Genomic DNA, 69,465 nt, shown 5'->3' on the forward strand with positions numbered 1-69,465 from the left:
GGGCTGGCGCTGAGGTCTGAGCGCCAGCCCGCTGCTCCCCGGCCTTGAACCCCAGGCTCCTCGACACCCTCTGGCACTGTCTATCCAGACGCTGCAGAACCAACGGCTGAACTATCCTGGCATCAGAGAGCGATTTACTGCGGCTGAAAATACAACCAAGTTCAAGTTTGTGCTCGGCGCACGTGGGCCAATAAGGCACGGGGACAGGTGTTGGGCAGGAAAGCCAGCGTGCCAAGAGGATGGTGGGTGAGCCGCCCAAAGAACTTCCTCATCAAAGTGCAGAATTGGGCTTTCTTTATGTCCAGAGGAGTGTTGGAGAGTGGGAATTTTTGCCCATTCCAGAGAGACGATGGGCCATGCCCCAGACAGAGTTGTCAGTGCTGACACCAGGCCAGGCCTTGAGATAGGGTCTTATGGCCCCTGCCCAGCACTAGGCCTTCTCTCATTGATCACTGCCAGCTCTCTGAGGAACAGCATGACCCTGAGAACTACATGGTCACCAGTGGCATGACTCTGACGTTGCTTGGGAAAAGCTGTTTTGTCTTGGGTTGCTTGCTCTGCAAAAACAGGATGTGGTAAATGTGCTTAAAAGAGGTCCCGCGCAAAGGGTCTCCCGGGGCTGCTCTCTGGACTCCCCGCGTGGAGAGCGGTTTCGGGGGGAGATCTCTGAGAGACGTTCCTCACCCCCGGGGCTGGTAGAGGTCGGAGTCCCCGCCTGCTGAATGTCCTGATGGACTGATCGGAGCCGCCTGGATCTGGTTCCTACCAGTAAGAAACTTATTTCTGGTTCTGTGGGCGCCCATCTAGGCTCTCTGGAAGGCTGGATGCAGCGCTACTTCCAAGACCAGATCCCGGTGCACGACGGTGCCCGGTGGTCCTGGTTGGTTGTCGTTGTCTTTGTTATTCTGGGTAACTGCGGTCTAATTGTCTCTGTCGTTAGAATGGGCCAGTCTGCTTCATGTTCTGTCTGTGCGCCCCTGCAATGTTTTTTGAAACATTTTCAGGAATTCAAGCAGCGAGCGGATGACTACGGAGCCTCCGTTGACGCTTTGATTTACAGGAAAGGGGAAGGGCTGGCTCAGGAGCCGTGTGGCGCGCTGGCCTTTTGGCCTCCAGGGAAAGGTCCGGGAGGAAAGGTCAGTGAGAGTCTGTGTGAAAGACAGTGAAAACCCTGCGTTAGGGGGAAGACAGTAGAGAACTTTTACTTGCTTTCCCTTGATTTACCATTTTGCTGCGTTCGTTTAAAAGTTTGGAATTCCAGGGTTAACTTTAGGGTAGAGGCGGTGGCGTTCACTCCCAGCCTGCTGAGGTAGAGGAGCCCCAGGCTGGGGGACCGGGATGGCTGGGGATGTCAGCAGTGGTGAAGGTTGAGATCTTCTGGGGCCTTGGGATAAAGAAGGAAAAGCTGGGAGGGAGAGAAAGCTGTCCCTTACGTGTAAAAAGCCTGGCTACACAGGATCTCAGACTGCTTGCCTTATCCCCCCCCCTCCCCCCCGCTAAGGACAGAGTAAATGGTTAATGCAGGAAAAAAAAAGGGGTGGGGGCGTCGTCGGGGAGAGCAGGGAGACCTACAACCCGCTCTGCTGGCGTCCTTGTTTCCTGCTTATCTGAACTATGCTGGACTCAAGGATTTTTGCAAAACACAGTGGGTCCGGACTCAGTGGCGGTTCATTCGTGTTGGCTCCACAGCAGGGAGGGGACACGGGAAGGACTGAGATCAGGAGGGGACAGAGGATCTCAGGCACCGAGGAGCCAGCAGGGGCCGGGAGGCGAACTTTGTTCTCGGGCCACAGGCTCCAGCGGCTATGGTTTTGGTTTCTGTGCCCCTATAAACCCTGGATAAACACTTGTTATTTTGGTACACACTTCCTTATCGCCCCACGGGAGGCGATTCCGAGCAAGGAGCTGCGTTTTGTTTTGTGCTGCTTTGGGCTTTCTTGTTTCTGTAAAACATAAGCAGAATTCCTCCCATGCTTGTTATGTCTGCGTTCAAGGATAAGCAGCTAAAGCCGGAGCAAGTGCCCTGAAGGCTACAGAAGCGAGGCAGGCCTGGCCAGGTGCCGTCGGAGCCGCCCGGCCGTTCCCGGGCATAACGGGGCAGCAAGAGCGAGGCTGGGTGGCTGCGTGGGCACAGGGGGTGGGCACCAGCTGGGCATGCGGGAGGCTTGCTCCAGTACCTCCGTCTGGGTGTGTTTGCGTTGCCTTCAGCTCAGCCAACACCACCGGGGCACACATGTCATCCCGCTGGTGTGCGGCTTGCCAGCCCTCAGGGGCAGGCTGATAAGGGCATCGCGGGCAGCTGTCTCCCAGGTCCCAGGTGACTTCCCCCTGGTCACCAGGCCCACCCCTTGGTCAACATGAAGGCGCTGGGAGATGAGATTAGCCAGGGAAAGGCTGTCCAGCTGCTCTCCGTCGATGCCCGGGGAATCAGGTGGCCTTCTCCGTGGTCTCCACACAGCCCTGCCTCCCAGCATCCCTCTCCCACGCTGGGGGGACTCCCGGGCACTCATCTTTCTGCGCCCCACTTCCCACAGCCCCACCTCTCTCTGGGCAGGTGCCCTTGGCTGAGCCTGGACTGGCACCGGCCGCACAGGCACCCTCTCGGGTCCCTTCCATCTTGTCCGCCCTCTGGCCCTCTGTCCCACTGAGTCCTGAGGGGGAAGGCTTAGCTGGTGCGTGTCACTTCCGGCAGGAGCGATGGCTCTCACATTTTCTCCACGCTGTCCGTCCTCCTGCACCCCCACAGGAGACCTTAGCCCCCTCCGGGTCCTGTGGGGTTAGGGCTTGACCAGCCTCATTCATTCGTGTCCGGCCTGTCATCTCACCTGACCCTCCCCACAGCCGGGCACGCTGGTCCCACACCAGTCACAGCGTCCCACCAGCGAGAAGGGACCCCCACACCCAGGAAGGTCAGCCCGCTAGCCGGCAGGGGCTTGGGCAGCCAGGACACCGCTGCCACCGGCTCCTGGCCCAGAACTTGCTGACCGCAACCTGGGCATGGGTGTTAATCATTCATCGCTCGTCAAGATTGGCCCCGTGGCCTGTTGACAGCAACAGGCACGCGGACGCCCTGTAATCATTAACGCTGCTGTCTCCCACGGCCTCCCGGGTTGTATCTGCTGTCACCGGGAGCCGGCCTATCTGTTTGCTCTTTAGACCGGGGCAGGTGAGCGGAGCGCGGGCACAGGTAAGCTGCGCCCCTCGCCGTCCTGGACCGGCGTGGGGGGCGGTTTCTGGGGGAGGGGGGACTGGGGCTCCTAGGAAAGGAGGGGCCTGAAACGGAGGGACTTGGAAATTCGTGGTGAAGACAGAGTGGAGGAAATGTACATCAAGTGCCCAGCATGGTGTCTGGCAGATGCCAGTGTAACCATGACATTGGCCATGGGCAATGCCGCTATTCTTCCTATGGCTGGTGGCCCGGGCTGTGACCCTCTCCCTGCTCATTCGCGCGCTCTCGCGCTCTCTCTCTCTCTCTCTCTCTCTCTCTCTCTCTCTCTGTCTCTCTCTCTCTGTCTCTCTCTCTGTCTCTCTCTCTCTCTCTCTCTCTGTCTCTCTCTCTCTCTCTCTCTCTCCTGCTCTGTTTTCCACATTCCTTTTCGTCTTGGGATAAGCTCTAGCTCCCTGCCAGACCAGCAGAGAATTAATCCTGAAAAGGAAGTGTCACTCAGCGCGCTTGGGGACCAGGGTGGGTGGGCGTTTTCCGTTCATGGGTGCCCGCCCGCCAGCGGCTTTGGAAGCCTGGGCTTTGCTCAGGGCAGCGGCGCCCGGCCCTGCAGGGAAGTGGGCACCATTGGCATGTGCCAGGTTTGGGCAAACAAGGCCGGCTGCTGTCGCAACCCTCTGTGGGGTATTGACGAGTCAGGGCCCGTTCTCTGCCTTTGGTCCTTCTACACAGCACCACCAGCACTGAGGCTCTGCCTTCACGCGTGGGACTCAGATCCGAGCTCTGCGACAGGCCGCTGAGTAAAGACACTTCGAGGTTCACTTGCTTTATTTATTCTTTTCTTTTCCCTTCCCTTCCTTTTCTTTCCCTTCCCTTCCCTTCCCTTCCCTTCTCTTCTCTTCTCTTCTCTTCTCTCCCCTTCCCTTCCTTTCCCTTTCTCTCTCTCTCTCTCTCTCTCTCTCTCTCTCTCTCTCTCTCTCTCTCTCTCTCTCTTTTCTTTCTTTTTGAAATGTTTTGATTGATTTCCAGAGAGAGGGGAAAGGAGAGGGAGAAGAGAGAGATATAGAAATAATGGCTGCCTCCTGTAGGCCCCCGCTCTGGGGAAAGAGCCCACAGCTGGGGCATGTGCCTGTGCCGGGAATCGAACCAGGGACCTCCTGGTGCAGCGGTTAGCACTCGATCGCTGAGCCACACCAGCTTTATTTCTAACAAGTCAGGCCACGGGTCAGGCACAGATGGCGCCCATGAGGGCGTCATTATGGGGCAGAGGCAATGGCTAACGGAGGGAATGCCCTGAGTATTTAACCAGCTTCGGCCCGGCGGCGCCCCTCCAATCGCTGGAGCGAGGTCTGTTCATGGAGCTGCTGAATCGCGGCAGGCGGGCCCCTGATGCGGGGATCCGGCGGTGAGTCCCTCAGGCCTGCGCCTTTGGAGCCGGCCACACGGGCAGGCCCTGGCGTCGCATAAGAGCTGAAAAGCAGCCATGTCAGCTGCGGATCCAAAAAGACGGGAAGCTCGGTTCTCAGAACCCCGTTCCCCAGCTTGCATTTATTTTGTCATGCTGCGTTATTTATCTGTTATTCTGTTGAAACCTTACCAGCAGTTGGCAAACTGCAGCTCGCTCTTTGGCCCCTTGAGTTTTTAGCAAAGGCCAGCTTAGGAGTACCCGAATGAAGTTAACAATGTACCTACCTATATGATTAAAGTTTAAAAAATGTGGCTCTCCAAAGAAATTCCCATCGTTGTCCTGTTGCTATTTGGCTCTGTTGACTGATGAGTTTGCCGACCACGGCCCTAGAGAATTGCTTCGAGGCAGTTTAGGGTGCTTTAGTCAAACACCAGGCGATTCCCCCTCCTTTTCCTCCCTGTCCGTGCTCGCTGAGTCCTCACAGTGTCCCCAGGAGGCAGACCCTGTTGTTATCCCCTAAAGCACTGTTTCCCAAACTTTTGACACATGTGTACCCCTTCTGTAATTTTCGTAACGCTGAGTACCCCTCGTACTCATGAGAATGTAGAATGAGGCTCAGCTAAGCACGGTGCAGTGCACATCCCCACCAAACTCCGGTGCAACGTGTATCCCCACTAAACTCTTCCAGTGCCCCTGGGGGTATGCGGACCACACTTTGGGAAACACTGCGCTAGAGAAATAGGTCCAGAGAGGTTAAGTAACTTCCTCCAAGTCACACAGCAGCAGACCCAGGATTTGAAGCCCTGGCTCTATGCTGCCTGGGCGCCAGCTCTCTGCACCTGGCCTTGCCCTGCGCAGACGGGCCGTTTCCAACCTGTGACGCGATGAGGTCATGCTCAGCTCCGGGGGGGTTGCTGTAGGGCGAGCTGCCTGTGGCTCCCCTGGGCAGTGGGTCCTCCCTGACTTAGCAAACCCCGTGCTTTCCCTGCTGGCCTGGGAATAGACCGGAAGTGGCGTGACCCCGAAGGAAGCGCAGCCCACCGCCCACACCCTTCCCGGTGCCGGCTCGCTCCCGTGTCTTCCGGGAGGAACGCAAGCCTCTGCCCACAGGGCTGCGGGCACACCTCCCCTCTCAGCTCCGTTCTGTGGGTTCCAGTAGATTGGATACTACCGTCTCCTCGTTTCTGACTGCCCCCTCTCCCCGTTTCCTCCAGCTCGGCCTCCTGGGCCGTTTCCCACCCCCACCTGCTCCTTCCAGGTTGGGGTTCTGAAGGGCCGCTCTCTTTCTCCACTCTCCCTGGCGACCTGACCCGTCCTCCCACACTGCCCACCAGCCCGGATCCCTCCCAGCACCCCTCTTCCTTCTGCACCCCGAGCGGTCCCTGCACCTGGGTGCCTCACAAACACCTCAGCCTCGGCCACAGCTGTTCCTGCAGCGTCTCCAGCCCAGTGAGCAATCAATCCTGGCAGTAATTAGACAGATGTCGGTAATTAGGCAGCGAGGCTGGCCTGGCCTCCCTGCAGGCCTGTTATCTAAACAAAGCCTCACCTAAGGGGAGAGAATGGTGACTGCCTAGATGGGTTGATAAGGAAACAGAGTGGCCTGACTCCAGGGGGACATTTAGTGTCACCTGTGCGAACGGCACTCTCTGGAGCTACACGGTGACAGCCACTCATGCACAGAAGCTGGATGGGGATGCAGCCCCGAGGCGGGCAGGGTGGCCATGGATGCCCTCGGCTGGCTCCTTTGCCCCAGGCCATCCCATCTGAGCAGTCTGAGTTCTCCCCTTCCCTCTCTGGCACCCCACCCATTCTGTGTCCCAGGCGCCTCTGGGCCAGGCACTGGGTCAGACGCTGTGGGCAGAGGTAATCAGCTGTGCCCCAGTGCTAGGAGTATATCGGTCAGGGATCCCCAGAGAACAAAACCCAAGGCTGTGTATCTGTATGTTAGATATAGTGGTGTGTATGGACAGAGGGAGAAAGAGAGAGAGAGAGAGAGAGAGAGAGAGAGAGAGAGAGAGAGAGAGAGAGAGAGAGAGAGAGAGAGAGGCATATTAAGGAATGCCTCACTTCATTGTGGGCGCTGGCAAGCCCCAAGCCCACAGGCAAGCCGGCATAAACATCCCAAGAGTCGCTGTTGCCATTTTCACTTGAATTTCTATGTTGTCCTCTCAAGGCCAAATCCCTTCCCCTTTGGGGCACCTCTGTGTTTGCACTTGGGGCACCCACAGAATCACGGGGGGCCACCCGCTTTATTTTAAGTGGACATTCCTCGTTTCTAAACCCCAGCACCAGCTTGCCCGCTCTCCGGGTGCCCAACCACATGGCCCAGCCTGGAGGAGGCAACCCCTCCAGAGAACCCCCAGGGCCAGGACACTTCCTGGGAGCTGGGGACACAGGAGAGCAGTCAGCAGGTAGGCCCAGCTCCGGGACAGGCTAGGGGAGGCCTGGGGAGGCGCCTCAGATGTGCCAGGGCGCAGGGCGCAGGGCGCGGAGCGGAGCCGGGAGCCTTGCAGGTGAGACAGGGAAGGAGGAGAGGACTCCGGCCACGGGGCAGCCCGAGAGCCCGAGGGGGCGGTCCAGCGAGCTGAGTGTCCCGGGGGTGCTGGCATGGGCAGGTGGCGTTTCTCAGGGGAGGACCTCGGAGGTCACTGCAGCCCTCCGGGCCACATTCCCGCCAAGCCAGAGCTGACGCTGTAAGAGTCGTATTCTTCCAGGGTTTTATCTTTAAATCTTTTTGGCTACTTGAGAACGTAAGTGCTTAATTCCTTTTTTAAAAAAAATTTTAATTTAAAGAAAAAGTGGAAACTCATTTTTCTAGCAGCAGAGGTGGGTGTTGTTTTGTTTTCCCCAGTGTAGACAGTTGGAAAGCCACAGAAAACAACTAAGAGGATAACTGGCTAAAATATCGGCCAAGTGGGAACAGCTGCTTCAAGGCCGTTCATTTTGTAAGCACGTACAGCTGTGACTGTCCTCTGCTGGTCTTAGCCCAGGCTGACGCTGCCTGGGACATGCCTGTATGCCTGTGAGTCGTTTGTGTGCCCGTGAACCATGTGTGCCCATAAACTGTCTGTGTGCCATGATCCACCTGCATGCCCATGAGCCATCTGTGTGCCTGTGATCTATCTGTGTGCCATCCATCTGTGTGCCCATGAGACATCTATGTGCTCTTATGCCATCTGTGTGCCTGTGATCCATCTGTGTGCCCTGATCTATCTGTGCCATGATCCATCTGTGTGCTCATAAGCCATCTGTGTGCCCGTGAGACATCTGTGTGCCCATGATCCATCTGTGTGCCCATGTGCCATCTGTGTGCCCATGAGCCATCTATGTGCTCATAAGCCATCTGTGTGCCATGATCCATCTGTGTGCCCATGATCCATCTGTGTGCCCATGATCCATCTGTGTGCCCATGAGCCATCTATGTGCTCATAAGCCATCTGTGTGCCATGATCCATCTATGTGCCCGTGAGCCATCTACACCCCTTTCCTAACGGTCTCTCCTAGTATGTAAGCTCCACACAGATATAGTGATGTGTATGGACAGAGGTAGAGGTAGAGATATAGGGCCTCTCTCTTTCTCCACTTTCCCTGGGGACCTGACCCATCCTCCCACTCAGTGCCTTGCTTGTCGCTGCATCCCCATCACCGGATGTAGGGGCTTAGTAAATGTTTGTTGAAGAAATAACTGACTGTATAAATATTTTGTTTTAAATTTAATTTTGCATTTAAAAATGCATGGGTGTTATTTAAGTACATTGTTTTAAGAGTGGCTATTTGCCCAGCCAGTGTGGCTCAGTGGTTGAGCATCACTGTACGAACCAAGAGGTCACGGTTCGATTCCTGCCCAGTTGTGGGTTCCATCCCCAGTAGCGGGTGTGCAGGAGGCAGCTGATCCATGTTTCTCTCTCATCATTGATGTTTCTACTCTGTTTCCCCCAAAATAAGGCAGTCTTATATTAATTTTTCCTCCCAAAGTTGCGCTAGGTCTTATTTTCAGGGGATGTCTTATCTTTCCATGCACTAGGTCTTATTTTTGGAGGATGTCTTATTTTCGGGGAAATACGGTATCTCTCTCCCTCTCCCTTCCTCTCTGAAATCAATAAAAATATATGTTTTTAAAACAGTGGCCATTAAGAGCACATCTATTTTTAATGGTGACTAATGCACATTCTTTCACAGATCTCCCCCTTCTTGCCAAGTGAGAGAAACCCTGAGCATTTCCTCAGGACAGTAACGTTCTCTAAGGTCACGTTTTAAGTGCTCCGTGCGTTTTATCCGGGGAGGTACCGCCGTTTATGGAAACCCGCCCCCCCCATTCCGTGTCTTTTCCTATTGCGAGGGCCATGTTTTCTAGGAAATAAACGCTTGGGTGCCATTTCTGGTGAAACCTCGGTGCACAGTGTTTACTGTTTCAGGATGAGTGTCTGCAAACGGAGTAGCTGGGCCAAAGGTCCTAACATTCCCTGTCTCCAGAGTGGCCGTCCCACTCCTTGGCTCTGTTGTACCCGAGGTCTGGGTGGCCATGTGGGAACTGTTTCCGGCTGGATGGGGGCGGGACCGCTTCGTTTTCATTCCCCAGCTTTTATTTTCACATCCTGGGGCCAGGAAAGCCAGTGCTCACAGCCTGTGCCAGGCGGGCAGGACCGCGTGGACAGGGTGTTCTTGGGGAGGGAGGCCTGTGTGCAAACGCCGTCCAGCCAGCATTGCAGGCACAGACGCCATCCACCCAACCACCTCGCAAACGGAGAAACTGAGGCCAGACAGGAGCAGGGGTGCCCGGGAGCAGGGGTCCCCGCACGGCTGTCTCCACCAGCACCCCTCGCTGACTCCCCTGAGGTACCTGTCTCTGACAGCAGCCGTCCAACGCCTTCTTCCGTCGTCTTCTTCCTCAGGAACAAAAGGAGGCCAGTCCCAAACCCCAGAAAGGAGCCATGAAGCTGAGTGACAAGGGCCCGGCCGCTGACAAGGACAGCGATTCGGAGGAAAAGAAATCGGTAAGTCCTGGCCCCCTTCCCTCTTACAGGAGCGCCCGGGGACTCTGGGGCTGTCCCTCCCTGCCCCTCCCGCCCGGGGACATGCAGGCTAGGGGGGCGAGGGGGGGGCACAGAGGCGGGGGAGAGAGAGGAAGTGGTGGAGCGGAATGGTCAGGCCAGGAGAGCAGAGACTGGGTGCACTGTGATGTGGGAAGGACCATAAAGTGTGTGCGGTGAGGCACAGGCCTTGGGGGGCTGGTACTTCGGTGGATAAAAATCCTATCTGCGGGTGACTTTCCGGATTTGGAGGAGGGAGGTATCTCCATTTCCCCTAGGCCAATGGTCGGCAAACTCATTGGTCAGCAGAGCCAAATACCAACAGTACAACGATCTCACATCACTAATGTTTCTATCTCTCTCCCTCTCCCTTCTTCTCTGAAATCAATACAAATATATGTTTTAAAAAGAGTGGATAGAGCGTCAGCCTGCAGATTGAAAGGTCCCAGGTTCAATTCCGGTCAAGATTGTGGGCACATCCCCAGTACGGGGTGTGCAAGGGGCAACTGATTGGTGATTCTCTCTCATTGATGTTTTTAACTCTATCCCTCTCTCTTCCTCTCTGTAAAAAATCAATTTTATATATATATATATATATATATATATATATATATATATATATATATGCCTCACCGCATACACTTTATGGTCCTTTCCACATCACCGTTCATCCAGTCTTTTGAGAGCTACATTTTTTTTAAAAATATATTTTATTGATTTTTTACAGAGAGGAAGGGAGAGAGATAGACAGCTAGAAACGTCGATGAGAGAGAAACATCGACCAGTTGCCTCTTGCACACCCCCCACCGGGGATGTGCCCGCAACCAATGTACATGCCCTTGACCGGAATCGAACCCGGGACCTTTCAGTCCGCAGACCGACGCTTTACCACTGAGCCAAACCAGTTTCAGCGAGAGCTACATTTTTTAAACTTAAAGTATCTAGGTACATTGTTATTAACTTCATTAGGGGACTCCTAAGCTGGCCTTTGCTGAAAATTCAAGGGGCCAAAGAGCCGCTTGTGGCTCGTGAGCCGCAGTTTGCCGGCCGCTGCCCAAGACCAAGGGGACATGGATGTGGAAAGGGATGATGGCATCATCCTTCAGGATAACACTGTAGCCTGTCCCCCACCCACCGCAGGCCCAGGTCACTGCCCCCTCCTCCAGGAAGTCCTCAGCACTTAGAGAGCCCTCTCCCCGCTCCTCGGAACTCCCTGGGCCCTCGCTCTAAACCAGATGCAAACGCCAAGAGCCAGCCTGCACGCTCTCTGTGCTGGGCCTGCACACGCAGGGTCCCCTCGCTTCTCCTGGCCGCACCAGGGCGAAGGCATCGCCACCCGGGTGTCACCGGCGATGAAGCGAGGCTCGGCGAGGGCCGAGGCCACCCGCCCGAGGCTGTGTAGCACCTTCACGGTGGAGCCCGCCTCAGACCTCCACCCGTGCGTGCCTGGTCTCCTGGGATGGGTGTGGGAGCTACCGGACCCGGAGGAGAACAAGTCCACGTTTCTACAGAACCTCTACTTGGCAGGGCAAAGGTCAACGTGAGCCCGGGAGGTGTGAACTGGGCAGGCTGGGCGCCGCTGTCCTCACCTCGCAGGTGTGAAGGGGAGGCCCCCGCCCAGGCCGTCCAGCGTCCTGCCGCAGACGCTCCCTCCAGGTGGACACGGAGGCTTTTCTCAGTACAGGGCTGAGCCATGCCTCCCCTGTGCAGGCACCGGTCTGAGGTGCTTGCCTCCCTCCGTAGGCTCCTGCCACACCCGACTATTTCCCTCCCCCTAACACTCAGGCCTTGGGTCAGTGCGCTCCCACACCACACCCTTCTTGGCCAGCATACCCCCCGGGTGAGGTGGCCCAGGAGCCGCCTCTTCCAGGAAGCCCTCCATGATTCAGCCCCCGACTGGCTGGCTCAGCACTTCCTCTATGTCTCCCCGGGGAATTCTCAGCCATTGTGTTACTTACGTGTTGTAGCTCCAAGTGTACGTGTCAGCATCCTGCTCTGGACCACAGCTCCGCCTTGATGGGGGAGAGGGCAGGTGGAGGGGGGCAGGGGGCACTGCAAATCGATTCCAGAAGATCCGGTTCTCCCCCGTCTCCTGGTGGGATTGGTGTGCGGAATGGCCGCTGCGCTGTTCCATGTGCTCAGGGAGCCGCTCTCCTGCCGGCGAGGGCTGGCTGGTCCCTCGGGGAGCCCTGGCTCCCCGCTGAGCGGCTGCTTCCCCGGGTTGTGCCTCCTGGGCTGGATGTCCGCACACGTGTGTGACACAGCACCTTCCCAGCGCGTCTGCCGGCTCTGCGTCTGACTCCAGTGTGCGCTTTCCCTTTAGCCCAGGCTCCTGGCTTTTTGTTTTTAATTTTTTTATTGATGAAGGTATCATATATTTGTCCTTATCCCCCCCATTCCAATCTTCCACCTCTCCCCACTCATGCCCCCACCCCCCTATTGTCCTCCACCACTGGTGAGGCTCATATGTATGCACACAAGACCTTTGGTTGATCTCTCCCCCCCTTTTTAAAAAAAAATATATTTTATTGAGTTTTTACAGAGAGGAAGGGAGAGGGGTAGAGAGCTAGAAACATCGATGAGAGAGAAACATCGACCAGCTGCCTCCTGCACACCTCTACCGGCATGTGCCCGCAACCGAGGTACGTGTCCCTGACCGGAATTGAACCTGGGACCTTTTTTGTCCGCAGGCCGACGCTCTATCCACTGAGCCAAACCGGTTTCGGCATGACCTCTCCCTTTTATCCCCACCCTCCCTCTGAGGTCCAACAGTCTGACCCACGGCTCCTTATCTCCGGGTCTGCTCTTGTTCGTCAGTCTATGCTGTTCATCGTTCTCACTCATTAGATGAGTGAGATCGCTGCTGGCTTCCTGTCTGCGGGCTTGAGGCCGCCCTGGCCTCCGGGGACTCTTCGTCCCCCAAACACTCCCTGGCCTCAGCACTGGCTCCGCCTCTGGGAGCACAGGGCACGGCGGCCTGAACAGGATTTAAAGGAGCTTCTCTGACTTGGGGCAGATCGGCCACAAGGAAAACGAAGTCTCACACTGTCCTCGTGTGCATGAGGGCCTGGTCACCAGAACGCTGCCCCTGAGCCCGTCGCGGGGAGGGGCAGTCACGAGGGAGGCCCCTCCGCAGCCATGCTGAGTGACGGGATGGGCGATGAGCCCAGGACCGATTCTCTCCTTCCTGCAGGTTGAGAGCTGCAGGTGGCCATGCCCAGCTGTGCACAGGCTTCGCGGCTTCTCTCCGGCCCGGAGCACCTCTGCAGGACAGTCAGGGCGAGAGAGCCTCCCGTTGCCGCTTGGAAACGGGGTGGCTCGGAGAAGCAAAGCCCTTTGTTGAGGGCACGCAGTCATGACAGGCCGTGTGTTCATCTGTGCCAATGGCATCGAAAGGGGGAAAGGGGGCCGAAACCGGTTTGGCTTGGTTGATAGAGCATCAGCCTGTGGACTGAAGGGTCCCAGGTTCAATCCAGTCAAGAGCATGTACCTTGGTTGCAGGCACATCCCCGATGGGAGGTATGCAAGAGGCAGCTGATTGATGTTTCTCTCTCATCGATGTTTCTAACACTCTATTTCTCTAACTCTCCCTTCCTCTCTGTTAAAAAATCAATAAAATATATATTTAAAAAAAAAAAAAAAAGGAGGGAAAAGGGGCTGGAGTCAGGCTTGGCTTCCCACTGGGCTTCCATGGCAACATCCATTCGTCCACCGGTCCCAACCCTCAGGGGAAGGGTGGGAAACCTTTTCCCTGCCGAGGGCCCTTCGGATATTTATAAAATTCCCCGGCCATACACGATTATCGTTTTAAAAATCAGCCTGCTCTGTTTGTCCAACATTTCACCGGCTCAGCCCTCAGGCCTTGGCTGGGCGGGCCACCTGATTACTTGGGCCTTCCACGCCTGTGGACATCCCCACCCCTGCCCGAGGGGCCGCCTGGCTCTGTGCTGGCCTCCCCCTCCCTGCACTGGCCTCGCCTTGCCTCGTTAAAAAGGAAAATCCACACCCAGGGGTGATCCTTGAGAAGACAGGTTTCCAGCTGCGGTTTTAACTGGGGATCAGGAGAGAAAAAAAATTGCCCTGTTCAAACAAGAGAATTGCTACACTTCCGGCCGGGCCGCCCCTCCCATGGACTCTGCCTCCTGGCCCGCGGAGATGCCACGGGCACTGCAGGGAGCGGAGCATGGACTCCCAGGAGGAGCCCGGCTCAGCGCCCCTCACTCGGGACTGTAGCTGGAGGAGCGGGAAGCCAGGTGGAAGGAGAAAGCAGGTAAACAGACGTGGGCCTCCGTCCCCCCACAGAGGGCTCGGGGTTCCCGCGAGGGTCGCAGTGCGTGCCTGTTACTGCCTGCCCCTGGGCACGGGGCTCTGCATCCCGTCTGGGTGACTTCGGCCATCGGCGCTCCAACCGTGTGGCCAGTGTCCTGGGGCCGACAGCACCTTCTGGTGGTCACTGGGCTCGTGTAACGAGACCTTGCTGGGCAGTGGCCCTTTTATCCTTCCCTGTCTCCACAGCAGCACCCTCTGCCCTGGGGCCGTGGTGAGGGGGTAGTGGGCCCCGGGGGGCACTCGGGCGGGGGGCTTCGGGAGATGGCTCCTTCTACCCTCCTCCCCCCTCTGACGGTGCAGACAAGCAGAAGTGATGGTGGGGGGAGCCAGGAAGGCCCAGGGAGAGAAGGTGCCCAGCATGGCCAGGGTGGGGGTTAGGAGGTGTAGCATCCGCGCTGAGACCCTAAATGTGAGTTTTACAGACAGGCAATGGAGAATGGTGTTCTGTCCTCAGTGATTCTGTCCTGTCAATGGATCCCGTTATGTTCAAGCAGCTCTTACTGCAGAAAAACAGTCGTCCCTGTGTATCCACGGGGGTTTGTTTAGGACTCCCTCCGACACCCACATCCGCAGATGCTCCTGTCCTTTATATGAAACTAGAGGCCCGGTGCACGAAATTTGTGCACATGGGGGGTGTCCCTCAGCCCGGCCTACGCCCTCTCATGGTCTAGGAGTCCTCGGGGGATGCCCAACTGACGGCTTAGGCCGGCTCCTGGTAAGCCAGCAGTCAAACATCCTTAGCGGTGCCACGGAGGCGGGAGAGGCTCCTGCCGTTGCTGCTGCACTCACCAGCCATGAGCCCGGCTTCTGGCTGAGTAGTGCTCCTCCTGGGGAAGCGCACTGACCACTAGGGGGCAGCTCCTGTGTTGAGCATCTGTCCCCTGGTGGTCAGTGTGTGTCATAGCGACCAGTCGTTCTGCTGTTCGGTCAATTTGCATATTAGCCTTTTATTATATAGGATGGCATAGCGTTTGCATATAACCTACCCTTACTCTCCCATATGCTTTAAATCATCTCCAGTTTACGTGTCATACCTAACACAGTGTTCATGTGATGTAACTAGTGGTTATACGACGGCCTGGGCGAGTCTATGTTGAAGAAGTGGCATTAGAAGTTTAAGTTTAAAAAATGTGGCTCTCCAAAGAAATGTCAATCGTTGTCCTGTTGGTATTTGGCTCTAATGAGTTTGCCCGCCACTGGGCGAGGGAATGGGCCCCTCCCCTCCGCCGGGAGCAGGGTGTGCACGGGTGTGTGCATGGGTGTGTGCACGGTGGGTGCCTCTGCATGGCCGGCAGGGCCCTGACACTGCGCCCAGAGGAAGAGGCAGGAGGGTGACCATGGGGGGCTGAGCCAGACCCCCAGACAGCTCTGCCTGTCCCCTCACCTATGCAATCCGGATAAAACGGCGGTGACCTGTGAGTTCCAGGATATCGTTCCAAGAAGGCACTGACGACAAACCTGCCCGTGGCTCCCAGGAAGGGCCGGCTGCTGCTGCTGGCGGCTGTGTCTGGTCATGCTCTGTGCTCCCCTGAGGGCCAGATATGGGCCACGTTACACTAAAACTGCCACGTTTCCTCTCCTCCCCAGAAATGGTCCCTCTGGCTCGTCGCGGCCTCTCTCCTGGGCGCCTTCGGCTCCTCCTTCCTGTACGGGTACAACCTCTCTGTGGTGAATGCCCCCACTCCGGTGAGTGCCCCCCGGCCATGGGATGCACCCTGCAGGGGGCGCTGAGGAGGTGTGGGCAAGCCGAGTGTTACCCCCTGAGCGGGTGGTGCCCGGTGCTGCAGGCCTTTGCAGGCAGGTTCTGTGCCAGCAGGAGGTCTTCTGGGGGGACTAGACAGGGGCACCGGCCCCCGCCTTGGAAGGGGAGGTGGAAGATACAGAAACAGAGGATGGCGATCCTATGTGGGGCTGGAGTGGAGTGACCTGGGAGAGTGCAGGAAGAGGAGGGGGCCTCCGGAGGGGCTGGGGCAAATCCCCAGAGTCTGAGTCCAGGGCCATAGTCAGCAAACTGCGGCTTGTGAGCCACATGTGGCTCTTTGTCCCCTTGAGCGTGACTCTTCCACAAAATACTACGGCCTGGGCAAGTCTATTTTGAAGGGGCATTAGAAGAAGTTGAAGTTTAAAAAATGTGGCTCTCCAAAGAAATGTCAATCGTTGGCCTGTTGGTATTTGGCTCTGTGGACTCATGAGTTTGCCGACCACTGGCCCAGGGCAAGAAGCACAAGTCTGAGGGGCCACCGAGGGGCCGCTTCTCCTCCTCTGTTCTGTGTTCATGTCTCTTCACCGGAGTGAGAGGGCACCAGGGAAGCTGCGGGTTAACATCCAGGCTGCCCTTGGTTTTCCCTGGACCGGGGCCAGCAGGTGCCGTGTCTCCAGGCCCCCACACCGCCCTGCTGCTGGGCAGGGCCATGTTTGCTTCTCACCTACCTGGGCCGTGAGGGTTCGGTGCCCCCCATTCCTGGGGTACTGGCTTCTCCTGGGCCTGCCGCCACCCTTGGGGCAAGGCGGGTGAGTGTGAGGGAGGACCTCCTGGGGGAGGGGATGCTGTGTCTTGAGGGTGGAGCGAAGGCCCAGCGGCCGGGGATGCGGGAACGCTGCAGGAACCAGGGTGACGTGGCCGAGGCCAGGTGTGTTTGGAGCGCGTAGGGCGGGAGCAAAGAGGCAGCCAAGACCCAGGCTGTGGCATTTTTTTAAATGTTTATTGTTTAAAGGATTACAGAGGTCCCTATTTTTCTCCATTCACCTCCCCACCTTTTTTTTTTAATTTTTTATTTTTTTCCTGATAACTCTGTAAGGTCATTAGAAAAACTGATTCTGATGCTGAAAAAGGTTTGCAGGCCAGGGGGTGGGCATGGCCCCCCTAAACCTCACAGCGTTCGGTGGCTTTGAGGAGGTCCTTGGGCCAGCATCCTGAGAGGGGGTCTGATTGGCCCGTGCCTGCCTTTCAAAGAGGCCTGGGAGTCTGCCTCCGGCTCCCTCTGGAAAGTTGGGCTGAAACTCAGCGGAGGGGGGGACCTTTGCACTCCTGGCCGGAGGAGGGCGGGCAATGCCTGAACCTGGGCTGGAATGACCTGGGTGGAGCAGTGACCGTGGGAACATGAGCAAGGGGCAATGCCGTCATCGTTTCAAAATTGGGGTTTGGTTTGTTTGTTTAATTCTCACCTGAGGATATCTTTTTCCATTGATTTTCAAACAGAGTGGAAGGGAAGGAGAAGGGGAGGAGAGAGAGACGCATACATTGATTGGTTGCCTCCCACATCCACCCCAATGGGGCTGGGGATCAAACCCAGAACCGAGGTACATGCCCTTGATGGGGAATCAAACCCACCCCCTTGGATCCACAGGCCAACACTCTAACCACTGAGCCAAACCACTCCAGGCCAAAATTGTTTTAGTGAATAAAGTTTATTTTCGAGAGCAGTTTTAGGTTCACAGCAAAACAGGGCAGAAAGTAAGATTTCCCGTGTACCCCGTGGCCCCGCCACACACTTACACACAGCGTGTGTGTGTGTGTGTGTGTGTGTGTGTGTCCCCGGTGCACAGTTCCCACAGGGCGTTGCGCGTGCTACAATCTGTGACCCTGTCTTGACTCATCAAAGTCCGTAGTTCAGGGTAAGGTTCCCGCGTTCTGTGGATTTTGACAAATGTGTAACGACCTCTGTCCACCAGTGAAATAGCTTACAAAATGGATTTCTTCCATTTTTAAGGCTTTATCTAAATATTCTCCCCTCCCCTAGATTGTTTATATATCCTTTTTTTTTTTTTTTTTTACTTAATACTTATATCATCAGCATTTTTCCATGTTGTTGAAAATCCTCCTTCCCAAGATTTTTTATTTTTTATTTTTGACTAGTAGCCCTGTGCACGAATCTGTGTGCCAGTAGCTCTCTGTGGGGTCTGGTCGCTCTGTGCCCACTGCCCAGTGGCTCTCCGAGGCCCAGAGGCCCATCAGCGGCCAGGTGTGGAACGCTTGCCTTATCACCGGAGCGATGACACAAGCATTCCCTGCCCTACCCCCACCCCCTGGACACTCGGTGCCCGCTGCCCAGAGGCCCTCCGCGGTCAGGGTGGAACCCTCTTCTCATCGCCGTAGCAACAAAGCAAGCAGTCTGCCAGGACTCATGTGCCCGCTCTCAGCAACCACCCCCACCCCCACACTGGAAATGGGGGACTCCAGCCGGGCTGAGAGGACTGGGCACCACCATCTTGTGGCTATGGGTGCTACCATCTTTGTGACGGAGTGATGGCTAATTTGCATATTGCCTTTTTTATTTGATAGTATTTCAGGAAGGAAGGGGGAGGGAGAGAGAAATAGAAAAATGAAATGATGAGAGAGAATCATTGATGGGCTGCCTCCTGCAAGCCCTCTATTGGAGATGGAGCCCGAAACCCAGGCATGTGCCCTGACAGGGAATTGAAACTTGGCCTCCTGGTTCATGTGATGACACTCAACCGCTGAGTGATGGGCTGGGCCAGCCCCGGATTTCTCAGTCTCCCCCCTGCCCCCTGCCCCCCTCACCTTCCTATGTGGCCGCTTAGGTTGCTGTCAGTTTTTCTCAAGTATGCAATGCAGCTGCATTGTTTAAGTTGGAGCTGTGAGTCATGGTTCGGTTGGGTTAAGTTGGTTGGGATTGGAGCTGGTAGAGCTGCCTCTGATTGGGGAGATGGGGAGCCCCTCTCCAGGTGCTGGCATGTTGATGATAGACTGTGGGTGCTGCCCTGCCTGCTTCCCCCTGGGGGCCCCCAGCTTAGTGGAGCTGGGAAGCCTGCCTCTGGAGTTCAGCATGCTCTCATTTCACAAGTCCCTCTGGAAAGTGCCTTTGTTGTGCCTCATGGGAAAGCTGGGGGAAGCCCTGCTGAGCAGGGTGGGGCCAAGGGGGCTGCTGACGGACATGTGGAGCAGAGACTTAGCCAGCCTGGCCCTTAGCAGGCACTTGCTGGTGGGATCACACCCAGACAAGCAGAAACACGCTGTTCCTGACCTGTAGGAGAAAGACATTGGGATTTGCTGAGCACCTACTATCGGCTGGGCATCATGCCAAGGGCCGCACATCTCATGTAACTCTTCTAGAAGTCCCACCTGCAAGCCACGGTCATGATTCCTGTTCTACAAAGATGTTCTTCTCAACCAGTGCTCACACCCGCCCCCTGAGCGTGGGCTGAAGAGATGGATGCCCCTTGAAGGTCTTGCCGCCTCCAGGCTGATCTGAGCGCTGCGAGCAATTTGCACAGGAATCAACACATTCGCCCTTTTGGTCCCCACCAGCCCTCCAGCAGCCCCATGGGAGGCGCAGAAATGCTCTCAGAGCGAAGGGCAGGTCCGTGTGGATGTGCTCTCCACCCCCCACGCAGCTCTGCAATCTTCCCGGGGAGTGTCTGGCAGGAGTGAGGCACAGGATTGCTTTCATTTCAATAAGAAGGCTGTTTGGAACACACCGGTCTGCCTGCCTCTGCCTGGAGCCAAGGAGCAAATGGAACTTTCTTCATGTTCTGGAGCAGGAAACCCTCAGGCCATGGGTGGGGAGGGAGGGCCCAGAGCTGTGCAGGTCCATCCCTCCCAGCATCCTCTCAGCACTGAGAGAGCCAGCAGTGGGAGCCAAGCGTCCTCAGCTGCCTGGAAGTCTAGAAGCTTCCTTTCCCACCTGTCAGTTAGCCCAAGACCCCGGGAGCCACCCGAGGACCTGGGAGGCGTGTCAGGTTTGAGACACCCCCAGTCTGATGCCAAATCAGGAGACTCATGGGACCAGCACAGGCAAGCTCACAGCTGTGACTTAATTCAGTGAAAGGATGAAGACAGAATCAGCAAAGGGAAAAGGAGTGGGGATGTGGGGGCGGGGGGTGTGAAGCCAGCAGGAAAGTCTCCACCTTCTCGGGGCGCTCCCAGCAGAGGCCCCCGGCACACACACACAGCCCCTGGAGCACACTTGATCTCCCAGTGCACACTCATGCATGCCAGCGCCCCTCCCCCCCTCCCCCCCCCCCCCCCCCCATTGCTGAGCTGGGACAAAACTCATCAGGTGTCCCGGGAAGCTCATCTGAGACTCCAGGGCTTTTGTTAGGGGCTCGGCATGTCCCCAGTTCTATCTCAGAGGTGATCAGCCTGCGCCAGGCTGTGCATAGGCCAGGCTCAGGAGCCACTCTGCTCGGTCCCAGGAATGGTGGGGGCCATCCCGAACCCACAGTCCCAGGAGCCAGCCCAGGGCCACAGTGCCAACGGTTTTTCAGGAGAGCAGCCCAGGCCGTGTTTCAGTGGGTGAGGACAGAGCTCTGCCAAGTAGGGACCTTCAGTGGCACTGCAGGGCTCATGGGATATTGTCCGTGTGGCCCTCATTTCCCAGATAATGCCAGTGGTATTGATCTGGCATCTAGAAGGGTCAGCAACCTGGAGAAGGCGCCATGCGTAAATTAAGAGTCCAGAGACGAAACATAATTTTGAAAGGCATTATAGGGAGTCAGAGAAGACTTAGCTAAAGGAACTAAGTTCTCTTTGTCTCAGGACCCCTTGCTTTTTATTAACACATTTTTTCCTAAGGCAAGGTGGAGATATATACACAGAAAAGGGTAGGGTTTACAGAATCCATTGTCAGATTGGGGAATTGCTTCTGGCTGTTCAGATGTTTGGCCAGTAGGAGGCGATAACATGTACATTAAGATGCCCTGAGCTGTCTGGCAGCAAGCTATGATTTTATGCACCCTTTTCAGGTTTGGGGAAATTCCTTTAGCCATTCCCAACAGGTTATAACATATGTGACTCGGCCCTTGTTGAATCCCCAAGCTCCATCAGCCTTTTGATGAAACTCTTGCAATTTTGACATGCTGGAACTGGCTTGCAGCACCCAGAGCCTGGCTTGGGATAGGCACTCTCATAAGGACGCCCGTTCAGTTCTCCTGGTGGTGCAGGCATGTGGCCTGTCTTCACAGATCCCCCAAGCCTGGGCCGTGTTACACAGCCGTGTGTGCACTCTGACCCGGTCACAAAATTGTGTGCACTTTATAGCGCTCCTGAGGATAACTGTATGTTCGGAGTCACGACAGGTTCGGTGTGACTCAGCAAGGAACTGAACATCGTGAAACAGGCTACAGGATCACTCCCCTCCTCTGCCATCACCTGGAGGTGTCCTGAGCCGGTCTACCTGGCTGCAGCCTTCACAGTTCAACATGCTGCCATAGGCCTGGCCCCTGAGGGACTGGCTGGGGAGACAGTGGTAAATTATTCCTGGAGCCGATGGCCCGCACAATAGATACATCGAGGACCTTGACCTGACAGATACGGACATCCATGCCACCACCATCCACCCAGCTTCTGGCTCTCACTGTGCACATCTGTGGACCCAGCACTGCACCTTCTACTCATCCTCACATCAAACCCCCATGGCAACGCCTTCTTGGGGGAAAGGGTGTCCCAGATGAGGAGCCTGAGGCACAGAGAGGCCAAGTAACTTATTCAACATCACCCAGCAGAGAAGTGTCTCCTGGGGGCTGTGCTAGCTCTACCCAAGGCCTGGGCAGCCCTGCTCCATGCTCCTGTTTGACCCTTACAACAGCCCCACGATATCTGCATCTTCAGTCCCAGTGTACAGAGGAGGAGACCGAGATCCAGATGGTTTAAATGGTTAGCCAATCAAGATGCTGGGATTCATGCCCAGGTCTGTGCAATCTGAACCCACGACTTTTCCACAATGTCATCTGCTGGCTATGGCGACACTGATGGCTAACAGGGGGGAATCTGTGAACATCTCCAGGATGGAACCCGCTTGGGGAATGCAGGGCCGGGACCTCCGTCTTTGGTTCCCATTAGACTCACCCGTCCCCATCCCAAACCCCTGCATCAGCATTGATGGGGATAGACCTCATGGGCGTGAAGTGGCCCCTCATTGCACTGTTGGCTTGTGATGTTGAGCAACGTGTCATCAGCTTGCTGGTCACGTGACTTTCCCCTGCAGTCTGTTCGAGTCTTTTGCCCATTGTTAAAGTGGGTCATCTGTCTCCCCATTGGCGTGTCAGAGTTCTTCATCGACTGTGGATGCTGGGCCTTTGCAACAGATGCCTTGCAGATGTGACGTGTGGCCTGTCTTTCCTTGTTGTCACCGTGTCCTATGAAGCACAGAACACGTCAGTTTCGGTGACATGCACATGAGCACTCTGTTCTCCCCTGCTGGCTCGAGTTTTCTGGGTCTTGTGTCTTGGCTCATCCCAAGGGGACAGAACTTTTCCTCGAATATGAGGGATGTGCATGTTAAACACATTGCCCACGTGACCCTGCTGGGCACTGAAGTAGGAGAAGCCCAGCTGTCATGGTCGCTCTAGGGCTGGAGGCAGATCTGAGTCTGACTCCCAGGCTTGCCACTTACTAAGCAAGTCACATCGTCGCTCAGAGCCTCACTTTCTCTATCTGCAAAATGAGGTAAAAAATAGGGCCCATCTGCCCGGCTGGTGTGGCTCAGTGATTGTGGACCCATGAACCAGGAGGTCACTGGTTTCATTCCTGGTCAGGGCACATGCCCAGGTTGCCCAATCCCTGATAGGGGGGAAGAGGGGCAGAAGGCAGCTGATCAATGATTCTCTCATCATTGATGTTTCTGTCTCTCTCCCTTTCCCTTCCTCCGCCCTAGCAGGTTTGGCTCAGTGGATAGAGTGTCAGCCCATAGACCAATGGGTCCAGAGTTCGATTCCAGTCTAGGGCACATATTTGGATTGTAGGCTCCTTCCCAACCAGGGCCCTAATAGGGGCGTATGCAGGAGGAAACCAATTGATGTATTTCTCTCACATCAATGTTTCTTTCTGTCTCTCCCTCTCTCTTCCACTCTCTCTAAAAGACCAATGGAGAAGTATCCTTGGGTAAGAATTAATAAAACAAACAAATTAAAAAAAAAAATAGGGCCCATCCACAGACTTTGCCAGAAGGTTCCATGATGAAGGCTCAGGCAGAACAGGCCTGGCGTGAGACCAAGTGCGACAGCAGCTGGTGGGTTTAGCCACAGCTGCCCCGGGCGGCGGAGGGAGCAGGAGGAGTAACGGTGTGTTGTTTGCTTTCAGTACATCAAGGCCTTTTACAATGAGACGTGGGAGAGAAGGCACGGACACCCGATTGACCCCGACACACTGACGCTGCTCTGGTCGGTCACCGTGTCCATATTCGCCATCGGCGGACTCGTGGGGACGTTAATGGTGAAGCCGATCGGAAGGTTTTGTGGGAGGTCAGTGGGGGGCTGTCTGTGTGGGGGATCCCCTCCACCATATTCACAATGTACCTGTGTCCCATCAGGACCCCGCACACAACAAAATGCCGGGGAGTTCAGCTGGAGAGGCTTGAATGTCGGAAGGGCAAGGGGCGGAAATAGGGTCCCAGAGGCCATGGGACAGGGAAGCCGAGGACTATGGGTCGCCCAGCAGGTTGGGGAGGTCAAAACTCTACTGCCCCAACAGGGGGGGAGCCGGGAAGAAGCACCCTGGCCTCCCTCTCCTCCACCCTCTCTCCCCCGGATCTGCTGCCGGCACCTCCCATTGGTCTAACCCAGTGGTCGGCACACATGTGGCTCTTGGCCCCTTGAGTGTGGCTCTTCCACAAAATACCACGTACCCTAATTAAAGTTAATAACAATGTCCTTACCTATATAGTTTAAGTTTAAAAACTTTGGCTCTCAAAAGAAATGCCAATCGTTGTACTGTTGATATTTGGCTCTGTTGACTAATGTGTTTGCCGACACTGGCCCAACCCAAGTGGAAGCCAGAAGAACCAGGGGCTTTGTGAGTTAGGTCAGGAAGACCAGGCCCCGGGCACAGAGCGGGCCGAAGCCACGGCACACAGCACGTGTCTGTGGGACCATGCCCTGTGCTCAGAGCGCTCTGCTTTTGAAAACATCAGCCTCAGACAGTCTTCCGTAGAAGCCAGAGCCCGAGCAGATGGCACAGGAAGGGCCGCTGGGGCTGGGCTCGGGGTGCCATGGGGCCAGCAAGTGCTGCCTCCCCACCTGGGCAGGTGTGTGACGTGAGGCGGGCACCTCCCTCTCAGCCAGCACTCTCCCCACGTGTGTGGTCAAAGCCAAGGCGATGGCGGTGGCCTCAGCAGCATGGCAGCCACGAAAGCAAAAGAAAAGCTGAAGAGAAAACGCCTCGGGGAGACACTGAACTTCTAAGTGATGGTCCTCAGATCCTCGGAGACAGAGAGATCAGGTCACAGGCATGGGCTGTCATGCCCCGGCAGCAGCCGACTCCTGTTTGCATCACGATCGAGTGAGAGCTGGATTGGGGTCACGGCTCAGCTGGAATCGCCACTGGGGGGAGGAGAAGCAGCAGGCATTGAAGACGGTGACCGTCTGTCCCCCTCCTGCTACCTGCCAAGCTCCACAGACCATGCTTCCCACACGGGATACATTGAGGCCGCGCGAGGCCCAGCAGTGTCCCAGGGTCCGAAAAATGCACTTGACCCGAAATACAGATCTGAGTCTGTGCGGCCGCCAGCCTGCTCTTGCTGCCACATGGTGTCGATGGCCATGCTGCTTGAGGCCTCATTCTTCATCCCCCGGGAGGGCCGTCGAAGGAGGCTGAGCTCGGTGTGCAAGGCTGGGGTCAGGGCCAGCGGAGGGGGCTGGGAGAGAAGTTCAGGTGGAGCTGGGCATCCTGGGAGTCCTCGGCGTGGTCACCGTGGGCCCATCCCGCCCAGGGCACGTTAACCTCGTCTGTGATTTGGGAGAGGGGTGAGGACAGGAAGGTGTGAGCCGCCCCAAGATCTGGTCTCAGAGATGCAGGCGCCTTGTCTCCTGGCCTCTCTGGCTTGGAGAAGTCTGTCCACGGAGAATAGTTTCTAAGCCCCAGCTGCTCACTTGGGGCCATCCATCCTCGGCTTACCTGGCTCGAGTGATAGACCCCTTGTCCCTCATGAGACAGGACTATGGCCATGCTGGTGCCCAGGCCTGGCTGCAGGCCCAGCTCTGCGCCTGGACTCTGATACCCACGACTCGTGGAGACTGGGACACGTGTCTTAAAGTCTGTGCTTCCAGTGCACGGCCCCTCTGGATGCTCCGGTGTCACCTGCTCTGTGTGTATCTCCTCTGAGGCTTGTGCCCGTCTCTACCGCCCCCCCAGCCACACACACACACACATACACACACACACCCCTTTTCATACAGGTGGTTTCCACAGTCTCCCCAGGGCTGCACCTTGCTCTTTGCACTTCACACAGCGTGACTCAGAGACCTTTCCGTATCAGACTGCAGGGGGTTGTCTCTGACTCAGTGTCTGCAGGTGTGCGCTTGGCAGATGCATCGTCACTCACTTCCGGAGCTGCTGGGTCACAGGCACTGGGTCGCTGCCGTCATTTGCTATCAGGGACGGTGTGGCCGTGAGCAGCCTTTGATCCATCCTCACGGAGTGGCCTAGGTCAGTAACTCGGGGATCTCCAAGAGGATGCAGGAGGGGGAGGGGTAACTAGGGCAAAGTTGGAGAAATGTCTGATGGTGAACAGAGCTCTGGCTCCAAAGAGCAGTCACAAGCCCTGGAAAACACCCAGCTTTTTTTTAAATTATTATTATTTTTTTAATTGCTTTTTACAGAGAGGAAGGAAGAGGGATAGAGAGCTAGAAATGTCAATGAGAGAGAAACATCGACCAGCTGCCTCTTGCACACCCCCTACCGGGGATGTGCCCAGCCAAGGTACATGCCCTTGACCGGAATCGAACCCGGGACCCTTCAGTCTGCAGGCCGACGCTCTATCCACTGAGCCAAACGGGTTTCTGCATGCCCAGCTTCTTACATCCGATAACACCCTTGGCCACCTGTTAACTCGCTGTCTTGGGGGACAGCATCTAAGTGTGTGCCCAGCTCCTTGTCAGGGTTAACCTCTCTATGAAGCAGGAGTGGGGACGTGGCCCACCGGAGAGACTCATTGTGAGCAGAAGCAGAGCGACCCATGGAAAGAGCCCACAGTGACGTCTGTCCCAGAGCGGGGCTCGTGCAGGGAGTGAGGACGACCACGTTGCAGGCGAGGAAGGACAACGAAGAGCCATCCAGTGCGAAGCCACCGGCTCATAAAGCCAGAGCGGGCGCAGGAGCCCGGGCCCGGGCCCCCCACGGGTCATGCGGCCAAGCCACGGAGTCTTAGCAAAAACGTCCGCAAAACAGCGGGAACAGTCCCAGCACAGAGCGATTCGTGGGAGAGATCAGCAACCCCGGGGAGAACCCAGAGGGCGTGAGTGCCTGGCTCAGGATCACACAGCCAGAGGGGGCTTTGGGGGGGTGGCCGTGGGGACCCTGCTCCTGGAATGGAGAGCCCCATGGTCAGGCCTTTCCATCAAACCCTTCCTTTTATTGTAAGCTTGTTTCTTATTGGATGTATTGGGGTCATGACGTTGGTTAGTAAAATTACCGTATTTTTCGGACCATAAGACGCACTTTTTTTCCCCCAGAAGTGGGGGGAAAAAGTCCCTGCGTCTTATGGTCCAAATATAGCCTACACATATACTTTAAAAAAGAAGTTTTTTTACTTGCCCGGCTCTGTGTGGTCTCTGTGTGCTTGCCCGGCTCTAAAATGGTTCTAAATGCTGCTGTTTACTTTACAGGGTTGATTACATGTGTTTATGACTGTGATGTTGGGTTTTAATGCACATAAAATATTTTAGGACACTATTTGTTTCAGAATCTTTTTTTCTTCATTTCCCTTCTCTAAAAACTGGTGCGTCTTATGGTCCGAAAAATACGGCATATCGGTGCCAGGTGTCTGATTCTGCGGTATATTGTCCTGTGTGTCTGGCACCTCAAGTCAAGCCTGAACCCCTCCTTCCCCTCCAGGAAGTGCACGTTGCTGGTCAACAACTTCTTCGCGATCACGGCTGCGCTGCTGATGGCCTTCTCTCTCCGGGCGGGCGCCTTCGAGATGCTCATCGTGGGCCGCTTCGTCATGGGCGTGGATGGAGGTGAGGCTCCATGGCGGGAAGGGCGGTGACAGCTCCTGGGGCGCTGCTGACTCCCGTGGGGACACCAGCGCTCAGAGGCAGGGACAGGAAGTGGCTCAGGGCAGGGCTGTGTGTTCCATGGCCTGGTTCTGCCACGTACCTGGCTTCACTCCATCACCTGGTCTGTCAGTAAGGTCTTATCTTGCTGCATAGAAGCAAAAACTCAACCCGAGATGTAATGGCAGAAAGCAAATATAGTTTGCTGAGCCTGCAGCTCCGTGGGTGGGCCAGGGGCTCAGGCCCCCGCAGAGATGTTCTGTGTTTGCGGACGACTGTGCTGCCCACTCGCCCGGGGTGCGAGCCATGTCGGCTGCGTTAGGAGGTCCCTGGTGGACGGCGATGGCTGGTTCTAGGCAACCCAACACAAAGCGGCTCAGAGGTTGAATGGGCACCGACACCGAGTGGCCAGTAGGTACAGAAGATGGCTTCGGTGATTAAGGAAATGCACATCAAAGCCACGATGGCTGCTGTTGAAAAGTTTGTAATGCCAAATGTTGGTGACTACGTGGAGCAGAGGTAAGTTGGCATGAACGCTTGCTTAACTACTAGCACTGAACGTGCACACATTATGGTTACTGTGTACCTAACAGCTTACATACATACGTGTGCAATGAAAGTCTTGTGCCAGAGTGTTCATGGGTTACTATTGGCATTGACCCCAAACTGGAAAGTACGGAAGTGCCCACCAATAGGAGGGGAGATAATTTGTGGTATAATGTATACATTGGAATACTACACAGCAATGAAAATGAACGAATTATAGCTACATGCTACAACATTAATGTATATAAGTAAAAAGAGGTGAGACACATCCACACAGTGCACACCACCATCACCACCACCACCACCATCACCATCACCACCATCACCACCATTACCACTACTACCACAACTACCACTACCACCACCACCACCACCCACCACCACCACCACCACCATCACCACCATCACCACCACCACCACCACTACCACCACCATCACCACCACCACAACCACCACCATTACCACCATCACCATCACCATCACCACCATCACCACTACTACCACAACTACCACTACCACCACCACCACCACCACCACTACCACCACCACCACCCACCACCACCACCACCACCACCACCATCACCACCACCACCACCATCACCACCACCACCACCACCACCATCATCACCACCACCACCACCATCACCACCACCATAACCACCACCATTACCACCATCACCATCACCACCATCACCACTACTACCACAACTACCACTACCACCACCACCACCACCCACCACCACTACCACCACTACCACCACCACCATCACCACCATCATCACCACCATCACCACCACCATCATCACCACCACCACCACCATCACCACCACCATTACCACCATCACCATCACCACCATCACCACTACTACCACAACTACCACTACCACCACCACCACCACCCACCACCACTACCACCACTACCACCACCACCATCACCACCATCATCACCACCATCACCACCACAACCACCACCATCACAACCATCACCACTACCACCACCACCATCACCACCATCATCACCACCATCACCACCATCATCACCACCACCATCACCACCACCACCATCACCACCATCATCACCACCACCACCACCACCACCACCATCACAACCATCACCACCATCACAACCATCACCTGTAGCAGCACCACACCACCATCACCTGTAGCAGCACCACAGTGTCCCCACCCTAGCTACTTCCTCTTCAGTGAACTCCACCTCCCAGCCGCGCCTGCGAACTGAATGATTCCGGGCTTGTTACATGTTGGCGCTGTGTGCAGAGCACAGGCGTGGTGCTGGGTGCACGCTGCTCTTGTCCTGGGAAAGCAGAGGAAGGGCCGTGGCCAGTCCTCCTGGAGGACACGGCTTTCCGTGGCCTGAGGGCTCCTCAGAGGAGGAGCCAGCTCTCTCACAGTGCCCTGTGTCCTCCACAGGCATCGCCCTCAGCGCGCTCCCCATGTACCTGAGCGAGATCTCGCCCAAGGAGATCCGGGGCTCCCTGGGGCAGGTGACCGCCATCTTCATTTGCATCGGGGTGTTCACCGGGCAGCTGCTGGGCCTGCCGGAGCTGCTGGGCAAGGTAAGTGTGGCTCTCGGCCAACCACATCTGTGCTCACGTCACCACTTCGGCTCCCTGTGCCGCTGGCAGGACAGAGGGGCGTCCTCCCCTCCCCACAAAGCTTGTCCCTGTGCCTAGGAACTCCTGAGCACTCAGCTCACTTCAATACACTTCAATACGATTCCAATGGCAGCTTCAGTGCACGCCTCACCCAGGGCTCAAGGTTTGGGGATGCTCAGGGCGCTGTGCCCAGACCCAGCCTGTGATCAGGCGCCCCCTGGTGTCCGTAGCGGGCAGGAGCAGTTAGTTCATTCCCGATTAATTCACTCATTTGACACTTCTTGTGGCTGGTGCCTGGCACTGCTCTGGGCTCCATCCAGCGGAGAACAGCCAGACGGGACCCTGCCTCGTGTTCCTCGCTTGCGTTTCAGGGGAGGACACACACCTGAGACACAGATGTAGGAAGCTGGCTCTCGCGGGTGATGTGAGGCGGAGCACAGCGGGAGGGAGCGGGCAGGGAGCCTGACAGCGTGGCCTCGGAGGGAGGCCTCGGGCCTCGCATGCGGTGAAGCACCCAGCAGCCCAGGCAGGTCCCTGGGGGTGACGTCCTAACCCTTCCCCGCGATGCCTCCACCTGTGCCCTCACCCAGCCCGGCTTCTCCCGCTCCCTGCTGGTCTGGCCCATCCCCCTCCACGTCTCCACCTCATGCAGGGCCTCTCTCCTCCCCTGGACACCCTTCTATCCAACCCCTCCTTGCCTCGCCTCTGGGCCACAGCGGAGGACTTGCCTCCAACCATATCTGCCTCCCAGACCCGTATAATCCCAATCCACTCACTTTGCCCCCATCAAACCCAATGCCCTAGGCCCCACAGAGGTGGGTAGACAGAGTCCTTGGCTGCAGGGACCGTGCTGCTGGAGGGACAGATGGAGGGGACACGGACGCGGTGGCCATGTAGGAAGCCTGGGATCCAGGGAGCCGGGAGCAGCCCCAATGCAGCAGGCAGGGCCGGGGAGCCTTTCTGGAGAAGCAGGTGCAGACCTTGAGGGAGACACCGTCCCAGCAGAGCGAAGAGCCGGTGCAAAAAAAGTAAAACGATGGGGAGAGAGCTCCGCCCCTGGGGAACTGCAGTGGCCCAGAAAGAGCACCAGGGGGCAGTGATGAGAGAGCAGCCCCTCCCTGCACCTGTCAGCGCAGTCACAGCTGAGACCACCTCCCTGTACAGGTGCATTTGCGGGGTCACACCAACCGCCCCCCCTCCCCCACAAGGCACATGGCTGGCTGACGTGGAGGCCACGGAGGCGGAAAGCTGTGGACGCCTCCCTCTGCCATGCCCACCCTCCCCCTTTTCCCCCCAGGAGAGCACCTGGCCATACCTGTTTGGACTGATCCTCGTCCCCGCCGCGATCCAGCTGGTGTTCCTGCCCTTCTTCCCCGAGAGCCCGCGCTACCTGCTGTTTGAGAAGCACGACCAGGCGGCGGCCGAGAAAGGTAGGCCCTCAGCCTTTCCCACGCGGCTCCGGCAGCGCACAGGGTCAGGGCGCAGGGCGTGCAGAGACCCGGGCCGCCCCTCTCTGCAGGCGTGGCGCTGGGTGCCCTGGGGCACCCTAAGCCGTTTCCTCTCCCCCACAGCCTGCTCTGGCTGCCCGGAGAGGGGGCAGGCCACCCTGAGAGCCTGGCAAAGCCAGGGCAGAGCAGGACAGGACCCAGGGCTGCTCACGTCTGTGCCGAGGTGTCTCCATGGGGTGTCCCGGCCACAGAGATGACGGAGCACAGATTTCTTAGTGGTCACATGGGTTCGTCTGAATCCTGGGAAGATGAGCTCTGAGACTGTCCCCCCAGGTGTCTGCATTTCGGGGGGCACGGGGAAGGGGCCCAGAGGCCCTCCTGCAGAGAGTGGAGCTGGCTGCGGGGCGTCCTGACGCGTCCAGCGAGGACCAGCGGAGGCAAACGAGGTTCTCTGCACTGGGTGGGGAGCACTCCCTGGGTGTGAGTCAGTGAGTTAAACACAGCACAGCCACCCCGCAGCCCCCGGAGGCCTGGTGACTGCAAACTGCTCACCTGCCCGTGTAGAGACAGGACTTGGAACAGGGCACGCTCGGCATTGCTCTGGGGCACTGGGGGATCCTGGTTCTCTCCCGCCTCTTCTCCTGGCCGCCCCGCGACCCCAGGCAAGTCACCGCATGCTCAGGGGCTTTGCTTTCCTATTTTTATTTTTTAAAATATATTTTATTGATATTTTACAGAGAGGAAGGGAGAGAGATAGAGAGCTAGAAACATCGATGAGAGAAAAACATCGACCAGCTGCCTCCTGCACACCCCCCACTGGGGATGTGCCCGCGACCAATGTACATGCCCTTGACGGGAATCAAACCTGGGACCGTTCAGTCTGTAGGCTGACGCTCTATCCACTGAGCCAAACCGGTTTTGGCTGCTTTCCTATTTTTAAACGCTGTGGTCTCAGAGGCCCCTGCCAGCTCTGCCCCTGACGAGGCGTGTGTCTGAGGGCGGGACCGTCCCCGCGGGGCCCAGCGTCAGACACACAGACAGCTGCTCTCGGCTGACCAGCCCCGCCTGTCCCCGTGCGCAGCCTTCCGGACGTTCCTGGGCAAGGAGGACGTGTCCCGGGAGGTGGAGGAGGCCCTGGCCGAGGGCCGCGTGCAGAGGAACATCCTCCTGGTGTCCACGCTGGAGCTGCTCCGGACCCGCTACGTCCGCTGGCAGGTCATCACCGTGGTGGTCACCATGGCCTGCTACCAGCTCTGCGGCCTCAACGCGGTGAGCGTCCCGCACCATCGGAGGCGAGGGCTCGGGTGGGTCAGGCTCGGGCCCCGGATGCCCAGGTTCCAGTCCCAGCTCTGCGCCACTGGGCAACCACATCACCTGATCCTCTGTCTCCTCATCTGTAAAATGGGACGGCATAGCACTGAAAGAAAGAATCCAGGCCAAGTGTTCAGTGCAGCAGCTAGTGGGTTTGTCCCTAACTATGTGCTGCCTCGCCCTGTGATTACTTATCCCTGGGAATCCTTAAAAGCCTTATTTCTTCACAAAGCGGGAATTAGGGAGTCATCAGGAAGGAACACGGAGATGATTTAAACAAAGTGCTTGTAGCTGGGCCGGCCTCAGTGGGCGACAGGCCTGAGAAAACCTCAAGGCTGTAAAGAGTACGTTTTCTGGGGCCGGAACTGACAGAGGGGGGAGGTGGGAGGAGGAGGTCCCCTATGGAGCCACCCCCAAGCCCTCTGAGGAGCTCAGCCACCCCTCGCCTGCTCCAGAATGAGAATCTGGGAGTTTGAGGACAGGGAGGCTGCCATAAGATCATCATCATCATCATCGCTGCTCCTGGCGAACAGTGGGTTGCCACCAGGGTGGTGAGCTCCCCGTTCACGCAGGTGTGCAAGTCAGCAGGCCGGACCGGGGCAGGGGTGTGTAGGGGAGGTTTGGCACGGAAGCACCCAGTGCCCTCTGGGGTCAAGTACGTGCTCAGGGGAGCCATGGTGGGGCCCAGAGGTGACCTTCCAAGGCGCCCAGGTAACCAGCCCCCCTTATTGGCACAGAATGGGCATGAGCCCGCCCCCACCCCAGCAGGGCGGGTTTGGGGTGTTTGGGGCAGGGCTTGACAGGGGTGGGGCCAGCCAGGTCTGGGTCTCGCACAATTTTGAGGTGCACGCAGGTGGGCGGGGACCTGACTCTGGGTCATGTGGCGGGCCCCAGACTCTGACAGGAGGGAGATTTTCATATATATTTTACTGATTTTCTTCCACCTCTGATGCTTCTATTATAGAGAAAGGGCAAATAGCAATATTAAAATATTTCCTCTAATTAATCCCCTTTTAATGTGCACAAATTTTGTGCGCCATGCCACTAGTTACATATAAGTGGACTCAGGCAGTACCTGTCCTTCTATGACTGGCTTCATTCCACTTGTCCCGGGTAGACAGTTATTTCCGAGGCCCTGTCCTCTGTTCACGTCCTCCATGATTCACATACTGCAGGATTCCCTTCTTTTTCAAGGCTGACTGACTGGCTGCATTTCCTGATCCATTCATCCATCAATAAACCGTTAGGTTATTCCCACATCTTGGCTATTGGGAATGAGGTTTTGTCGAACACAGGAGCGCCAATATCTCTTTGAGGTCCTGCTTTCACCCCTTTGGGATAAATACCCAAACATGGGATCGCTGGATCAGATGGTAGTTGCAGTTTTAATCTGTTGAGAACCTTTCAGACTGTTTTCCATGGTGGTTACACCAATTTACATTCCTACCAACACCATGCAAGGGTTTCCATTTCTCTACAGCCTCACCAACATTTCCCCCTCGCTGACCGACTCCCCTCTTTCCCTTCGCTGCCTGCAGATTTGGTTCTACACCAACAGCATCTTTGGGAAAGCAGGGATCGCTCCGGAAAACATCCCCTACATCACCCTGAGCACCGGCGGCATTGAGACCCTGGCTTCCATCTTCTCTGTGAGTAAAGGGGCGGTTACCCCGAGAACTCGCAGGGGAGTCAGCGGGGCCGTGGGGAACCAGGTCCCACAGCGACGGGCACCCTCGGTCCCGCCGAGGGTGTGTGAATCTGAGGAGTGAGCCTGTCGTCCACCACTGATGCCTCACCGTCCAGAGAACGTCCTCGTCTGTTCTGCTTTCCCATTTTCCTCCTTTAAACAATCGCTCCCTCCTCGGAGCTCTTACCTCGTCACAGATGACAGCCGCCACCTCCCTCTGAGGAGGGGCGTATCTCCCTGGGAGTCCGGCCAGAGGCCCCGGGAGCCTAGGTCTGTGGTCACGACCTTAAAAACGTTTCAGACCATGCACTGTCATCTTCCCAGCCCAGGTAGGTAGGTGTTTGCAAGGCAGAGAGGAGGAGAAAGACATTCCCTTCGGTTCATGCAACGCAGAGGGGCTTCAACAATGAAACGGGTCTAAAATCCGAGAAAGCGCTTAGCGCTCTTTCTCAGACGCCAGCTGCAAAACAGATGTGTGGGGGGGCGGGACAGTGGGGCCTGGGGAGTCCCCATGGGGGGCGGGGCAGAGGGGCCCGGAGGGTCCCCATGTTTAAACTTAAACTTCTTTGAACGCCACTTCTTCAAAATAGACTCGCCCAGGCCGTGGTGTTTTGTGGAAGAGCCACACTCAAAGGGCCAAAGAGCCGCATGTGGCTCACGAGCCACAGTTTGCCGACCACAGGGCTAGGGCAAGAGCTTTAAGAGCTGACTTTCCCAAATTAAGAAGGGTGCAACTTGGCGACCATGAGCCTCTGAAGAGGTCCCTTTCCTCCAAAGGGCAGCAGGTGGGGCGTTCCCCTGGGGCTGCAGACGCCCGGGAAGACGGTTCCCAGGAGCCAGGACGGAGGGCTGGGCCCCGGCAGCCTGGCCTCCGGGCCAGCTGGCCCCGCTCCCGTCTGGGTTTACACTCGGGACGAAATGTCTCCAGGCCATTTTCGTTTATTATTTCTAGGGTTCATGAACCACCCTGGAATGAGGGTCCTTTCAATGTCACTTTTCCACTTCTCATACCTCGGGCCCCAAAGATACACGGCTCTCACACACATTCTTCTCTGACACACACATTGCCAAGCAAAGTTTGCGCTTCGAGGAATTATTCCTGCGTTTCCGTTTACAGAGAGCTGTCCCGGGTAGACAGTTATTTCCGAGGCCCTGTCCTCTGTTCACAGGCTTTAAAACTGTTCACTGGAAAATAGCCCTGGGCTTCTCCCAGACAGAAGTCCCTGCGAGCTACGGTGAAGGCGACGGGGACGGGAAACGGGCGTTTCCCTGCCTCCCGCTCTGCTGTCCGTGCTAGGACAGAGCTGACCGGCAGTCACCGAGCCGGTGCCGGTTCCCAGCCCCGCACCCCCTTCCCGTGCTGCTGCTCGCAGTAACCATGCCCTTTGACCCTGACCTAGGGCCTGGTCATCGAGCGCCTGGGGCGGAGACCCCTGCTCATTGGTGGCTTCGGGCTGATGACCCTCTTCTTCGGGATCCTCACGGTGACGCTGACGCTGCAGGTGAGAGCAGGTGCCGGTCCCGCCCTCGGGGGCTGGCTTTCGGCTTCGGTGCCTGGGGCCTGGGCTTGGGAAGGTGGCACCATCTGCAGACACGGCTCCCCGAGGGGCATCTCAGCCGGGAAGCTGCTGGGGGGGGGGGAGGGAGAGGTGGGTCCGGGCCTGGGAGCCCGGAGACCTGAGGGGCTGTGTGACGCTGGGTGAGTTGCTTCCCCTCTCTGAGCTCTGTTCAGCCCTCTGTGGGGTGGAAGAGGTTGCACTTGATGTTTCCTAAATCGCCCGGCTCTGCCACGCAAAGCCTTTGTGCAATTGTCCCATCAGGAGCCCGTGGTACGAGCAGGGGCTCTGGGGCTCTGAATCCCCGCTGTCCCCCCTCCTCACACAGAACTTTCGGCAACTCACCCCTCTGCTCCTCGTGTCTGTAACAGGCGCTGGAATGGGTTGTTGGTTATCATTATCCCCATTTCCTGGGTGTTGAAACAAGGCTCATAGATGTAAAGTGACCTTTGCAAGGTCAAAGACGTCCTTTAGCCATGACCCTGTGCCAGTACCCTGCCCCACAACCCCCCTCCCTTGCTAGTAAGGTCGGAGGTCACACAGACGGATGGAGGAGGGGCTGGGTGGGTACCCAGGTCCTCGACGCTCTTGCCTCCTCACCTGCTCACTGCTGCCCCCTCACAGGACAGGGCCCCCTGGATCCCTTACCTGAGCATCGTCTGCATCCTGGCCATCATCGCGTCCTTCTGCAGCGGCCCAGGTAGGGCGCCCTCTTCTGCCCCAGCTGGCCCAGGGCTGGCGGCACCAACATGGAAGTCAGGGGCCCAGGGAAGGGCAGGACCTGATGGGGGATGGAGGGGAGAGAGAGAGAGATCCCAGCCATTCAGGTTCAGTGACGGCCTTCATGACCATCCCACAGGTGGTGGCCAATGTGCTGCCCAAGACACAATAGCAATAGCATTCACCTGTGGTCGGCAGACTGCAGCTCTTTGGCCCTTTGAGTGTGGCTCTTCCACAAAATACCACGACCTAGGCGAGTCTATGTTGAAGAAGTGGCGTTAGAAGAAGTTTAAGTTTAAAAAATGTGGCTCTCCAAAGCAATTTCAATCATTGTGCTGTTGATATTTGGTTCTGTTGACTAATGAGTTTGCCGACCACTGGAGTACAACAACAACTCCCAGCTGTGAGGGCATGAGGCCGGCACATGGGTTTGGGATGAATTCACGATACTCATGGTGCTGTCTGTGGCTGCCCACAGACAAGTCTCAATTCCGTGTGGAGGATACAATGATGATGATAACAGCGGCCATGGCTAAGATGTGTTGATCACTGACCACGTGGCTGTACTTGGCTCAGGCGGGGCTGTGGCCGCTCAAGAAGGTGGGGACGGAGGGAACTTGCCCGGAGCCGACAGGATAGCCATGCGGGACTCCCAGCCCCCAGCCACCACCTTGAGTGCCTGCAAGAGGGGAGTCTGTGCGTGCACCCAGGACTCGAGTCCAGCCCCAGCTCTGGCGTTGCCCTTGTGGGAATGTCCTCACTTCTCCTTGAGCCTCAGTTTCCCCATCTGTAAAATGGCCAATGTGGAGGAGACTGAGAATGGGCTGGGGGGGTGGGGGGGGTGGCCCCTGCCCCGCTCTCTGTGAGGCGCCCCTGGTGTCTGTGGGCAGGCTCGGGGCGACTCTCCTGGAGGCCACGGAGCCACCTCACTGCCATCTCTGTCCTGTCTTCAAATTGCCTCTCCTCCACATGTCCGTCCCAAAGTCCCTCTGCTTCTCTTCTTTTTTTTTCTTTTTTTCCAGAGAGGGAGGAAGAGGGAGAGAGATATAGGAGCATCAGTGATGAGAGAGAATCATGGATTGGCTGCCTCCTGCACGCCCCATGTGCCCTGACCAAGAATTGAACCCTGACTTCCTGGTTCATAGGTCGATGCTCAACCACTGAGCCACACGGCTGGGCCTAGTTGCCTCTTCCTCTAAGGACCCCAGTCAGACTGGATCAGGGCCATCGTATGACCTCCTTTTACCTTAATCACCCTTTTAAAGATCCCACCTCCACGTACAGTTACATTTTGGGGTGCTGAGGGTGGGACTTCAACCTGTGGAATTGGAGGAGCGGGGGAGGGAGGGCGCACAATTCAGCCCATCACAGTGATTACACGTAAAGGCCCTGGACGGACCGAGAGGCCTCAGCCCTCACACCGCTGAGGACCGGGACGGGACCCAGTAGCCTGGCCCTCTGTCCTTCGGAAGGATTCTCCCGTTTTGTCCATTTCCATATTTCTCCACCTGTAAGTGAGCTCCCCCTCTGGGCCAGCTGTGACCCGGATGTTGGGAGAAGCTGCTAGATCAGCCCCCACAGAGCTCACACTCCCAGATAGGGAGCCGGGCACGGCCAAGAAATATGTAACTATAAAGCCAGGGCAAGGGATGGCCCATGGGGAGAGAGGAGAGACCACATGGGGGTGAAGAGGGTCAGGGTGACCAGCAGGGGGCGCATTGTCACTGAGGCTGTAGGGAATGGCCTCCCAGCACTGGTGCTGCCTGAGCAAAGGTCTACCAAAGTCAGGGCCTGCATCCGGGCCCCGCCCCTCAGAGCTGGGTAACTTTGGGTAAGTGAAGGCACCTCTCAGGCTGCAGTCCGCCCCCCTGCCCCCGCCCCAGGGACAGGTAGCCAGCAGTCCCAGAGATGAAATGATGAGTATTCCTAATGCAATGTATTCCGCAGATCATCAGATCGGCACACGCAGTCCTCACCGCCCGGCCATTCAGAGAGCGTGGGGGAATGTGGGAGGTGAAGGGGGGAATGTGGGAGGTGAAGGGGGGGAACCTCTTGTGCAGACCAGCCAGGTCAGGGGTGGTGTCCTGCCTGTCAGAGCTCTGGGCTGTAACCCGCTCCGAGGCCGCCGCTCACACAGGCTGCTCACACATCTCCCGCCCCTGCCCTGCCACAGGAGATGGGGGCTGGTGGCATGGCTCCCCCTCGGGGTGACTAATCCCCCCTAACCCCACCCCCCGCTGTCCTGCAGGCGGCATCCCCTTTGTCCTGACGGGCGAGTTCTTCCAGCAGTCCCAGCGGCCGGCCGCCTTCATCGTGGCGGGCACTGTCAACTGGCTCTCCAACTTCGTCGTGGGCCTCGTCTTCCCCTTCATCCAGGTGAGGCTGGCTGGTCTTCCCCTTCCTTCATATGGGTCAGGCTGGCTGCTCTTCCCTTCATCCGGGTCAGGCTGGCTGGTCTCCCCCTCCATCCGGGTCAGGCTGGCTGCTCTTCCCTTCATCCGAGTCAGGCTGGCTGGTCTCCCCCTCCATCCGGGTCAGGCTGGCTGCTCTTCCCTTCATCCGAGTCAGGGTGGCTGGTCTCCCCCTTCATCCGGGTCAGGCTGGCTGCTCTTCCCTTCATCCGAGTCAGGCTGGCTGGTCTCCCCCTCCATCCGGGTCAGGCTGGCTGCTCTTCCCTTCATCCGGGTGAGACTGGCTGGTCTCCCCCTCCATCCGGGTGAGGCTGTCTGGTCTCCCCCTTCATCCAGTAAGGCTGGCTGGTCTCCCCCTCTATCCGGGTCAGGCTGGCTGGTCTTCCCTTCATCCGGGTGAGGCTGTCTGGTCTCCCCCTTCATCCAGTAAGGCTGGCTGCTCTTCCCTTCATCCGGGTGAGGCTGTCTGGTCTCCCCCTTCATCCAGTAAGGCTGGCTGCAGCCTCTCACCAGCCAGGTCCCCTCTGACTAGGCAGCCCTCAGAGTGAGGGCAGGTCACAGAGCCGAGGCCGGTCCATCCCCTGGAGACTTTGCCTAAGGAAGGGCCTTGGCCCAAACCTTTCACCCTTCTCCCTCCTCCCTCCGAGCACTCCCTACATGCTAAGGGCTGCTTCAGAGGGAGGGAGTCCCCAGTCGTGGAGGGCCCGCAAGGAAAGCTGGGTAGAACCTCAAACCTGCAGCCCGCTCACCGCTTTTGCTGTGTCTGTCACTGTGATTCCCACACAATCATGGGCCGAGTAGCAGCGTGTTGTGAGGGGGCTCGCCTTCATTCCCACAGGCTCACTTTCAGCAGGGCACCCGCTGGGCTGGAGCTCCAGGAGGAAACATGGACGGGGTGGAGGAGGGGGTCTGGAAGAGGCAGGGAGGAATTCCAGCAGAGCCTCTGCGGGACCCCCTGGGTCAGTGTAGCATGTCCCTGAAAGGCTGCTGGGCTCTGAGAAACAGGGCTGTGACAAGGAGGAGCCGAGGACGCGGCGGGTCTCAGTGTAGGACAGGGAACCCCAATAAAATGCGTGGGTCCCCTTCCTGCTTCTCCCAGGTGGTCACCAAGCCTCCCCGGAATCCTCTGCAAATGATTCTCGGGGCCCCTAGAGGAGAAGCACATCCAGGGGGGCACAGCCCCAACAGCTGGAACCCTGAGAGCCTTTTTCTTGACAAACATTTGCTGAGCAACTACATGCACCAGGCTCTGCGGGCACAGGACTGCCGAGGTGCCTGGTGCAGCTGGTCTAGTGCAGCCGGCAGGGCCGTTCTCGCCCGAGCACTTGCCGCCATAAGCAGGATGCACGAGCTAGAGCAGTGTCGGCAAACTCACTAGTCAACAGAGCCAAATATCAACAGGACAACGATTGAAATGTCTTTCGAGAGCCACATTTTTTAAACTTAAACTATGTAGGTAGGTACATTGCTAGTAACTTAATTAGGGTACTCCTAAGCTGGCCTTTGCAAAACCTCAAGGGGCCCATGAGCCGCATGTGGCTCTCTTTGCCGACCACTGAGCTAGAGGGACTGCATCCCACGTTTCTCTCTTCTTTGTCCAAGGCTGCATCAGAGTAACAGTCAGTGAGTTATAGCTTTGCATGTTAGAGAAAGTGATGTCATCTGGGCATAGTAATGTTCCATATTTTTCTTGTGAATGGAGGAATTTCACTTCCTTTTGACATCACACTTTTCTCACGTGTATATTGGAGGAAAGGAAGAATGAAGTTAATGGTAAACATGAGCTTAAGATAGTGTTAGATAGCCCAGCCAGTGTGGGTCAGTGGATGAGCATTGACCTATGCACAGGAGGTCAAGTTCGATTCCAATTTTTAAAACATACTTTTTAAAGAGGATAACCTTAGATAGTAATTGGCTTTCACAATCATTAAGTTTTATATGCCCACTTTTCTTTTTTTTTAATTTGTTATTGATTTCAGCAAGGAAGGGTGAGGGAGAGAGAGAGAGAAACATCAATGATGAGAGAGAATCACTGATCAGCGGCTTCCTGCATACCCCACACTGGGGACGAAGCCCACAACCCGGGCGTTTGCTCTGACCGGGAATCAAACTGTGACCTCCTGTTCGCAGGTAAATGCTCAACCACTGAGCCACACCCATCGGGCTATATGCCCACTTTTCTAAAAAAAAAAAAAATAAAAATAAAAAAAGTAATAAGTAAAGACTGCCACTTCCTCATCTTTCCTGGGGTTTGAAGTTGATTTATTCATGCCTCATGGGAGACGTCTCCTGTACACAATTATAAGGCACATTTGCGTGGAGAGCTGCACCTGGGGATGCTGGCTGATGAATGGGGACCATAAAGAACAGTCTGGCCCTCACTAGTTTGGCTCAGTGAATAAAGCATCAGCCTGTGGACTGAACGGTCCAGGATTCGACTCTGGTCCAGGGCCCATGCCTGCATTGCAGGTTCGATCCCCAGTGTGGGGCATGCAGGAGGCAGCTGATCAATGGTTCTCTGTCATAAATGATGTTTCTAACTCTCTCTCTCTCTCTCTCTCTCTCTCTCTCTCTCTCTCTCTATATATATATATATATATATATATATATATATATATATATATAATTTTTATTTATTTATTTTTATTTATTTATTTATTTATTTATTTTTAACAAAAAACAGTTGCTCAGAGGTGGTTTCGTGCCCAGTGTGATGTTTGTCTAGCTGACGCTTTTGTCTCCGCCTTCCCACAGAAAAGCCTGGGCACCTACTGCTTCCTGGTCTTTGCCTTCATCTGCCTCGCGGGTGCTGTCTACTTATTCATTGTCCTCCCTGAGACCAAAAATCGAACCCATGCCGAAATCAGCCAGGCATTTGCCAAAAGGAACAAGGCCTACCCACCAGCAGAGAAGACAGACTCGGCCGTCGCCGACGACAAGGCCACAGACAGGCCGGAACCAGAGGCCTCCTCCACGCTGGACAATCACGTCAAAAGTGGGATTGTCTAAACCACGGGGGTGGGCGGGGCAGGACGGGGGTGAGACCTTTTTTCTGCCGAGGGCCACTCGGATGTCTGTGACATCGTCCTCAGGCCATACATACAGAATCATCCACTTAAAAACCAGCCTGTTCTATTTGACCAAGCATTTCATTAGCACACCCCGGACACCTTGGCAGGGCTGGAGCACGTGGTTCCTGGGGTTTTATGCAGCCTGCGGGCCGGATGTTCCCCACCCCTGGTCCTCACGATGGTCTCACCATTTCAGAAAGCCAAAGATCCCCCGACATGTTGAACATTATGAAGTACTTAAAAGTGAAACTTTGCTCACTTAATACTGCAACCATGTGGGTTTCGTGCACGGCTGTGTCCCCCAGACTCTCCCAGAAGCTGGAAGCGGCCACCCTGTGTCTTAGCAGACCCCGCATTCTCCTACACGGATCCCCGGCCCGCCCTCTTCACACCTGAGCCCAGGGCTCCGAGTTGGAATCGAGGAGCGGGCCCTCCGATGCTTTCTGGGAGGATCGCAGTGCCGTGGGGCACAGGCCTTGAGTCCCTGCTCTGCCTGCCGCAGCCAGGAGCTGCCACCGTCCGATCCTGAGTCCCCAGGGAACCCAGGCCCGGGTCCTGGGCACAGATGTTCAGGACTTAGGTAAAGGATTTCTCAGACAACCTGGCAAATGCCTGGTCCCCATCTCTGGCCTGCCCTGTGGACCTCTGACTCAGAGGAGCCTGCTGCCATCCCCACCCGGCTCTGCCTGCCTTGGCTGTCCCATGGGGCTCAAGGCCGCCAGCCCTGAAACACAGTCACCTCTGAGGGCCAGATGTGTCCAGAAACCAGAGAGAGGACCCCACAGTGAAGTCTCAGGAGGCCGATGCAAGAAGTAACATTTCGGTAGATGGCACGCTTTTCCGTGGGAACCATCAACAATGTTAAGACTGGTTCTGCGGCTGCACAGAGTGGAGGGGAAGGACGCGGCGATGGCCTGGTGCTGTCTGCCCCGCGTGTGCCTCGTGGCTGCCGATCCTGGAAGAGATGCCGCTGGAAGATGGCGTGTGAGGCAGGGTTCCCAGAGGCACAGAAATCTACACACACTCAGCTCAGGGTCTACAGGCTCAGCTCCAGGCCACCACGTAAAGCAAGTCTCAATAAACGAGTCTCACACACACGTGGTTTCCTGGTGCACATAAGAGTTATTTTTACACCCTGTGGCGTCTATCTTGTGTGCAATTGCGTTATGTCTGAAATATGTACATACTTCAATTAAAAGCTATTTATTGCAAAAACAAAAAACGCTAACCGTCTTCTGAGCCCTTCAGCAAGCTGCAGTCTTTTCCTTGGTGGTGGTGGTGGTGATTACAGATGTGGTCAGTCTTTTTGCTGGGGGAGGGTCTTGCCTCAGGGTTGGTGGCTGTAATTGATGGGGGGGGGGCGGTGATGGCTGAAGGTTGGAGAGGCAAGAAGGTTGGGAGGCAATTTCTTAAGACAGCAGAGAAGCTTGCCACACCCACCGACTGTTCCTTTCACGCACGATTTCTCTGTCGCGTGCGACGCGGTGTGGTAGCATTTTATCCACAGCACGACTTCTTCCAGAACGGGAGCCCGTCCTCCCCAGCCCTGCCACTGTTTATCAACAAAGTGTATTACACGTTATCCATCTTGAGCTGTCATTTCAATGGTCTCCACGGCGTCTTCCCGGGAAACGTGGTGCCGTAGACCTGCTGACGTGCGGTGGCCCAAACCTTCTGTTTGTAAAACCCACGATCTTCCTGCAGCACAATCACCCCGGGCAGCCCGTGCTGGACTCAAACACTGCCCCACCCCGCCCAGGCTAGCCAGGGCTCATCTTGGCTGTTTCTCTGCACGATGTCTCAAAAAGCTTCTCTCTTCCTCAGAATCCCAAGAATGCTGACTTTAAAACACACACACACACACACACACACACACACTCACAAATATTTTTATTGATTTTAGAGAGAGGAAGGGAGAGGAGAGAGAGATAGAAACATCAATGATGAGAGAGATTGGCTGCCTCCTGTATGCCCTCCCCCAAACTGGAGATAGACCCCACAACCCCGGGCATGTGCCCTTGACTGGAATCGAACCCAGGACCCTTCAGCCTGCAGGTCAACACTCTATCCACTGAGCCAAACCAGCTAGGGCGAATGCTGACTTTTTGATGCCTTTTAGCCTTTTTTTTTTTTTTTTTTAATATTTGTATTAATTTCAGAGAGGAAGGAAGAGGGAGAGAGAAACATCAACGATGAGAGAGAATCATGGATCGCTGCCTCCTGCACACCCCACACAGGATCGAGTCCGCAGCCCTGGCATGTCCCCTTGACAGGGAATCAAACCATGGCCTCCTGGTTCATAGGTCAACATTCAACCACTGAGTCATGCTGGCCAGGCTTTAGCTCTTTCTGGTACATACTGGGCACCAGAAACATTGCTTTATTGGAGGGAGGAGCCAATGAAAACATGTGGGTGCAGTGACAGGCACACTGGCCACCTACCTGAGATTGAAGCTGAAGGACCCCCTAAGGGTGCGGGGCAGTGAGCAGTGAGGATCCAGGGTCCGGACTTCCTGGAGCAGCGGGGCCATGACAGCCCGACCTGCCTAGCAACAGCCTTTGCTTACGAGAGCCAGACCCTCTCTCACTTGGGGTTCCTTGTACTCATGATCAAACCTAAACTCTGTTCAGACAGTCACCACAGGAAGCAACCCCGGCAAATGGGAATGGATCGAGCTGGTCCAGTTGTCTAGACACCAGGCAGCTGCTCCCTTGGGCCCCAGCCAGGCGGCAGGGACTCCTGTTCAGGATTCTCCGGGTGCAGACGCTTTGTCTCGGAGCTGTCTGGGGTGCTGACCTGGGTTTTCTGCCTGACAACGTTCATTCCCCTTCTGTTCAAGTTTGCAAAATACCTCCACGGTATCGCCTCTGGCAGCTTAAAGCAACAGTGTCTTTTAAAATATATCTATTTTTATTGGTCTCAGAGAGGAAGGGAGAGGGAGAGAGAGAGAGACACATCCATGGTGAGAAAAAATCATGGATCAACTGCCTCCTGCACACCCCCCACTGGGGATCGAGCCCACACCCAGGGCCTGTGCCCTGACCGGATAATCTCTCTGAGGAGAGAGAGAAAACCTGTGAAGCATACATTCCTGGGTTCCTTCATTTGAGCCAAACCCTGAGCTCCCCGCTCCAGGTCCCGCCATGTTTAATGTTCCCAGCACTGCTCTCCAGGACCTCTTTGGCCCAGCCCCCTGTCTCCAGAGCAGCTGCTCTGATATGCATCTCCCCTCCTCTCCCCGGGACCCACCCGGACACCGACCCCTTCCACGGTGACAGCCCGCCTCCCGCTCCCCTGTGGTGGCCCGCAGCGTCTCAGCCCTGTGTCATCCTCCATCGCGTGGAATCCATGCAGCGTGTTTGGGCCACGGAGACTCAGAAAACGTGACACGGGCAGAGAAGCTCGATGGGGGCTTGTGCTCCAGGGCTTCCCCTCTTAGATGCTGATGCCACGGTGTGCGGGAGCCCAGGCCAGCCTCCTGGGGAAGGAAGGACCCATACGAGGCTGAGCCCGCCCAGGTGGCCTCCGCCCGGAGGCAGCTGTGCGGGTGAGTGCACAGGAGAGCAGCAGAAGGCTCACCAACCAGTCACAGCGTCACAGGAAAGAAGAAAGTGTGGCTTTAGCCCGGCCGGCGTGGCTCGGTGATTGAGCATCGACTTATGAACCAGCAGGTCAGAGTTCGATTCCCCGTCAGGGCACAGGCCCGGGGTGGGCTCGATCCCCAGTGTGGGGCGTGCAGGAGGCCCTGGTAGCAGTGGGTGTTGGGATGCGGGATCTCGGACGTTGTGGCCGTCTGTGAGGGGAAGCTGACCGGGAAGCTGTGGCTTCTGATCACTGGGCTGCTGCGGGGCATAGGGGGGTGGGGGACCCGCGCTGACACCAAAGCACCAGGGCGCTCCTCAGGAGGGAAAAGACAGCCCCCGACCACAGCATCCTGAAGTGCCCGGAGCTGCCTTACTCCGGTGCCTGCAGCCTTGGGACACTGGTGTTCCGGTGCACAGACTCCCCGCCCCCCCAACTAAAGTCCCTCCAAAGGGTCAGAGAGGGATGAGGACCAACCTAAATCTCAACTGCCCACCCTCCTGTGGACTCAGCAGCCTCTACGACCCCACCATTCCTCTTCTCCTTCCACAGGCATCTGTTCAGCCTGGCTCAGGGCCCCCTCCGGCACACACTGTCAGCGTGAACGGTTGGAGTGTTTGGAAAACCGCTTCATGTGGAGTAGTGAGACATGGGCAAGGTTTCCTTGAAAGAGCCAGGGGTGTCTACCACCAGGGCGCCTGCCAGGATCCCACAGCCAACAGGAGGTAAGGCAGAGCGGGCGCTCCAGCTCAGTGCACGTCTACTAGAATGGTGAGGGAAGCCCCGGCCTGTGTTGCTCAGTGGTGAGAGCACCAGCCTGCAGACCCAAGGGTCGTGGGTTGGATTCCCAGTCAAGGGCACGTACCTGGGTTGCAGGTTCAATTCCCTGGGCCCAGCCGGGGAGGCAACCAATCGATGTGTCTCTCTCCGGTTGATGTTCCTCTCTCTCCTCCTTTCTCCTTTCCTTCCACTCTCTAGAAATCAATGGCAAAAATGTCCTTGGGTGAGGATTTAAAAACAGAAAAGGAAAGGTGAGGGGAAGGAATGCTGGTGTATATGGAATTTTTTTAATTTATTATTTTATTGACTTTTTACAGGGGGAAGAGAGAGGGATAGAGAATTAGAAACATTGATGAGAGAGACATCAGTCAGCTGCCTCTTGCACAACTCCTACTGGGGATGTGCCCACAACCAAGGTACATGCCTTTGACCAGAATGGAAACTGGGACCTTTCAGTTCGCAGACCAACACTCTATCCACTGAGCCAAACCAGTTTCAGCAATTTTTTAATTGCCATGTCCTCTGGCTAACAATGTTTTGTGATGGTGGGAGGAGATGATGAGGGCGTCCTGAGGGAGGAGGCACGCAGTGCAGATGAGAGCTGGTGGGGATCCGGCTCTCCGAGCTGGGTGTCAGGGCCAGGAGCCTCTCTCCCCAGACCTGTGTAAGTTAAAGGGGCCAGCCAGCCGGCAGCACGCCTCTGGGTGATGTATGATATTTCCACTTCTCTCTGGGGCTGCTTATATTTGTTAAGATCTGCTTTATGGCACTAGACTAAGGCGACCAGATTTTAACATTGGTAAAGCAGGACACCATTGACCGGAAGGGTAGGGGGTGAGAGCGTTCTTGATTAAAAATTTGGTCTCTATGGAGCAACAAAAATTTTCATAGAACGCAAAAATAGTATTGTAATATATTTTTTTAAATTTCAACATAAGTACAATTTACAAATATAATAAATAAAAATTTATGTATAGTATTATTTTATTCTTTGGCATATTTCTCATTTCAGTGAATTCTAACAACTGATCAACAATTAACATTATAAAATTAACAAAAATAATATAAAACTCATATCCTGGCTAAATAGCCACATGGCCGCCGAAAAAACCGTATATTCCCTTCCCATTCTCCCGCTGTTCCCTAGCTTGTCGTGCATTCTTTCCAAAAATCGGGACTTTTTTAAAACGACGCAGGACAAATTGTTAAAAATCAGGACTGTCCCGCCAAAAGCTGGACGTCTGGTCACCTTACACTAGACTCTCAACTGCTCTGGCAAAGGCAGCTTGGGAAGAGGGCTACAAGGACAGAGAAGCGCAGCCAACCAGCCGGGCCAGGCGCCACGGTCACACTGTGGGACAGCCTGGGGCACTGGCACCCTTAGAAGTGCTGCAGTCAGGAGCCAACCAGCAGATGCCGGCTCAGCCCCGTGATGACCTGGCCTCTCGGGATAATCCCTCCAGCCCACGATCCTTAACTCCATCACGTCTCTTGCCATATACGGGAATGTGCCCCCTTGTGCCATAGAAGGTACCGTGCGCAGGCCCTGGGAACTGGGATGTGAGCATCTTTGGGGCCCAGGACTCGCCTGCGCGGTAACCAGGGCTACGTCAGCGGCCTCCCCTCTGCACCAGGCTTCCTGTGCTCTCAGCCTCCAACGCAGCTGCCTCCCCATCCAGTGCCCCATCGTGAGGTCAGTCTGGCCAACGGGACACCTCCCATTGTCCAGTTCTCACTCTTCTGTCCCGTCCTCTGAGTGCCCTGTCAGCGTGCCTGCCTGGAGAGGAATCTGAATTCCTGCCGCCTGACCCCCACTGGCGCTGCTGGGGGAGGTGAGAAAGGCCCCGGGTGAGATCTGGCTGGGAAAGAATTCAGAGCCAAGCCTCAATCACCTACTTAGAAAGCTGCAGAGGTGCAAGATATAACGTGTAGAAGAAATGGGCACAGGATCAAGCTGTAGAGCCAGAAGAAGGGCCCCTGGAGCTTAGAAGGGAGGAAGGAAAATTGAGCCCTGGGGCAGGAGGCGGGGGGAGAAAGTCACAGGCCAGGGGAACTCCCAGGAGGGAGAGCTGCTGGGTCCTCACCCTAAGGTTTTAAGGGCGGAGAGTGTAGGGGAGGGAGGCCCCAGGGAAGTTCTCCATAGAACATTCAGCAGCTCCCCAGGTGGGTCCTTCAGGGTCAGGGTCTCCACTGATTGGTCGAAGCCAGGGCAGCGGGCCATTATCTAAGCTCGGGGGGTTGATGTCTGCTTTTGCTGCTTTTCCGGGCCTGGAGCTGAAACACAACGGGGGCCTAGTGGTTAGCCCAGGGAGGAAAGGTCAGGGGTGCAAACCGCATCACCCGATATGCTGGGAGGAAAGGCCAACCTGGGGACGGGTGCCACCCTACAACTGTCTGCCTGTTGCTAGGCACCTGGTGCTTTCCGCCCTGGTGACCCTCTGGACCTGGCCCAGCGTCCTCGCTCTGCCCTTGTCTGTCTGGCTGCCTCCCACAGCGCCCCCGTCCCGACCTCTGGGGCTGGCAGGGCGCCCACATGACTCAGCTCCCCCCGCCTTCCCGGGCTGGCCGCGTCCGAGGCAGGCTCTGTGCAAGGGAAGGGGACCAGTCCATTCGTTAAGCCTGGCTTCCTTCCGGCACCGCACACTCCCGCCAGCCTGACCTCCTGCGCTCTGCTGCCTCCAGACAACCAAACCCAGGGCCACGTGGGGGCAGAGTTTCAGAACCAGGGGGAAGCCACCTGCCTCGGGTCTAGAGACCAGGAACGCAGCTTCAGGTAAAGCTGGTCGACGCCCCAGGCTGCCTGTGGGGCGGCCGAGGAGCCCACAGGCGACACACGTTCCGGCGAGGCATCTGGTCAGCCCCATTCACGTCATTCCTTTGCACTCGGTGCCTCCACGTGAACCAGGGCCCCTGCGTTCGTGATGATCACAGGCCTAGCACAGCCGCGGCCATGGGGAGCTGTGGTCTGGGGAGTAGCGACAGATGACGATGGCAGGAGCAGAAAAACGCTCTTACCGACCTCAAAGCCTTGTGACCAGGGCTGCTCAAGAAAAGATGGGATGGCGAAGCCGGTTTGGCTCAGTGGTAGAGCGTCGGTCTGCGGACTGAAAGGTCCCAGGTTCGATTCCGGTCAAGGGCGTGTACATTGGTTGCGGGCACATCCCCGGTAGGGGGTGTGCAAGAGGCAGCTGGCTGAAGTTTCTCTCTCATCAACGTTTCTAGCTCTCTATCTCTCTCCCTTCCTCTCTGTTAAAAATCAATAAAATATTAAAAAAAAGAAAAAAGAAAAGAAAAGATGAGATGGGATGGGATGGATCTGCCCGGATGGGATAGATGAGGGTCCCCCTGCGCCCCAGGACTCAGGCCTAAGGGAGGGAATGGGGAGCAGAGTTGGCCACCCCCAAACATGCCCTTTGGGAAAATCAATTCTTTCAAGCGGTTATTTTTGAGGGCCAGGAGGCTCAGGAGGAACCTTTGGCCTCCCCCTAACTGCCTGAAAGAATGTGGAAGGAAGGCAGGCCGCCCGCCGGGCTCACCTGAGTGAGGTGTGGCAGGCCGGAGGGGGGGCTGGGGAGCCTCGACAGGCCCGTTTGATCAAAGTCCTCTCCGGAGCGCATTGTCTCCACCAGGCCCGGCGAACAGTTTTTACTAAACATTAACCCTCTTCATTTCCCTGTAAACTGCCTCACTTCCTCCTCCTCCGCCTCCTTCTGCCTCTGGGACAGCCACTGTCTGTAATCCGTCATGTTCAGGAGAGGTCCCTGTGCGTAGGTGTCGCATTGGATTTTTTCCGGGTCTGTCCACTGTAGGTTGTTTAAATTACTCGACCAGCCACTAGAACCAAGAGGAGAAGGGGGCTCCCCCTCTCCCCCACAGGAGCATGAGCCCCGACAGGCAGGTGTTTGGTACGGAGACTGGGCTCTGGGGCACGGAGTGTGGCCTGATGGGGTAGATGAGGGTCCTCCCGGGCCCTCAGGACTCCGATCTGCCACACTCGCTGTGTGGCCTTGAGCAAGTCACTGAACCTCTCCAATCCTCAATCTCGTCATTGGCAACGCGGTCCTATCCATTGTTCTTGCCTCTTGGATTTGTGGTGAGCATCACACGAATTCATGTTTATAGAATGTTTCGCACGCAGCCTGTGCGTGTGGCACGGACCCAATAAAGTGTGCCCTTGGGACCATCAGGGTGCTCCCTCGTGGCCCTGGTCCTCTGGGGACGGAGAGCATGAACTTGGCCTGCACTTGTGCAGGAGACTGAGGGCGGGGCGAGGGACCCTAATCCTAACCCTAACCCTATCCCTAACCCTAACCCAACCCTTTCCTGCTGTCTTTCAGATCCGGAAGTGAGGCTTCCAGCCCTCCTCCTGGCATGCGAAGCTGTTTTCCTGAGGGTCCCTGAGCCCAACCACCAGAGAGTGCGTCCGGCTCGGGGAGAACACTGCTGGCACACACTGAGCCAGGAGAACTCGTGCGAAGCAAACAACAGTGCGGTGAGGGAGCTCTTAGGAGACTGAAATGGTTTAAGTAGAGGGGACATTAGAGCTGGAGGGGCGAGATTGAGCCAGGAACCCCCAAAGAGGAAGGCCTGGGACATCCGAGGTTGTTCTCCCTGAGGTTTTCGCTTTTGCCTGCATGTGGTTGAGAGGCAGGTCCCCTCGCTGCTCTGCACAGCCGGGACACCGAGAGCAGCCATGTCCCTGTGCCACTGTGAGGACTGACTGGATTGACACCCCAAAACCTTTGGCACAGTGCCCAGCACCAACTAAGCGGCCAATGTTGGCGGTTATCTTTGGTGCCGGGAACCCAGGTCCAGCCCTCTGCTCCGGTCCTCCCCTCATACACCCGCCTGGATGGCCCACACACTGCTTCCACATGAGTCCGAAGCTGAGTCTAAAGCATCATCCCACCTTCTACCACCACCAGGCTCCTCCTCCAGCACCACTGAGGGCTCCACGGAACTCGCTGCCTATGGGTCTTTAATTCCGGGCTCCTGGCACGGGGTACAGGGCAGAGGGCAGGACAACTCTGAGACTTATGGGTTTGGTTTGGTTTTGCAATTTGTTTGCACATCACATCCGTACCATGTGGAGTAGTGTCAAGCCAAACCTCGCCATGTCTTAGGCTGTGTGACCTGAAGCAAGCAGAGTGACCTCTCTGAACCTCTCTGCAGAGCATCTCCAGCTGTACAATGGAATAAGCACACCTATGCACAGGGCTGTGTCTCAGTCCACTTGGGCTGTTATAACAAAACTAGAGGCCCATTGCATGAAGGTCGTACAATAGGCCATTTTTCCCCTGGCTGCCGGCACCCAGGACCCAGGCCTTTGCTCCAGCCACAGAGAGAAGCCAAGCCTCTTCAGTTTTCAGTCATCTTCAGTCTTCATTCTTCAATCTTCGCTGGGGCCGGAGCCTTCAGTCTTGGCTCCGGGTCTGTGTGTACAAATTAACCCACCATCTTTGTTGTGTTAATTTGCATACTCACTCCTGATTGGCTGAGGGTGTCTTGGACATATAATCAATTTACATATTTCTCTTTTATTAGGGTAGATAACGCAGACTAAGTGGCTTATACGCAACAGAACTTCATCCCTCACAGCGTGGAGGCTGGGAGCTCCAGGGTCAAGGTGCTGGTGATTCAGTGTTTGGCGAGAGCTTGTTTCCAAGACAGCCTTGTGTTTGCTGTAGCTGCAACCTCACATGGCAGAGGGGATGGGAACTCCCTCCGATCTCTTTTATAAGAGCACCAATCCCAATCATGGGAACTCTGACCTCTTGCCCTAAGCACCTCCCAAAGGCCCCACCTTCTAATACCATCACTTTGGGGGTTAGGATGCCAGTGTGTAAAATAGAGGGGGACACAAGCATTTAGACCACAGCAAGCTGCCACAAAGGATTGTGGGAAGAAAGAGACTTTCCTCTAACCACTGAGGTTCTTCCAGCTGCTCTAATGAGACAGGTTAGCAAGAGAAGAGTAACCAAATGTAACTACATGTGTCTGTATGGGAACCTCACGTACCTGACAGGCTCAGAGACAGAAAGGGGAAATGAGGTGTCTATGACATTCTGAGCTAGGTAGAGATGATGTAAGACACCTGAGGGCTTCCAAGGGGAGGATGTTAGCGATAAGAAGAACAGATGTTCAGTAATTTGTAGTTTGCCCTACCATGGAGATAGTTCAAAAGGTTATCTCTGTCCATCTCTTATTATGGGCAAGGCCCTAATTCAAATTGTCCTAGGTAGTTAAGAGACAGAGCAGAGTTTCCTGGAGACCACAGGGTTTAGGTTGCCTTTAGCTCAAAACAATCGACATGCTGCAGAGGCACTCCTCAGGGTGACCTGTTCTGACCCCCACAGGATCCATGAGACTCCTGGGCACAGGTGCAAGCATGGCATCTGGCTGGGGGTAAACTCTAGGAAATGCGCATTTTTTTACACTAATCATGGCCCTGTGATGTAGGCATGATGGTTTTCATTATTAGAGGTGAGGAGACCAAACTCAGGAGATATTGAATCATTTACTTAAATTACACAGTGGGGCCCTGGCCAGTACGGCTCAGTTGGTAGGGCACCATCCCATGTACCAAGGGGTCACTGTTTGATTCCCATCAGTGCACGTAACCCAGGTTCAATCCCCAGTAGGGGGCGTGCAGGAGGCAGCCGATTGATGTTTCCCTCTTACTTGTTTTGCTCTCTCTCTCCTCTCTAAAAATCTTACCTCTCTAAAAACCCATTTTAAAAAATCTTTTAAAATAAATAAATAAAAATGAGAAAAAAACACACAACTGGTCTCAAACCCAAATTCCCCGCTTCCTTGCCCAACACTCCATCTTTGTTGCCCGAAATGTCCCGATCATGTCAGCAGAAGTTGCCTCGGTTCAGGATTGTAGTTGAACAGCCTCTCTCGCCGCAGGAGTTTACCGTGATGGAGACCCGGTGCCTCTGAGTTTGTTTCCAGTTCGTTTTTGAAGTCTCCTCTCCCCCCTTCTCTCTTCTTTGAAAATGGCTTCCTGCCGCTTGGCGCAGAAAACAAAACAAAACTCTCTTTTGTAGACTTCCAAAAACAAACACGAACCAGCCTTGGAAATGCTGGTTTGTCCCTGGGAGCTCCCGGTTGTTCGTTGTAAATTACCCTTCTCCGCACTCTCTTTCCATCAGGATGAGTCAAGTCCTGGGCATCCGAGTGTCTATATCTAATCCGCAAGCAAGGGAACGATGTCCCATCTTCACGGGAGGTGTGGTGGGGAAAGCATAATGTCACCAATGCCGTTTACACTGGAGGAGCGACTGGGGAGGAACATTTTGGGGCTGATGGTCTCCTTTGTTTTTTTGTTTTGTTTTGTTTTGTTTTTTTATTGATTATGGTATCACATAATTGTCCTCATCCCCCCATTCCCATCCCAAACCCCTCCCCACTTATGCCCCCATCCCCTTGTCCATGGCCACTGGTTAGGCTCATATGCATGCACACAAGTCCTTTGGTTGATCTCTCCCCCTTACTCCCACCCTCCCCTACTTTCCCTCTGAGGTTTGAGAGTCTGATTGCTGCTTCTCTTTCTATGGGTCTGTTTTTGTTCATCAGTTTATGTTGTTCATTATTTCCTCTAGATGTGTGAGATCATGTGATCCAAGAAATACCCTTGTAAGAACCAAAATGGTGGTCTCCTTTGGAAACAGATGCCCAAGGACAGGGAGCACCCTTCCCCACGCCACCCCCAGCTCAAAGGCGCACACACATTCCTAGTCTTCTGAGCGAGGCGTCCGTGACTCAGGAACAAATCAGCGCAACGCAGAGCAGTGGAAACAGCGGGAGTGAATTAGCTCCCTGCTCCTGTGGGCCGGGAGCCCAGGCCGCGCTGCGCTGGGTGCTCTGGTTCAGGCAGGGTCTCTCCCAGGCAGTCCTCAGGGTGCCAGCCTGGGCTACAGGTTGAGGCGAGGCTTCACCTCCAAGTTCACCCACATGGCTTGGGCAGGCTCGGGTCCTGGGTGCCTGTTGGCCAGAGGCCTCCCTTAGTTTCTTGCCCCTGGCCCTCCCCACAGGACAGCTCACAGCATTGCAGCTGGCTTCCATCCAAACAAGAAAGAGAAAGGGCGCCTGGCCGGTGTGGCCCAGTGGTTGAGCGCCACGGACCCAGGAACCAAGAGGTCACTGGTTGAATTCCTGGTCAGAGCATGTGCCCGGGTTGCACCAGCTCAATCTTCAGTAGGGGGCGTGCAGGAGGCAGCCGATCCATGGTGTTTCTCTCTCATAGATGTTCCTCTATATATCCCTCTCCTTTCTTCTCTAAAAGTCAATAAAAACATATTTAAAAAAAAAATAAGAGAAAGGGCCAGAAATATGGCTGAGATGGAAAGAACTGTCCTTTCGGAACCTAAACCCAGAGGTGGCATCCATCCATCACGTTGGCCATATTCTGTTCATGAGACGCAAAACGTGAGGCTCAGCCACACTCAAGCGGAGGCAATTCCTCAGGGAGAGGACCGGAGGCAGCGGTCACTGGAGGTCCTCACGGAGGCTGCCTCAGTCTGCCCTCCACACGCAAGCAGGTACGTCCCTCCTTCAAGCAAAAAGCATGCGTCCCCTCCCTACGCGCCTCCTCTCACTTTGGTACCAGCTCTGTGCCCACCTGTGAGCAGGGACCCTCATGCTCCTGTGAGTTCTTCTCACATTGGCCTTCTCCAGGGCTTCCATCTGGCCTCGAGAACATTCTCCTTTAGGCCGTGGCCAGGTAGCTCAGTTGGTTAGAGCATCATCCGATCGGCGAAGGTTGTGGCTTCAACCTCCGATCAGGGCACATACAAGAAGCAAACAATGAATACATAAGTGGAACAACAAATCCACCTCTCTCTCTCTTTCTCAAATAAATAAATTTAACAAAAAGAAGGACAGGACATTCTCCTCTGACCCCTCCCTGCTCCCAACCGTTTATCTCCTTATCAAGCTCGGCATCTCTTCCTGCTCCAGGTGTGGCTGCGTCTGGGCCGCTGTTGATTCATTCTCTCCCTCGCCTGGATCTTGGCCCCTGAGCTCCCGGCCCTGGGCAACCCGGACACAGAGCGGGCCTGCCCTTGCTCTTGGGCCTTAGAGACCCGATCACACACAGCTGATGGCTTCCGAATTCTCACTGCATGCATGGCCTCACATGTGCCATGTGTCTTGTCCCATAACCCTACCCCCTTTTTTAATATGGGAGGGGAAAACACACCCTGGGCAGGTAACTGAATTCCTTGAACTTCCTGGTCTCATAAACTAAGAAATGAAGGAAGTAAAAATTTAAGCCAGGGGTCATTCTTTCAAAATATGCCCATAAAGGATCTGAATGAACCCGTGGGACTTAACATGCGTATACAGCGAGGCACAGAAATAGACGCGGGTGCTTATGGATCTGAGCAGCTGCACATAGGAGTGTGTCTGGTTCCCAGCTCTGTCCCCTTAGGGGCCTAGCAGCTGTGTCCCCAAAGGAGCAATGACACCCCAGGGCCCAGGGTTAGATTCCTACGTCCCTCCCTCTGCTGAGAGCAATGGGTGTGTAGGAGACATGGCCCAGTCCAGGGCTCAGGCAGGGGATACACCAGGTGTCCTGCACCAACAAATAGCAAACAGCTGGGAGAACAATGAAGGACACAGGAGCTGACTTCAAAGCCCTCCCCCTGGCCACACCGGGGGCCATACAGACATCATGATAAACACAGAGCGTAAAGGGTTACAACCTACTGGAAAAGTCAGGCATCCCAGAATCCACCCTGCTGCTGCAAACAAGGAAAGCAGGAGAGAAATGCCTTGCCTTAGAGAAGACCCACAATACTAAGATGGTGGACTTTTTCAAGAACGCCCTTTGGCAACACAATCATCATTGCCTCGGGGGAGGGTCCTTCATCGATGTTAAAACCAACGGAAGTTGGACGATGAAGAGGGTATTTCAACAGCCTCCAAGTACCTCTCCAAAGAATACGTACACATTGCAGGGGGTACACAGAGCTTTGGGGGGGGGGGGGTGCAGTTAACATTGCTCATGGCAGATCCCCCAGGCACGATGATCTAGGAGGAACTCAGCATCGTTTCCATGGTGTCCCCGCCCAAGGCTCAGACTACTCAGGAGGAAACAGCAGACATTCTTTCAAGTGCCTGGCTGGGTGTTCCTTGTAAAAGTCAAAGTCACGAGAGATGGGCAGGAGCTGTTTCCGAATAAAGACGATCTAAAGAGATACAACGGCTCAGTGCAACAGGGTCTCGGGTTTTGTTCCAAAGGACATCATCATGAACTCTGAATAAGAGCTGAAGATTTGATAAGAAAATTCCTGCCCAGCCAGCATAGCTCCATGGTTGAGCATTGACCTATGAACGAAACAAGAGGTCACGGGTTCAATTTCTGGTCAGGGCACATGTCCGGGTTGTGGGCTTGATCATCTCCTGTAGGGAATGTGCAAGAGGCAGCCAATCAATGATTCTCTCTCATCATTGATGTTTCTATCTCTCTTTACCTCTCTCTCTTCCTCTCTGAAATCAATAAAAATATATGTTAAAAAGAAAGAAAACTCTTTGCTTGTAGAAAAAAATGCCCTGAAGTATGAAATATTTGGGAGTATATGGACATTGTATCTTAAGTGGAGAGAGAGAGAGGAAAAAAGCAAGTAGCATAGCAAAATGTTAACGTTTGGGGGACTTGAATCAAAGGCATTTAGAAATTCCTTTGTAATATTTTGCAACTTTTCTGTAAGTCTGATATTATATCAGAACTAGAGGCCCAAGGCACAAAGATTTGTGCAAGAATAGGTGTCCCGCCCTGCCCTGGCTGCTCCATGCCTGCATGCACATACGATGCCCAGAGGCCCAGCCATCTCTGTCACATCAATTTGCATTTTCCCTCCCTATGGGCTGTGAACACGGCCATCTTTTGTCGTGGAGTGATGGTCAATTTGCATATTCTGTCTTCATTGGATAGGATAATTTTTTAATAAACAGAAAATGTAAAACATCTTCGAATTCCGGGACACCCCTCCCATCAAGAAGTGGGGTCTGATGTCCTCCCCTTAACCAATGTCTGGCCTCAGGGACTCATGTCTGTAGTTCTCGGAGGCCAGTCATAGAGGAGATGCAGGGCCCACCTGGCTCCCCCCACCCCGGGTGCACACCTGTGAGCTGAGAGCCCTTATAAGGAGCCCACCTGCCCCGAAGCCCCCACGCTGGGGGGAAGGAGAGGCCGGGAGAGGGAGGCCTCCGGGAGGCGGGAATGGCTGAGAGGCCCTCGCTGTTCCCTAGGATGAAGCGTCATTTTTTCAGTTGCCACTTGGTGTCTCGCCAATCAGGCCGTGGACCTTCCCCAAGTGGGGACGGGTCATTCCTGCCACCACATGGGCCTGGAATAGGATGAGGAGAGTGAGATGTGAGTTTAAGGAAGTGCTCCCAGCTCACCTGCTCACGTGTCCCTTCTGTGCCCCATGAGCTGGACAGGGTGTGGGAAAGAAGGCCACCCCCAAGTTCAAGGGAAGTCTCTCTGGGTGATAAGCCTCTGGGCCCCTCCCCAGGTCACCTGTCACCTGTCACTTCTTTTGTATAAGTGTGTGTGTCCATTTTTCTTTATAATATATTTTTATTGATTTCAGAGAGGAAGTGAAAGGGAGATAGAGAGAGAAACATCAATGATGAGAGAGAATCATTGATCGGCTGCCTCCTGCATGACCCACACTGGAGATTGAGCCTGCAACCTGAGCATGTGCCTTTGACCAGAATGGAACCCAGGACCCTTCAGTCCACAGGCTGGCACTCAATCCACTGAGCTAAACCAGCTAGGGCCTCTCTTCTCTTCAATAGGCAGGTTGGAAGGGTCTCCAGGTGTTTGTGAGCCCTGGGGGATGACCGCACACACTCTGCTGGGCATCAAAGAGCATTTATGTGTATTATGTATCACACTTCCTGTGACTTGCAGCCCTGCGGGTCTCTGATCAGCCCAGCTGTGGGGACCATCCCGCATGGGCAAACAGCCCGGGACTCACTGTGTAAACACCTGAGGTGTGTGTGTGTGTGTGTGTGTGTGTGTGTGAGAGAGAGAGAGAGGGGGGGGGTGAGAGAGAGAGAGAGAGAGAGAGAGAGGCTCCAAGGTCAGGAGGCTGACATTGAGAGAGCACCTACTCTGTGCTAGGCACCACCTTCTAGGCTGAGAGGAAGCAGAGTCACAGCCCTCAGCTTCCAGGACAGCATAGCTCTCCTCAAGCTAGGAACCCCAAAGGCTCCGTCAAGTGTGTCAGACCATAGAGTCCTTCTGAAAAGGAGAAGAGAGAAGGAAGAAGAGGAGAACATGCAGCAATAACCTCAGTGTTCCACACATTCAGTTTCCATCCCCCCCCAAATCTTTGCTGTCGGTGAGCCCATTTCTCAGATAAAGAAACGGAAGCGAGGTGAGGTGCCCAGATCCAAACAACCGCTGAACGGGGGAAGCTGACATTTGAACTTGGGGCTGTGGAGTTTCTTGTTGTTTCTTTTCACTGGGTTTATTGGGGTGACCCTGGTTAACAAATTACAAAGGTTTCAGGGGCACAATCCCACAACACATCATCTCCACACTGTTGTGTGGTCACCACCCCCAGTCAGGTCTCTGTCACCATTTATCCCCCCAAACCCTCCTCTACCTGCCCTCTCTGCCCTCCCCTGGCAACCACCACGCTGACTGCCCATGCCCATAGGCTTTTCCTTTTGCTTTCTATTTCGCTCAATCCCTCTGCTCTCCCACTCAGCACCCCGATTCCCAACGGCAGCTGTCTGCCTGCTCTCTATCTATGAGTCTGTCTCTGTTTTGCTTGTTAGTTCCGTTTGTTCAATAGATGCCACATATGAGTGAGATCATACGGTACCTGTCTTTCTCCGCCTGGCTTATTTCACTTAGCGAAGTGCTCTCCAGACTCATCCATGCGGGTGCAAACGGTCAGATTTCCTTCTGCTTTACAGCCGAGTAGTATTCCGTTGTGTGGATGTGCCACCGCTTTTTTACCCACTCCTCTGCGATGGGCACTTGGGCTGCTTCCAAATCTTGGCTACCAACATAGGGCGCATATATTCCTTCAAATTCGTGTTCGGGGTTTCTTCAGACAAATTCCCAAAAGTGGAATCGCTGGGTCATGAGGCAGTTCCATGTTTAATTGTTGAAGAACCTCCATCCACGCTGCTTTCCACGGCAGCTGTGCCAGGCTGCGCCCCCACCATGATGCACGAGGCTCCCCTTCTCCACACATGCTGTTTGCTGACTCGCTGACGGCAGCCGCTCTGACAGGGTGAGGGGGGTCTCACTGTGGTTTTAGTTAGGGGAGCTGTTTTCTAGCCTGGGCAGTGCGCTCTGTGGACAGGCCATTGGGACCTGGACCCCACCAGCCTGGGTCAGCCCTCTCAGGGCCGAATAGTCCTGGGGGGGGTGGGGCATCCTGTGCACAGTAGGGTGTTTGGCAGCATCCGTAACCACAACCCACTAGACGGCCGGAGCACCCCACATGCAGTTGTGACCAAATGGCCCCTGGAGGACAAAGTCACCCCAACTGAGAACCACTGGCCCAGGTGCTCACCCTGGTCCCACCGCTTCTCAGGGACAGGACATTGGACAAGCAGCTACCCGCTCTGGACCGCAAGGCCCGCATCTGTAAAATGGGAAAATGCTAGCACATGGGGTTAATAGGAGGACCCACCATGGACGGGCTCAGGACGCGGCTCTTTGCCCCGCTGCCGCCTGCTGCTCTCCCCACCCCCCACCCCAACTCGGGCAACGTGACCATGGGAACGCCGCGAGAACCAGCTCCCAACACGAGAACAAGGGCTGTTCTGGTCCTGGTGGAGTGCAGAGGCTGACGGGGGTGCCCTGCGGCCCCTCTCCCCTGCCGGGCGGTGTAGACTCCACGGCCGGGCTGCCAGGTCCATGCCCAGCTCTGCCGCTCCCAAGCTCCATAGTCCTGGGCTGTGGGTCAGCCTCCTCATGCCTCCATCGCCTCGTCCGTGAGTGGGTGATAAAGTGCCCGCCCCCCGGCTGAGCGTCAGCTGAACGACCTGGTGAAGACAGGGCCTGTGTGACAGACCTCACAGCTCCAGGGCCTCAGCACAGGAGCGCCTCTCTCTCCTCCCCGGTGCCAAGCACCGCCCCATTCCCAGGCCCAGGCGGGAGCCAGCCCCTCTGCCTGGCGCACTCTTCCTCCTGGCGTGAGAGGTGCTCCAACCCTGACTGCTTCATCTGGTCTCTCTCCATCAGCCTCCTCCAGGAAGCCCTCCTGGATCACCCCGAGTAACACAGCTATGTCACTGCTCTCGCCGTTTCCCGTGGCGTCACATCGATCACGGCCGCCTGGCGGGACAGTTCAGGCTGCACGGGGCCACGCACGGCCGTCCGCCCGGCCCAGTCCGGCCCAGTCCGGCCCATCTGCGTGTCTCTCCCCCTGAAAAGCAGCTCAGGACACGGAGCCCCGGCTGGGTGACCAGATCCCTGGAACAGTGCCCACCACACGGTCGTGTAAACAATCGAACGGACTGGTATTTTTCAGAAGGGGCTTCCACAATCCCCACATAGCCCCTACTTCCCAACACAGAGACGATGTGAACGGGGGTCTAGAACGATGTTTGCCACGAAAGCTTTGGCCTCTAACCGCCTGTCTAAAACAGCTGCGGTTTTTGAGACGTCCAGGTCAAGCGGAGTTTCTCAAACGGGGTTCCCTGACACTGTGGTCTGGGGAGAGCCGGGATAAGGAATTCCCCTTTTAACAGGGTTCGCCAGAGCAGAGAGTGGGAAACAATGCAGACTCCTCTCCCGCGAGAGGCTTCTCGCTGCACAGGGACCGCTCCAGGCCGTCCGGGGAGGAAAGGGCACTGAGCCTTGTTTCCCCCTGGACTCTGTCCACTCGCATGTGCACCGCGGAGCACAGTGGACAGCGGAGTCTGAGGCCAGGGAGCTGTGTCCACAGCCACTTCCTGAACCACAGAGCAGGCACCTTGCACCGTCCCAGTGCTTCCCAGGGGGCCCATTTCGCTCTCGGCTCACAGGAGCTCAGAAAGGAAACTCAGATTCCAACATCAATTTGACTAAATCATATAGGAAAATGAAATGTTCCAAGTCATACCTGAAAATGAATGTTTCAAATAGGATCTGCTTTCCATTTCGCCGTTCTGAACAGTCACTTACTCATTCAACAAACAACTGTTACACATCACGTGCCGGGCACTGCACACTTTACAGTGAATGAGACAGGCTGGCCAGTGGACTCGGACAATGAAGTGATCCCTAAGAGGAGCCAAATGCATCGAGTGGGTCTCGATAAACCTGCTTCAAACGGGTGGCCGGCTGTACGGAACTGCACATCCATATTTCCTTTGCTCTCGCCAACAGTGCTCAGACTCGGCTCCGACGGCAGTGCACTGCTCTTGACCAGGATGGTTCTGGAACACGCCCCTCCCCCCCTTTCTGTGCAGATTTCCAGGAGGGGGGATGACTGGACCTCATTGGGCATTTTGGGGAGCCCCTCAATGCATAGGTTTTTCAAGTTCGTTCAAATGTCATCTCTCGCTCCTACGTTTTAGTTAAAGTGCATTCCCTCGTTGCTTGTTGTCTGCAAATAAAAACCCCTGTTTCAAACTGGGATTTGGTTTTCAAAGCAGGTCAGCATGTCCAAGTCCCTCAGGATGCACGATTGGTCAGAAGTCCGTGTCTAATAAAAAATTCTGAGGCATCAGAAGCTCTTGAAGATCCCCTGGCCCAGGCGCTGGCCAGCTGCTCGGTGGTGGAGCATCAGCCTGCCACCAAAGTGTCGATGGGTCCATTCCCGGTCAAGGGCACGTACCTGCGTTGCAGGTTTGTTCCCCTACCCCAGCCAGGGAGGGTGCACAACCAATCGATGCGTTTCTTTCACATCAATGTTTCTCTCTCTCTCCTCCCCTCCTTCTTCCACTCTCCTACTCTCTCTAAAAATCAATGGAAAAACTATTCTCAGGTGGGGATTAACAAGAAACAAACAAAAAGATCCTTCGGCCTGCGTGCCTCTTTGAGGCCAAGCTGTCTGTAAAGGAACATGTGCGTCCAGACCCAGCAAGGTCCTCCGGACTTTGAAAGCATGCGTTCATGGTTTCTGCAGGAGCATCCTGCAGACCCATCTGGCAAAGCAAGAGAGTCACCATCACACACGTAATCTGTGTTTATTAGACTCCAGGGCACGTCGGGAAGAATTCCTCAGCCATCAGAGGGCACGGAGAGCAGTGCTGCTTAAGCACGGGCCCCAGGAAGCAAGATACAGGAGGGCCGCCCACCCCATCAGCACTGCACACACACTGAACCTGTTTAAAAAGCAGCCCAGCCCAAGGCACTGAGCCATCCATCCGTTTAAAGGGGCAGGAAGGAGTGTATATTTTTAAGACCAAATACCTTTTTTTTTTTTTTGTAAGGACCAAACACCACCTCTAAAAGGACCGTTGGTCCACACCTGCCAGACTGGGGTATATAAGACTGAATTTGTCCCAATTGCTTCTGCCAATTCTTTCAACAACAAACCAATCAGGTAAGGTTTCTAAGCACAAACGCTACCACACAGAGCGCGGAGCGATGATGATCCTGCAACACTGGACGTGTGTGTGTGTGTGTGTGTGTGTGTGTGTGTAAATGTTGTATGTGTGTTCTCCGTACTCTGTAGTGTCTGGGCAGCTCTGTAGATCCACGAAGGGCATTTGTATGCAGTTTAGTGTGTGTGTGTGTAAATGTGTGTAAATGTGTGTAAGAGTGTGCACGTGTGTGTGTGCGAGTGTAAACGTGTGTGTGTGTGTGTGTGTGTGTGTGTGTGTGTTCTCCATGTTCTGTAGTGTCTGGGTGGCTCTGTATGTCCATGAAGGGCATCTGTATGAGTCTAATGGAACCCACTTGAGGTGAAAGGCTTCGTTTTGCCTAAAGAAGTGTCCCCCTCACAGTCCAGCTCCCAGACAGACTGGGCGGCAGGGTCATCCTCTGGGGACGCCTGAGCCTGAGAGAGCTGGCACATGAGGTTCAGAGGGCCCTCCTCCGCCTCCCCCTCTCTGTGGCCGGGAGTCCCCTCGCCCGGGACCACGTGGCTGTAGGCGGCGGCCGCGGCCTCCCCGGAGAAGACCGTGTCCTGGTCGCAGGAGAGGAGCTCATTGCTGCCGGTCACCGTGGCCACCCGGGGGCGAGGGGCGCAGAGGCGGCCGCACCCCAGCAGCTGGGCGAACACCCTGCGGAAGTCCGCGTTGAAGGCGTAGATGATGGGGTTGAGGGCGGAGTTGGCCCAGCCGAACCAGACGAAGATGTCGAAGGTGGTGTCACTGACGCAGGGGAAGCCTGAGGCTGTGCCGTCGGCGCGCCGGCTGCAGAAGGGAGCCATGCAGTTGAGCAGGAAGAAGGGCAGCCAGCAGCACACGAACACCCCCATGATCACCGACAGCGTCTTCAGCACCTTGGTCTCCTTCTGGATGGACGCCCGCAGGCCGGGCACGGGCGCCCCGTCCGCTGCGCCCCCGCCCCGCTGCGCGCGCTGCCCCGCCCGCTCCAGGCAGGCGATCCGGCGGATCTGCGCGTGCGCGATGCGGTAGATGCGCGCGTAGGTCACGACCATGATGGCCACGGGGATGTAGAAGCTGATGAGCGAGGAGGCGATGGCGTAGGTGCGGTTCAGGCTGGAGTCACAGTTCTCCTCCCGCGCCTCCGGGTCCCCCGCGTCCCCCCAGGACGTCCCGTTGGCCGGGTCCGGGGCACCCCGCGAGCCCGCCTGGTCCCGGTGCCAGTGCAGCTGGACCGGGATGAAGGAGATGAGGACGGACAGGGTCCAGGCCAGGCCCACCATGACCAGGGCCACGCGCCGCGTCATCCTGCGCTGGTAGCGGAAGGGGCTGGCGATGGCCCAGTAGCGGTCCACGCTGATGACGCACAGGTTGAGGATGGAGGCGGTGGAGCACATGATGTCGAAGGCCACCCACACGTCGCAGAAGGCCCCGAAGGGCCAGCGGCCGGCCACCTCGGCCACGGCCTTCCAGGGCATCACCAGCAGGGCCACGAGCAGGTCGGACACGGCCAGGGACACGATGAACACGTGCGTCATCCTGGCGCGCAGGTGGCGGCTGCGCACGACGGCGGCGCACACCAGCGCGTTGCCCAGCAGCGTCCACACGACGAGCAGCGTCAGGAGGCCGGCGGTGAGCACCTGCGCGGGCCCCGGCGCCGCCGCCCCCTCCGCGCCGTCGAGGGCGCCCCCCGGAGCCGGCGGCCGCGGCCCGGATGGCAATGGCGCGGGGAGCTCCGTGCCAGGGCGCCCCCGCGGCAGCATGTCGCACTCGGCCTCCTCCTCCTAGGCGGCGGCGGCAGGGGCGGGCTGCGTGAGCTCCAAACGTCGGCCCTGTGCCCCCCGGGCGGCCCCATCGGGCACCCGGGCGGGGGGAGCGCGAGGGAACCCGGGGCCGAGGACCCCAGAGCCCCCGGGGGCGCTCACCGTGCGCTGCGCTGGGGCCCGGGGCGCGGGGGCGCTGCTCCCCTCGGGCGCCTCGGGGCGGCGGGTCGCGGTGCGCCCCTTCGGAGCCGGGGCCGGGCGCCCGCAGCGGGGACAGGAAGTAGCCGGGCCCGCGGGGCTGTTCCTGGGAGCGCGGAGCGGCGTCTGGTTCGGAGCCGGGGACGCACCCCGGAGCTGGTCACCGCCGAGGGGGCGGGGGCGGCCGGCTGGAGGCCAGCGTGGCGGTGGCGGCGCCGCCGGGGTCCCCGCGGCTCCCGGGCTCCCGGGCCCTGACTCCCGGCCCCGCGCCGCCTCCGCGTCTTCTTCGCTCTGGGCGCGCGCGCCCCACGGGTTCCCGAGTTCCGGGGCGCCCTCTCCTGCTCACCCGCTTTTCGGCCGGCGCCCGGGCAGGGTCCCCCTGCGCCCTGCCTGGCGGAGCCTGGGGACGAACCCGCAGAACCCGCAGGTGCCAGGGGCACCCCAGCGCCAGAGGCCCGCGGCGCGCCGGGCAGAACGCGCCCGGGAAGACAAACAGGCGCCAGCCCAGCCCCGCTGCCCGCGCTGGCCATGACCATGTTCAATAAACAGGAAGGTGGGGTAGGGGAGGGAGGGGGCGGGGTGGGAGGTGGGAGAAGGGGGGAGCACTGGGCTGCAGGCATGGAGAGAGCGCTTGTGGGGTACAGGGGGACGGGCGACTCTGGGTGTCTCCCAGACCTGAGTCCCAATTCGGACTGGATTCGAGGCTGTGTGACCTTGAGCGCGGACCTTGACCTCCCTGGGCCTCGGCTCCCCATCCTCACAACCGGGCAGTGATGCCCACGCCCGCGGGTGCTGGAAGGGTCCCTGAAACCGGCCACGAAGGCCCACCCGCTCCCTTCTCCTGGGCCCCGGGGCAGGAGGCTGTCTCCTGGGAACGCCTCCCCCCCCTGCCCCTGCACTCACACTCCTTCTGAGATTGGGGGTTCGCCTGGCCTTGAGAGAGTCCTCTTTCCTACCAGCACCCCCAATTCTAGAGCCTCTGCGCTTTGGGGGATAGCTGCTGGGAACCCGGAGACAAGGAGCGGAAGGGGCCCAGCTGGGAAGGGGTACTGGGGGGCGGGGGAGGGGAGCTCCCCTCTGCCACAGGCTTCCTCCTTATTCACCCTGAGAGGAATGGATTCATAGCACCTCGGTGCTTCACAGTAGGGGAAACTGAGGCCTCACTGGGTGGCCCAGGGCTAAAATTAAGGGGGGGAAAGAGAGAGAGAGAATGAAAGAAAGAAAAAGGTGGAGAAAGGCTGGGCAGGGAGAGCCCTGTTCCAGGATCTCACCACGCCTCCGTGGACAAGTTCCGCCTGCGACCCGCCCATCTCTGCCCCGTGCAGCTCAGGGAAGGCAGCTGGAGAGAAATGAATGGGGCTTCATCCCCACTGAGACCCACTGTGAGGTCCAGAAACGGGGGCTGGACCCTCCCCCTCCACTCAGAAACGCCTGCCGCTTCCCCTGGAGCCACACCTCAAGGCCCCAGTTCTCAGACTCAGCCGGCTCATCCTTTCCCCCTCCCACCTCCCCCAGGCTCTCTGCTGTTGGGGATGGCAAGACCATCTGTCCAGATGCCTACGCCTAGAACTGCAGGCACACTCGCCACCTGTCTCCCCATCTCCGAGGCGCTGGACCACTCCTCTCCGTCCCTGTCCAGGACTGTGTCCTCCCCGCCCTGTTTTATGGGGACACTCTCCTGGGTTCGGGCACTCTGGGTCCTGCTGTGAGCCTCTGTGAGCCTCCGATCAACGGCAGGCAGAGCGATCCTTGTCAAATGTAACTGTGAGCGTGTCACCCCCACCCCCCCCCAACGGACAGCCCTGGGAGCTCCCTGGGACCCCGATCCTTAGACAGTCAGGGGAGGACTTTTATTCTCTTCATCACCTTGCCCTTGCTCGGTGCTCCTGCTTCTCTTGTTGTTCCTCCCCGTCCGTAGGCAGCTGTGATTCAAGCCACTGTCCTACACGCGTGCGCGCTTACACGCCATCTTCCTACTGGGTCGCATGGTCACCCTCACTCCCCTCCTGTCCTGGAGAACGCCAACTTGGGAGGTCAGAAGAGAGCTTGGGTTTTGGAGACGGGGTTTGAATGTCAGTTTCTTTCTTTTTTTTTTATAAACAGATTTTATTTATTTATTTTTAGATATATTTAATTGATTTTTTACAGAGAGGAAAGGAGAGGGATAGAGAGCTAGAAACATTGATGAGAGAGAAACATCGACCAGCTGCCTCCTGCACACCCCCCACTGGGGATGTGCCCGCAACCGAGGTACGTGCCCTTGACTGGAATCGAACCTGGGACCCTTCAGTCTGCAGGCAGACGCTCTATCCACTGAGCCAAACCGGTTTCGGCTGAATGTCAGTTTCTTATTCTTTTATTCAGCAAATATTTATTGAGCACCTGTTACGTCCCAAATGCTGTTTTATCCGCCAGGAATGCAAGAGTGTATGTAAGTATTGTCCTTTCAAGGTTATAGTCCAGTGTTAAAGAGAGACTTAACCCGAGATTTGTCCTGAGAAAGTTACAGCTGTGCCCAGGGCTAGGAGGGAGGGGACAGAGCATTCTGAGGGGCTGAGGGAGGCCAGACAGGTAAGGAAGGCTGCCCTGGGCAGTCCCTCTTTGGGTTGACATCACAGCGAAGTGGACAAGAGGGAAGACGGGGAGAAGGAACGGTGGGGCAGACAGGAACCGGCATTTACTAGCTGTCGGAACTTGGGCAAGTTCCTTGGAATCTTCACGATGGGCTGATCACAGCAGTTTCAAAGGCAAGTGTGATGAGGCCAAAGTAGATCCTCCACGAGTGGCTCTGAGCCTCCCTTCCCCTCTGGCAGTGGCTGTGTCTTAGAGAGAAAAAGGATGTCTCTGAGCCTCTCGCTCCAGGCACAGCCTGGTCTTCCCAGTTACAAAAACCAGGAAGTCACCCTTTGCTGACATGTGTTTCAGTTGTCACCTGCAACTGAGAAGGCCCTGCCGCACACAGGAAATAAGCAAGGTGTCTTAGTCAGATGGTGGAGTGAGAGCAATGGGGTGGACTGGCCATCGGGGTGGACAGCCAGAATAGGGCTGCACAGGAGAGAGGACACGCAGGCTGCGGGTAAAGCATTCCGGGGTGAGGACATTCCATACAGAGGGAACAGCATGCGCAAAGGCTCAGAGGCACGGCGCTCCATGGGGGAAGGGCAGGTTTTCAGAACTCTAAGACTTTTCTCTCCGAGGACAAGACCCTATGCGCGCAGAGTGACAGTACGCAGCCAGGCCGCTGCCTCACGTGTCTGTCCCCCATTACTGGGACGGCTCCAGAGCAGCGTGCTGGGGGCCGTGGCCGCCCTTACTCACCAGGCCCTTTTCCACGGTTTTCGGAAGAGCGGGGCAGAGTAAATAAGCTGCAACCCAAGGAGTGTCTTCAGTCAACCTCAGAAGAGACAAGACGCTAATAAACTCCTTATCTCTCACCTGGTCCCTGCTGGGCCCTGTCTTCCGAGGACACAGCCAGGAGGCGATCTCCTCCCACACAAGTGTGCTAAGAGGAAGTTTTCCTAATGGCGGGGAGGGGGGGGGGGGCCCCCCGGCAAATATTCTGCAGTATCAACTCACTGATCCTCCTTTCCCCGAAGGCATATTCCAAATGGGATTTGTCTCCCTGAGCCCAATAGCCTAATCCCGGAATCGATAGGACCGCAGCGAGGGTTTGCGGTGGTGGCTGCTGCTGCGGCTGCTATCAAAAAGCCACGCTTTTTATACCCAGACTGGCCTGGCTCCTTGGCGATGGGTCACCCCTGAACTCCCCCGGCGCCAGCCCTGCTGACGTGCTCAGCCTGGCTCGGCAGAGCCCAGGCAGGAGGAGATGGCCCGTCACCTGCATCCACCCTGCAGCCAGAAAAGCCACCTCGCTTATGGATGGTGACCCAAGGCCTCAGCAAACCCCAAGGTCAGTGCCCGGGACCCTGCCTCCCGCAGCTCAGAAGCACGGGGAGCTGAGAACAGCCGTGTCAGGCAGGCGGAAACAGTTATGCCAGAAGGTAGCACAGGCGTGCAGATAAGGAAGGGAGGTGGGCTTGCAAGTCAGACAGTCCTGGGTTCACATCCCCCCTCTCTGGCTTACTAGCTCAGCTCTGGGACCTGGAACAAGTTACTTAACCTCTCTGAGCCTGAGTTTCCTCATCTTTAAAATGGTAACATTAGCCCTAGCTCGTTTGGCTCAGTGGATAGAGCATCGGCCTGCAGACTAAAGGGACCCGGTTCGATTCCGGTCAAAGTCACATGCCTGGTTTGTGAACTTGATCCCCAGTGGGGGGGTGTCATCATTGATGTTTCTATCTCTCACTCTCCCTTCCTCTCTGAAATCAATAAAAAATTATATTTAAAAAAATAATAATCTACACTAATAAAAGAGAAATATGCCAATTGATCATCAGTTCAAAATGCCCACCAGCCAATCAGGAATGAGTATGCAAATTAACCTCATCACCTCCGTGGAGACTGACAGCAGGGCGGAGGCAGCTTCCAGCACCACCTGCTTGGCCATCGCCACAGCGACCTGGGAGCAGGCAAGCATGGCTGCAGGCAGCACCCAGCACAGCCTCAGCAACCTGGAAGCAGCACCCAGCACGGCCTGCTTGGCCGTTGCTGCAGTGACCGGGCAGCAGGCAAGTGCAGCCCTCGGGGGTCCCAGATTGGAGAGGGTGCAGGCTGGGCTGAGGGACACCCCCTCCCCCCAGTGCATGAATTTCATGCACTGGGCCTCTAGTATTGTAATAACTCTGTATGGTGCCAGGTGGGTACCTGAAATATAGGGAGGATCACTTTGCAAATTATGTAATTGTCTACCACTAGGTGGTACACCTGAAACTAATATAAAAAAAATACTGAATATCAACTGTAATTTAAAATGAAAAAAAAAATTTAATGCTAACATCAATATTTACTGTGCAGGGCTATTATGAATAAATGACATGCTGTACTTAGGAAATGGTAAGTTGGTATTAGTCAGGTTTTGTTATAATGCTGCATAACAAACAACCCCCCCCACCCCCAATTTAGTGGCTTAAAACAGCAAACACTTCTTTCTCACTATTGGTCTGTGGTCAGCTGGGAAGGTTGTTCACTCTTCTTCTATAAGTTTGAAATTATCTCAGAATAAAAGAAATCTTAAATTAATATATTGATTAGAAATGCCTTCAGCTGTGAGTATCAGAAAAACCTCACTGCTCGTGGCTTATACAATAAAGACGTTGAATTCTCTAATGTAACAGGAAGTTAAGAGGAAGCAGGCAAGGGCTGGTGCAAAAACTCAGCTTCTTTTCATTTTTCCCCCCTCTTTTCACACAAATCTCTCCTTTATCCACATTGTGGCTTTGTGACCCTGGGAGCCTCATGGTCGCCGGGTGG

At 56.0% G+C, this 69,465-nt stretch overlaps 2 protein-coding genes across 8 annotated transcripts; one reads left to right on the forward strand and one right to left on the reverse strand.

The window, feature by feature from the left end:
* The first annotated feature begins 200 nt into the window (after nt 1-200).
* On the forward strand, nt 201-42,459 carry SLC2A9 (solute carrier family 2 member 9). Of its 6 annotated transcripts, none has more exons than XM_045574137.1 (13): nt 201-207; nt 9,467-9,568; nt 15,521-15,619; nt 22,974-23,134; nt 26,724-26,848; nt 28,862-29,007; nt 30,344-30,476; nt 31,576-31,763; nt 33,344-33,454; nt 34,893-34,994; nt 35,673-35,748; nt 38,017-38,144; nt 40,934-42,459. In XM_045574137.1, exons 2-13 carry the CDS (start codon nt 9,506-9,508, stop codon nt 41,186-41,188), a joined length of 1,587 nt encoding a protein of 528 aa, XP_045430093.1. In that variant the 5' UTR covers nt 201-207; nt 9,467-9,505; the 3' UTR covers nt 41,189-42,459. The 6 variants fall into 6 exon arrangements, with proteins under 6 accessions (XP_045430093.1, XP_045430092.1, XP_045430096.1 ...); XM_045574136.1 differs by lacking the exon at nt 201-207 and adding an exon at nt 3,135-3,187; XM_045574140.1 differs by lacking the exon at nt 201-207 and adding an exon at nt 8,923-8,955.
* A 19,290-nt stretch (nt 42,460-61,749) lies between these two features.
* On the reverse strand, nt 61,750-64,211 carry DRD5 (dopamine receptor D5). Of its 2 annotated transcripts, XM_036420569.2 has the most exons (2): nt 62,473-64,211; nt 61,750-62,307 (listed from the first exon to the last, which is right to left on the reverse strand). In XM_036420569.2, the coding sequence occupies exons 1-2, from the start codon at nt 63,895-63,897 to the stop codon at nt 62,305-62,307; spliced, it is 1,428 nt and encodes a 475-aa protein (XP_036276462.1). In that variant the 5' UTR covers nt 63,898-64,211; the 3' UTR covers nt 61,750-62,304. The 2 variants fall into 2 exon arrangements, with proteins under 2 accessions (XP_036276462.1, XP_036276455.1); XM_036420562.2 differs by lacking the exon at nt 61,750-62,307 and having other exon boundaries at nt 62,355-64,210.
* Nucleotides 64,212-69,465: the final 5,254 nt, after the last annotated feature.

The sequence above is a fragment of the Pipistrellus kuhlii genome, unplaced genomic scaffold (assembly GCF_014108245.1).
Source record: "Pipistrellus kuhlii isolate mPipKuh1 unplaced genomic scaffold, mPipKuh1.p scaffold_m20_p_1, whole genome shotgun sequence".
Classification (NCBI taxonomy): Eukaryota; Metazoa; Chordata; class Mammalia; order Chiroptera; family Vespertilionidae; genus Pipistrellus; species Pipistrellus kuhlii.

Excerpts from the sequence above, each read along its gene's own strand:
- SLC2A9 (XM_045574133.1), top strand. The coding sequence starts at position 13,788 with ATGGACTCCCAGGAGGAGCCCGGCTCAGCGCCCCTCACTCGGGACTGT. Across the intron at positions 23,135-26,723 it reads ATCGGAAGGTTTTGTGGGAG|GAAGTGCACGTTGCTGGTCA; the intron begins GTCAGTGGGGGG and ends CTTCCCCTCCAG. Across the intron at positions 29,008-30,343 it reads TGCCGGAGCTGCTGGGCAAG|GAGAGCACCTGGCCATACCT; the intron begins GTAAGTGTGGCT and ends TTTTCCCCCCAG.
- DRD5 (XM_036420569.2), bottom strand. The coding sequence starts at position 63,897 with ATGCTGCCGCGGGGGCGCCCTGGCACGGAGCTCCCCGCGCCATTGCCA.